This window comes from Psittacula echo (assembly GCF_963264785.1).
Source record: "Psittacula echo genome assembly, chromosome: 9".
Taxonomy (NCBI): Eukaryota; Metazoa; Chordata; class Aves; order Psittaciformes; family Psittacidae; genus Psittacula; species Psittacula echo.
The window spans coordinates 14,121,271-14,193,359 of NC_137745.1; the positions used below are offsets into that span (position 1 = coordinate 14,121,271).

General features: G+C 41.9%; 1 protein-coding gene across 2 annotated transcripts; it reads right to left on the reverse strand.

The window, feature by feature from the left end:
• Positions 1-1,863: 1,863 nt before the first annotated feature.
• Positions 1,864-60,650, reverse strand: RAD18 (RAD18 E3 ubiquitin protein ligase). 2 transcript variants are annotated; one of them, XM_080625633.1, is made up of 13 exons: positions 60,496-60,650; positions 60,027-60,108; positions 56,247-56,308; positions 54,768-54,838; positions 47,381-47,736; positions 45,157-45,256; positions 42,645-42,829; positions 38,815-38,891; positions 38,049-38,109; positions 32,109-32,243; positions 28,724-28,880; positions 16,438-16,500; positions 1,864-4,270 (listed from the first exon to the last, which is right to left on the reverse strand). In XM_080625633.1, exons 1-13 carry the CDS (start codon positions 60,541-60,543, stop codon positions 4,168-4,170), a joined length of 1,500 nt encoding a protein of 499 aa, XP_080481759.1. In that variant the 5' UTR covers positions 60,544-60,650; the 3' UTR covers positions 1,864-4,167. The 2 variants fall into 2 exon arrangements, with proteins under 2 accessions (XP_080481759.1, XP_080481760.1); XM_080625634.1 differs by lacking the exon at positions 32,109-32,243.
• Positions 60,651-72,089: the final 11,439 nt, after the last annotated feature.

The window sequence follows — 72,089 nt, forward strand, 5'->3', positions numbered from 1 at the left end:
CACCATATAAAACAGTCAAGAGTTTTCTGGCAGCACTAAAAGCAATACAAGTCACCAAAAAGAAGCCCAAATCCACAGTGGATACGGTGATGCTATTGCTGAAACATAAACCTCTGTTAATTACCATCAGTACAAAGCAGGTGTCAGAAAAGCCCATCAGCTCCCCAGCACAGCACCCTGGTGACATTTCTGCTGGCATACTCGGGTTTCGCATCCGGCTGCTTTTATTTAAGCCCTTCATTGTGGCTTTGGGTGTTTATGGAGCGTGGCATGGTTTAGCGTTCAGTTTCTGGCCTGTTTCTCCAGCTGCTGGCCCCTCTTCTGCTGAAGGTCCTGTTTTCCTCATGGAGACAGAGCTGTCCCCGCAGAGATGCTCAGTAACAGCTTATCTGCTGGGACAGTGTCCCAGCTTGTGCTCTCAAAACCAGCAACTCAAGTGGGTCACTGCTTCTTTACAGAAGTTCACTTCACCCAAGGAAAACATGACAGCCACTTCTGTTTGAACCATAACCTAATAGCAGTATTCTTGTGTTCACCATCCTGCTGACTTATGTTTTGAATAGCTGTTCTGTTATCATTCAATGGATGGTGGCCAGAAGACAAGCCAAGGAGGATTGCGTGAAGACTTGCAGGATCACCTCATGATGGAGTCTTTCACCCATCAAAGTTAGTATCCCGGAATTTATATATGATAGTTTATTTTATCTGATCATTAAATAATTGATTTAAAGCTGCCTATACTGGAAAGTTAAGAAGTTTTCTTAGCAAATGGACTATTGCATTACAGTGGCCTCCGTAGAGTCTGGACAAGTAAAATGGTTAAAGAAAGTGGAAGCTGAATTAAATTCTACTTATTGCAAGGAAGATATTGGATGGATTAGTTTCATTTACGACACCACACAGCTCTTGAAGGCAAGACAGAGATCCCAGCCAGGCACCCCTCACTGTCCCAGAGCCGGGCAGTGGGGATCTGCTTCCAACCTCTCCCCCAAACTCACCTCTTTGCCAGAACCACCAGATTCTGCTCAGCTTCTTCAGAAGGCAGGGCGCTGTGTACTCCAAACACTGCTGCTGCCATGCTGCTCCCAAAGACCAGCAAAGCCAGTGCTAAACCCCTTCCAAAACCCCACCTGTGCCTGTGGAGCCCTTGCTCCCTCAGCAACTTGGCTTCGTTTTCACATGAGGGTCTGACACGTTTGCGGGGATGGGAGGGCTGCGATTTGCACTTTGTGTTACTGGTCCCCTCAAGACTTTGCTCCTCCAGTAAAGGAAAAGAGAGGCTGCATCTTCTGAATTCCTCCCTTCTACTTGTCCTCCCCAGTGCACAGCACCAGGAGTTCCTGCACCTTGCAGGAGGAAGGAGCAGAAGTGTTACACTTGACCCATCACTTAATTATGTGAAAACAGATTATGAAAACAGTAGAGCCAACACAGCCTTGAGAAGGAGCTCCTGAGACTCCCCCTATCTCAGCCTCCATGCACCATTCACAGCCCAGAACACATCCCAACCCAGCTCAGCCACTGCCATAGCCCATGGTGAAGCCAATGTGACCTACAGCAGCCGAACCAAAGGGGCAGGGATTTGCTCCATTCCACCTCCGTAGGTCCCCAGGGGTGATGGGCAACGCAGATGCAGTTCCAGATTTGGCACACAGCATTGTACAGCACCACAGGCACCAGCTAAACAGCCACACTGACAGTGCAAGCTAGGGCAGCTGTAGATGCCAAAATCAGTATTAAAGCAAGAAACACTGGAGGCTTCTATTTGCAGCAAACAAAGAAGATGCACATAAGAAATCACAGAATCATAAACATTTTGGTTTTTATTTTAGCTGAAAACCGCTCTTTTGGAAAAGTCACCACAGATCCAAGATAGCAGGTCACTGCAAATGGCCACAGAAAGGGTTATACTGAAAACATATGCAAAAGATTAAAGCACTGTTAGAAGGTTTATATCGCTGCACGTTCTGCCCAGGCTGACAGGAAGGGAATCTTTCATAATGCACACCAAAGGGGCACCAAGCTCTGGGTTTCTGCTTGGAGAAAGATTTGATTGAATGAATGGAAGGAAAAAAGTCATTTCCACAGCTTATGACTTTTTATACATTAAAGGGTATAGCTTCCAAGGGCAATGCTTTTTCTTGCGTTCCTCAAGTGTCAGGGGACACATTCTGAAGACGTGATGACAGTTAGGACCGCACTGCTGCTCACTGCTCTGCTCCTGCCACCCGGGAGGACGCTCGCAAGGGCTGCACCAGCCTCTGCAGCACTAAGGCACACAATGTGTACTTCATGTTTCATGGGTTTATTCACCTTCTATATTGATTTTTCTAAGTACTTTCTAGCTCATACTTACTTAATAAATTTGACTATTTCTCCTTATTGGGTACTGAAATACATTTCCACCTCACAGCAGTAGTTACTGTCATTAACTACAAATTTAACTCTGTGAGTGGCACCTGGTTCCAAAGCTACACAAGAAGTATCTGCTCTCGATACAACATATTTATAGCCCATTCACAATACTCAAAAGGAAAGCTCCCATGTAGATAAGTATCACAGGATCCTAATTTTCCCTGCCAACCCAGCATCGTTAGGGACCTCATGCAGTAAATGGCACCAGGCTGACCTTTAACACGTTGGCCACTGAGCAATGAATCAGCTGTCAAGGGCTCCCAGCCTTACAGCGCCCTGCCTAAATCTGTAACTGTACTCTAAAACCAAGCCAGCAATGGTACTGTTTCAGATCCCGCTGCTGTGGGAAGGATGATGGGCTGTGACAGGTCCCTGCTGCAGCAGCCAGTGCTGCTCAGCACCACAAACTGAGCAGAACAGAATGGGCTCCTCCTCCAGCCTCCTCGGAGGTACCCTCACACTCCTCCTCAATGTAGAGCTCACAGTATTGGTACTGATAAAAGAGTTTGAGGCAATTTTTTGGGTACGACAGTAGCTATTATTACCATATTAAAGAAAATGAAGTGCTGCTAACTCAATTATAATTAAAACATAGGACAAAGACCTCCAAGGGATGCTCGGCAGCTGATGTAAACTGGTCTACATAAATTTCATTGACCATTACGCATACAAACATTTTTATTCTTCTCTGGTGAACTGCACAGAATTTAGATTGGTCTTGTATTAACTGCTGTGATTAAAAGGCAGACCTGAAAGCAGAAGTCAAAAAGGTTCACTTTTAGTACAAAAAAACCCCAAACAAACAAATCTGCTCCCCCTTTTTTCTCTGCATCCACTTACCTCAGTGGCATTATTACAGTTCATATTGGCCTCAGATTTAGCCTGCTCTGAACAAAAGTACTTCCGGGAACCACGGTTTGAGCAAGAGTATTTTTGAAAGTGCAATGTCCGGTCCCAATTACAGCTACAGCCCAAAGTCAAAAGACACACGCCTCTCAATCTTATAAAGACTTTGTGCTGGTTTTGCTACGTTTCTGAAGAAGACTATGAGCAAAGCTCCAAGGCTCAGTGAGAACATCTTTGAGCATTTTGCATGGTATGTATTTTGCTTGCAAGCTGCACACTCTTGTTCAGGTGTACTTTAATTCTTTTGCATTGCTGTATTCCACTACAAAGCTCTGTCATCTTCTAAGAAAGATGAGACTTTTGAATGCTAATATTTATTTTAAAGCTAGAATACTGAATGTGCAATGACCTTCCAATTCCTTTCAAATGTCATGACTTCAAACTGAAGTAGTGACACATACTAATGAGTACGTTTACATGGATGTATTAAAAACAAGTGTATTCCTGTGGACTCGAAGTCTGCCTCATCCCTCAGCTGCCCCATGCCTCCCCCCAGCTGCGCCAAGGAACCAGGGCATCAGCATCTGCCTGACCCCAAGCAAAACACTGTCCAGTGGTTGCTTCCAAGAGGGGAGAGCAAGCTCCTGCAAGATGGGATGTGAGCAGGAGTGGCTGCAATATTCAAAGCCACATCCTTCAGCCGCAAAAAGTTAAATGGACCACAGTGCTGTAAAGAAAACCCATCAGTGCACCAAGTCTGGTTATTTTAAGGCAGTCTAAATGACAGCTATGTGAAAATTCAGCATTTACTAGTTACCCAGATACACTGAAAACTGGAAAAAAAGTAAGAAGTATCTCTCAGCGTTAAGCCTTCTGCGTAGTTTTAAGCTTCACGGCGCTGCAGCACTAGTTCTTCTTCCTCTTGCTCATGGGAAGCAGTTGAACATTTTCTAGCACATGGGGGCAATGTGACTTCCTTTTGTTAACTTTCGGACCTGCGAAAGTGCTTCTGGAAAAAGCAAAGAAAAAGGAAAATAGGGGTTTGAAGATGCAAATACCAAAGGCTGTATTAAAGTGCTGTAAGCAGTATGTGGCACACACACATGTATGCATTACTGGTGATAGTGAAGAGAAATACTGCTCTGCTGTCTTGTTCGAAGAAGGCGGCAGCACACACAAGCCACGCAATCCATCCTGAGCCTGCTGGGACAGTGCGCCTCCTTCCGTCACAGGACCACTGTGGAAGAGGAAGGCGGAGCAGCAACCTCTCAAATTCCTTGTCCATAAATGAGAAGAGCCCCTGGCACTGACTAAATGATTATGTTAGATCAGAAAAGGTCGACTTGAAAGGGAGTCATCTCCAGCGGCACAGCCACCAAGGAAAAGGACTAGTGGTTTTGGTCATAGTTACCCAAGAAGGAAAGCGCGTGGGACTCCCATCTTTAAACAGGCTTCTTGCCAGATGCTCTTCTCATTTATGGACAAAGAATTTTCCACTGGAAACTCAAAGAAGTGTTTTCTTTTTAGTCATACGGTTAATTTTAAAGAAAATGAAAAGTTAAACTAGCCATATTTAAATTAAGCAGCTAATTTCCATCATTCAGCCTCAGAGCTTAAAATTCCGTGTAGTGTTGACATAAAGGATACTGCTCATCTATCAACAGCTATCACTAATTAAACATGCCTTATAAATGCACTCTTTTTTTGACCATTTGCTAGGATGAATCCGTCCTGCAAGGACTATTCATTTGGCTTAAACTGGGAATTCACAACTGAAAACAACAACAGAAAACTCCCAAACATATACCAGAAGAGATTAACAGGAACAACCCACGTTTCAGAGTTCAGTTCAGCACCATGATGGAAACAGAGTTCACCACGTCCAGGAAGATCCCAGCACTGGTTTATTCTGTAACTCTGGAGAGGGCAGTGTCACCAAACACACATACCTGCCGTCAATGCACAGGCATACCCCTTGCTAACCACTATTTTGCATTATTTAAATTCAAAGCAAATGCTAACGCTGAGTTTTGCTACATCTCCAAGTACAGTGCTGCATTGCCACCGGCAGTCCCACACCAAACTAAACCACACGGGCTAACCAATGAAAGAATTCATAAATGGATACACAGATGTTTTAAGTGTCAGGATACAAATTATTTATTTTTCCTTTAAATTAAGCTTAAAGCAGCTACTTTCAGCCAAATCCATGGGAACTGCTGCTCTGTGTATCCACAATGCCCAACTCCTGTACATGGGCTGTATCTTATGTTCTAAGTCAAGAAGAATTTGCCTGTCTCCATCCATCTCTGCAGTTTTATGGCTGAGCAGAGGATAATTAACCTCGGAGGTTAGGTCATTATAAGCCTCTGGAATGATGCTGGAGAATCACACTTTTAGGGACAGGATAAGGTATGGAAGTGATACACCAACCATCCTCCACAGCATATGGCTTTGGCCACTGATGGATGAAGGACCCTGAGCTGGATGGACAACTTGTCCGATGCAGCGTTACAGGCTATTAATTGTCTTTGCTTTCCCACTCCAGGGCTTTGCCAGCTCACAAGCACACAGCAGCCTTACAGTTCTCCAGGCCAGATGGAGTCTTTCAGGTGTGCCCATTTGGTACCAAAGAGAACTGCCTCCTCAGCCACACACACCAATGAATGGGGGAATGAAATTAACTCCCAATGGTCTGCAGAGCACTCCCGATGGCAAAACCAGCCAGACAAAGCAAGCTGAGGGTTTTTTCCAAAAGCTAACTGCATAATATAAAGCTAAAAACACATTAAACACTTACTGTTTCTTTCCCTACCATTAATTGCTGCACTTCCCCAGAGACATCACTTGGCTAGAAAGGCTGTGAAAAAGGGGGGTTTCTACAAATTTGTATTGATTTATTTGAGATCTTCTTGTCAGATACAATTCCCGCAGTTTGGGAAGAACTGCACTGCTTGCTTACTAATGAATTGTTGAGGTCTAGCTTGCAATAACCTATCTATAGGTAAACAGTAAACTGATACAAACCAATGCTTCAGATTCAGTAAATTATTTCAAATACGATCACACAATTACTATACAGAAAGTGCTGTGAGGCAGGAAGCAGACCACAATGAGCACGGCAGGCAGGCCAGGCAGCAACTGTGCTGGTGTGTGCCATGGCAGTGGATGGGAGCCCATCCACTAAAAACTTAAAACCCTGATGGTTTTGCATGGCATCTTCTTAAGCTGAGAATGAAAAACAAAGTTGCATTTGTCCGTACAGCAGATATGTTTGCTTTGGCACAGTACATTCTCTTAGATGAGTATTCTCCCTCTCTAGTAAAGAAAAACCTAAACTTAATTACTTATTTAAATCCAGAGGATGTTATCTCAAAGTATTTCCAAACATCTTTGCAGCTTATGATGGCCAAATAAACTCTTGTAGCAGCCTTCATCTCATAGCAAATATCTCACTGACAAAATAATTACATTTATTGGAGTTTAAAGTGCTTGAGGACAACTGATTTTTATTTTTCCTTCCATAAGTACTTTTGCAGTCCTGCCTCTATTTACTGGTATTTAATCCACTTTATACATGATCCTACAGATAAATCTCTACTGTCCTTTTATTACATGCCGATTTTGTTCTATCATGAAGTATCTCACCCTCTGCCTCTGTTTTGCTGAATTTAGGATAGGATGCAAACATTAGAAAAAAAATAACACTGAATTAAAGTAGGAATTAGTAAGTGATTTTCCATGCAAATTTAAAAAAAAAAAAAAGGAAACTGAAAAAATGGGGAAGTTAATTCAACTTTTTGTAATCTAAAGCTTTGTAACTACCACTAAGCCAGAGAAGATATTGGTCACAGAAATCTATTCCAAGAAATAACTGATTAAAATCAATCTAAAGACCCACCCTGCAAATACTATGCCCTTTGTCTTAACTGGGACTGCTCGCATGATTTATAGCTGCTTATGTAAGTTTGCAGAGTGCCTAAATAAGATGTTTGTGTAATACTGGAGCCTGAGAAGGCTGCGAGGTACGAACAGCAATACAGCTGCACCACCTCACTTGAACACCCAAACGTCATCACTCTCACAAGAGACCATTAGGATGTCTCAATGCCACTGCCTCTACGGATTTCATTACAGTGACCGTTCCTGTCAAGCCTTTCAGAAATAACTAACTACGAAATGTCACATTTCACTAGAGAGAAAGGCAATAATGTCCAAAAATATGCTGGTTAATGGGGTTCCACTGTATTATGGGGAACTTGTGGAGGATGCAAGATATTCAAAAGGCTAAAAAGGAGAAATACAGTTACTGGGTGAGGGTGATGGGACACTAAGGGGCATAAACCAAACCAAACCACGTGTTTTTTATAGAATGCCCCCAGGAGGGTCAGTTCTAGCAAGGTCTCAGCTGGAACCCCGGAACAATGTGTATATGGCACACTGGTTTTCCCCTCATCATTCCCTTCTCCTCTAAAGGAGCCTTGAAAGGGGAAATAACTAGAGCGATTAAAGGCATGGGGAATATGACAAGGGAAAATCAGTTTCTGTAGCCTTGCTTCCTCTGGAAAAGATAAGGCCAAGAAGAAATGGAAACAGTCCTCCAAAGTGTAAAATGCCCACTTCTCTCCTTACCAGGCTTATACATGTCACTCACATTGCTGCAAAGACATAATCACCCTTTTAATGTTGGTAGTAGTTAAGCAAATTAATGCTAGGAGACTGCAGAATCCTCACCACTGGACATCTGCATTGAGCCATTAAAGACCCAGAAGCCCCTTTCCCACCATCACACGTACAGGATTTGTAAAGACACCAGATAAATTATTGGAAGCCCAGTAATTTAACAAAACCCATTTGAGTTCCCAAACTCCATCTGATATTACTTTTACTGTACTTAAGAGGAATACAAATGACTGCACCTATGAAACTTCAGAGAGAAAAATATTTTCTTACTCATCTGACACTTTTGTGGGTTTGTTTTGACCTTAATTGAAGACTGCCAGGTATCAGCCAACACCTTCAGACAAGATCACACATACCCTAAAAGTCTAGGGCAAAAAAAGTAGTATTGCCAATCCCAACTACTCTAGAAAGCATAATATAGACCCCAAAATGAGACAGAAAATTATTCTTTGTCTTCTAAAATGAGTGTCCAGCTAGCTTTCTCTGGAAGTGGAGGACAATGGCTGCACACTGCAGACCTGCTCACCTGTACTCATCTCCCTGCCACAACCGCATTCCCTGGCAGGCAGCCTCCTCACTGCTCCATCTGGAGCAGAGAGCCCTTCCTGGGGAGCAGCAATGTTTGAACCCTGTGACTTGGCTCATTCCTCCCCTGAAGCCTCAAGGCTACAAGAGAAAAAACAAAATTCACTAAAAAAAAAAATCTCTTTTGATGACAAAATACATAATTGCATTCACAAAAACATGACTCAGAGATCTCCGGACACAAAAATGGGTTAAACAAGCAATTGTCACCAGGAGGTTTTGCTTAATAAGGCGACTTCTGAACGCAGAGTCCATGTCAGTGTAATATTAAATGTTCATCAAGCCATGAACCTGCAAAGTCTTAGGCATTTGCATAATCCTATATGCCAGCAACATGCTGAAGTCAACAGAGCTACTCAGATATATAACTGCTTCCAGGAGCATGTGATTCAAATTTTTATGCCTCACCTATTAACACTTACCTACACAAGGATGCTTGCTCAGGATCAGGAACTTAGTATCTGAAGGATTAAAACCTTACTCTCTGAACTTGAATGGAAAACACCTGTCTGCCAATAAAAGTTAAGTTGCCAACAGCATAGACTAACAAATAAGTGTGGTTCATGGGGAAAAATAGACAATGATTCAGGTATACCTAATTCAACTCTGGGACTGGGAGGCACAGACCATAGGAAAAAAGACTAGGTTGAGATGGCTAAAGGACTTGGCTTGTGGAACCAGACAGGGAAGAAGTAAACGCATTCTTCTGAAAGCAGTTCAGGTGATTTTGATTGAACTAGGCATGTTCTTCACACAAAAAAAAAGACAGTCACCTATTTTAATAATTAACTACAGAAGAGGAAAGAAGCATTTAATTCAAAACTGTCTTACGGTGGAATATTAAAAGCATGAGGAAAAATGTTCTCTCCACTGCATGGCTGAAAAGACACGCTGAACGTGTGTTTGATCTTTGATATGCTTTCAGAAGGTCTGAAACCAGGATGCTCGTGTACAGGGGATGGCACCAGCCTCAGAGCTGGACAGCAATAAGTCACCACAACAAGGAGCCCTGTGAGTCTGGAAACTTCGGAGAGTCCCATGGTCTCCCAGGCACATCTCCTTGTGCAGTAAGGACAAAAGACTGATTAGTTCAGGGGGTTTTAAACAGATTCAACTTTGGTTCATGTTCATTTTAATTAGGGTAAGAACACTTTTGTACTCTTAGACTTTAATCCAATGGTTGCATGGCACAGTGCCATCACCATTAAGAATGCAAAGCAAATGTACTTGACCTTCTACAGAAACGTGCAAATGTTAGTACTTTGGTAAATCAGATCCTTTCCTGTATCTTGTGGCACATTTTGTAATAAGGAGGGATAAGAAGATCCTGACTACATACTACACAGTCATTTATGCCCATCTGTGGCGAAGTCATACATTGTAATGGTATTTCTAGCACCCTGCCTTACTTGTTCCTCACACACCAAGGTACACTTTGAGGTGTGCAGGGAACTTGTATTGCAACAGCACGCAGTTAATGACTGAAGCTACATCTGTATTTAGGAGTGAAACTGAGCTATGACTTAATGACAAAGTCACAATAAAAGCCTTTCATCAAATCCACATTAATTTTTAGGCATTCAGATCCAATACTGCCCAAGGAACAGACCCAAACCTGCAGTTAACTTGGCATCATCTATGGCTACTTGACATCCGTACCAAAGAACTGTGAGACTTTCAGTAAGTGCTCACCTAGATGTTACTGAGAGCATGAAACCTCAGATCCATCAGATACACAGCAATATGAACTTACGTCATCCCAATTATATTATTCCACAGCCACTGAATTTGTTACTTAACAGAAGAGAAAAGCAAGAAAAAAATGCTGTTGGAAGCTCAGAACACACTGAAATTGTGCTTAAGTAAGTTTCAGGAAAGGAATGAAGTTTAACTAAAAATATATACTCCAGACTGCCACTAAAATATCCCTACACTGCTTCTTTTGGGCAGTTTTTACAAATTAATAGCCAGAATGTTGTATACAAATACTTGGGTTTATTATTTAGTACTGTCTTCTAATCTCTGTCTCAGAAGGAGACAATTATTAGAAATTAAAAAAGACTCCAGGGAATTAATGCCATTTTAATGACAATTATGGAACTGTCATTAAAAGCTTAAAAAAAAAAAAAAAAAAACAAAAAAACAACCCAAAGACTATTTATTCTAAATACAGAATACGAATGTTTAGTGCTTCCTTATAGAATCATAGAATAGTTAGGGTTGGAAAGGACCTTAAGATCATCCAGTTCCAACCTCCCTGCCATGGGCAGGGACACCCCACACTAAACCATGTCACCCAAGGCCTCATCCAACCTGGCCTTGAACACCGCCAAGGATGGACCATTCACAACCTCCCTGGGCAACCCATTCCAGTGCCTCACCACCCTCACAGTAAAGAATTTCTTCCTTATATCCAATCTAAACTTCCCCTGTTTAAGTTTGAACCCGTTACCCCTTGTCCTGTCACTACAGTCCCTGATGAAGAGTCCCTCCCCAGCATCCTTGTAGGCCCCCCTCAGATACTGGAAGGCTGCTATGAGGTCTCCACGCAGCCTTCTCTTCTCCAGGCTGAACAGCCCCAACTTTCTCAGCCTCTCTTCATACAGGAGGTGCTCCAGTCCCCTGATCATCCTCGTGGCCCTCCTCTGGACTTGTTCCAATAGTTCCATGTCCTTTTTATGTTGAGGACACCAGAACTGCACACAATACTGCAAGTGAGGTCTCACGAGAGAAGAGTAGAGAGGCAGGATTCCCTCCTTTGACCTGCTGGTCACGCTCCTTTTGATGCAGCCCAGGATACAGTTGGCTTAATAAAAAGGCTCAAGCACCATTCCCACTGAAAAAGGCACGATATCCTGGTGCAGGACTTAACCTGTTCACACGGGTCTCTCGCTGCCTGCTAAGACTTAACTGCAGCTGAAGAAGCTGTTATGGTCAGACAATTAAGGTTGTTTTACATGGTCTAATTCTCCTTCAGAGACCTGCAACCTGAAACTGTTTGAAACCTGTAAATCTCCTGTTAAGAACACTGACAAACACTAAAAAGAAAACAGTCCCAAAATAGGCAGTGGAAAGATTCAGCCCTGCTCATCTCACCCCAATAAAGCACCACAGGGACCATCATGGGTTACAGACAGGGATACCAAACTGAATTTTCACAGGGCAAGCGTACTGCCACATGCCTGGCATCCTCTTCTTGCTGGGGAGTGAGGAGAGGAGACAAAAAGCAGCGATCTTTCCCACTATCCCAGGAATGCACTCCCTGAATGAAGTTAAAATTATTAAGGTACACTTTCACTGCTGAGCAAAGGACAGCCTGTTCATATTTCTTTCACTGAAGCTTTAGCTTGAATTTAACCCTTGTGGAGACACAAGAAACTCCTAATCTAAACTGGGGAAAAGCATAAAATGGATGGTATTTTCTAGAAGGACTGAAAAATCACATTTGACAAAAATTAATCATTTACATAAAGAAAAATATTTCAGCTAACAAAACTATCCTGCTTTTAAGGATCGCACTCTGGAACAATGTTGGCTTGTCCTTTGGAATGTAAAACTAAGAGCAATAACAAGGATTTGCATGTAACATACTGAGGAAGTGTATTCTCCATGCTCATACCTGTAACTAGATGAAGACCCTTCCCCCTTGGTCTTTCTCTGCAGGGAGCCTCAGTGAGTTCCAGAATGAGACCTGTCACCAACAGAGCTGGTACTTCAAAAGCGAGATTCTGTAGGGCATATAGTAATGCTTTAGAATGCTCAGTCCTCGTGCCTTCCTGTCAAATAATGCCATTTAGGATTTCTAGGCATTAGAAGACATAAAAGTCTGAATATGGCCTATTTAGAAGTATTCCTACCAGTACAAAATGTGGACTTGAGCCCAAGCTACGCACAGACCATCACCACATCTTTCAAACTTCAGCAAGAAACACCTAATGAAAATATGTTATCTAATAGAGGAATTCAAGTTGCCAATTAGCTAAGAGGTTTTGTTCTACATGTGAAAACCTTGCTCCTCATAATACTTACCCACTGGCAAATGTTTAATGTACTCCAGAGGCAAGGCAGCAATACAACTCAAAGCCAGTAGTTCAAATATCTGGAAGGCTTAACTATAACACAACATACAGCAAAGACAAACAACATTCAAACTACCAATTTTGCTACTGTGTCACTTTACAAAGAGCATCCATCAGCTGTTGCACCTTCCCTCTTCCCCTGTATCTGCTGGTTTGGTTTTGAGAATTTGCAAAATACAACTACCCTTGCAAGAAAAAAATTACTTCGGTCACAGAATGAACCAGAAATCTCATTGACTTTAAGGCTAGCTTTACTGGTTTATATTCTGCCCATTTCTAGCTCTGATGCCTGCATTCTTCCACAGCAGAATAGTAATTACCTCATGTTCAAAAGTGTATTAAAACACAAAGCCAAAAACTGAAGCGTCTCAGTCACTTGGTTCTCTTGCTTTGCAAATATATGATTATTAACTCTTATAAAAATAAAGTAAGAGAGATTATATCTTTCTGACATAAGTCAACTTCTATAAAATCCAAGCTGGTGATGAAATATACCATCTGCCTGTTCTTTGGTATGCTGGCCTGTGCCTTCCTGTGCTAAGTTTGCCAAAGCAGAGCCCTCATTTGACCTACCGTGCCACTCAGCATCCTGCAGGATACAGTTCTGCACTGAACAGAAAGGATAACTGATGAAAGTTGTAGATCTGCTTTACTTAACATTCTTCTGCACTTACCAACTTGAGCAAACTTTATTACCACTCAACTTAAAACCACCACATGACCAAGAAGTTTCCTGGGTGAAAAGAAATTATCAGAGGAACAAATGATTTTGTTACGGATATATAATCATAACTAACATTAACATCCATTAAGGGACAAACACTCCATTAAAGAACTCTAGTACTGTTTTCAGTATTGGCATTCCCATTTCTTCTTCCACTAAGGAACATGTTTTTCCAACTCATGCAACAAGCCACAGACGCCAAACCCGTAGGCCATAGCATATTATCTCCTGTACTGCGGAAAACAATTCTGCCAACTGGCACCTCCAGTATGGAGTTCAGGGAGCACAGAAAAAAAGAGCAGACAATAATTTGATTGTACCATCACCAAAATTAATTGCAAGTCACTGTCTGTCTGCGGATAAAGAAACGACAGTCCACCACCTGCGAGCTTGGAGCTGGCAGTCTTCAAAGATATGGAAAATATGACTGGGAAGGTGAAGACTGCTGGCTATTTGCTTTTACAAGATTTCTCCAAAATGCCTTGAAACTGGATGGTTTTAACATGTTTGGTAGACTAGTTACTACCTAGAAAATTAACACTAGATCATAGAATCATAGAATAGTTAGGGTCGGAAAGGACCTTAAGATCATCTCGTTCCAGCTTCCCTGCCATATATTCCAGGCATTACATGAACAATTAAAATCTCATTAGAAGTATGTTAAATATCCTCCTACAGGAAGCACAGAATCATCAAAACCTAAGATTTCCCTCAATATAAGAGGCTGCAATGAATCCTTATAGAAACACTGAGAAAGTACACAGTTCCCTATGGTAATTAATTACAGTTCTCCCATTAAGTGCAAGTTTGTTTTAAAAATATAGACCTCATTACCGTTCCCTGTGCTAGTGCAGAGCAATTCACTCTGCTGCTGTTACCACCTGGCCTGCTCCTGAGCCCTCACAAACCAGCAGAGCCCCACAACATCCGCTGGGTACAGTTTCCAGCCCCACACTCCCCCACCTCACTTGCAAATCCTCCAGTCCTGGTAGTCACAGTTCCCCCATTCCTGCTTAAACATAATTCAGAGCCACAGATCCTTACAGTTTTTATTCAACTCACTGAGAAATAGCCAGCTGAGATATAATACTTCACAGGTAACTGAACTGTGCAATGAGGTGTTTACCAAGGACTTTAGCTGATCCCTCATCTCATGATCCCTGACCCCTGCTCATCAGTCATCTATAAATCTTGCAGCAGGTGTAAAGATACCTGTGAGAGAGCTGTGGCTGCTTGCTCTTTGATACATGGCAGCAGCAGATCATCACCAGCAGAAGACACTAGCATCTGCAACACGTACAACCAAGTAATTCTGACTTTACTTCCCCTCTGAAGGGGTCACTTGCAGGTACTACAAAATAAAAGGCACTAGTGAGTGTTCTTCCAGCAAACATCTTCCCAAACCAATGCCTCCCTGTACAAGAAAGGCTCTGTGATTACTTTCTCCAGTGAAGCACTCTACCTCTGACACCAATGTAATGAAAGCCTTACCAATGCTACTGTTAAAGCTCCTTTAAAATCCACTAAGTTTTCTAACCACACATTTTAAGAGAATTTCAAATGTTATTCTATCATTTATCAGGAATTTTAGGAGCTGTCACAACATATTGACCACATATGTACGTTATAGATAACAAATTGTGTCATAAATACTCTTTAAAAAGCAGACTACAAGAATTAAACACAATATGGTTCTCATCACGCTGCTAAGATCAGCTACCGAAGTGGATGTGATATTCAAAGACAGATCTCAGATCAAACCAGTTTCAGCTGCAAGGGTAAACTGTACTACTTTTGCAGACTCTACCAGTCTTTGTTCCTATTTCTTTGTATAACTACACAGCCTCTCAGTTGATATCACACAACACTACTCCAAATTTCACTATAACAGCACACCTTCAGCACCCACACAGATCCCTGTATTTCCTCTCCATCTTCATGTATTTCTTTTGGTTACTTCAGGAATCCTTGGATGGTTTCTTAGTATTTCTTTGTATAAAACCTTGCACAGCTAGACCCAAATTTTAAATATTACCACTATATAGTAGAAATAAGATGTTAAGATTTTAAAAACAAGAAGGTGCTCTTCTCTCTTCAAAAAGAAGTAAATCAAAACAGATGCTGCAATTCCAGCATGTTCAATTTGACAGAGATGTGAGTGACGACAATACAACTTTAAATACAGTAAGATCAGATTCTCTTAATTTTCCATAAAAATCAGTTCTGTCATTGTTATTTTTTAAACATACATTCATATTCAAATATACTTTAGAACAATGATTTTCAACTGGTCAACTGACCCAGATTTTCAAGTTGGAGCACCCAGGTATTATATTCATGGATCCAAAAATACTGACTAAATTGTGATGATTCTCTGGAGATTCTCCAAGAATCTGACTCTTCAGAGGCATTTTCTTCCCCTGCAGAAATGTGTAGTATTCCACAGATTGGAAACTACTACCTAAATCAGTCACTAGGACTTTACCACTCATATTCCTGGGCTGCATCAAAAGGAGCGTGACCAGCAGGTCGAAGGAGGTGATCCTGCCCCTCTACTCTGCTCTCGTGAGACCTCACTTGGAGTATTGTGTGCAGTTCTGGTGTCCTTAACATAAAAAGGACATGGAACTGTTGGAACAAGTCCAGAGGAGGCCACGAGGATGATCAGGGGACTGGAGCACCTCCTGAATGAAGAGAGGCTGAGAAAGTTGGGGCTGTTCAGCCTGGAGAAGAGAAGGCTGTGTGGAGACCTCATAGCAGCCTTCCAGTATCTGAAGGGGGCCTACAAGGATGCTGGGGAGGGACTCTTCATCAGGGACTGTAGTGACAGGACAAGGGGTAATGGGTTCAAACTTAAACAGGGGAAGCTTAGATTGGATATAAGGAAGAAATTCTTTACTGAGAGGGTGGTGAGGCACTGGAATGGGTTGCCCAGGGAGGTTGTGAATGCTCCATCCTTGGTGGTGTTCAAGGCCAGGTTGGATGAGGCCTTGGGTGACATGGTTTAGTGTGGGGTGTCCCTGCCCATGGCAGGGGGGTTGGAACTAGATGATCTTAAGGTCCTTTCCAACCTTAACTATTCTATGATTCTATGATTCTACTTACTCATCAGAGGATGCTGAATGTGTCTCAAGTTCTTCCAGATCTCTCAAAATGTCTGAACTGGAGCTGAAAGGGAAAATAAAACACATGTAAATTATTTCAGTCACAGAGGCTACTTAAGTCAGGGTGTTATTAAATTCAGCTATCCCTACTGCATCAACACTGAAAGAATCTGTGTGTGTAGATCCATGCAGACATGTACACACACACACATATTTAACTATGAGTTTAGCAATGTCAGTCAGACCTCTTCTCAAAGTTTCAAAGAAACCAATTCCACAGATGATTTCAGCCTGCAATTTAAATAAGAATTTTTGCCAAAATTCATTAAATCTGAATTAAGTGAACATAATTCTTAGGTCAAATGTTGATAGATAACTTTTATTGCACGTTCAGGTTCCATGACATAAACTACTGCAAAGCTCTTAAGTATATGCCAAATTGCAGGGTTGCAGAAATCAACTAACAACTGGCAAAATGGTGTTTTCTGGAAACTATCCTTCAAAAGATGCCTGTCAGCTCAGTCTGTACCTCATTACAGAAATTACATTACAAAGCATGTTACACAAACAGTTGAGAGAGATTCTACTGTAAACCATGGGACAAGCAGTTAGATACCAGTTCTCTTGGATTGACTTTAAAAGGTTTTACAATCAAATAAATGCTCTGTTTGTTAGAAGACAGCAGACATAAACTGTAAAAATACATTCCCCAAGTCATAACTTTATACACAGATTATATGTTTGTTCTAAACACATATTAAGGAAAACAGCCCAAAAATACTCATTCTCACAGGACAGATTCCAGCGCGGCAAAGTGGAATCTTCATAATATGGATGATTGCTGAGGTTTATAAATGGCATTTCTGCCAAAGAAATAAGTCTTAACAAACAACATGTCTCATACTAGAGAGGCTGTCATTGTGTAGAAGACCCATGCAGTGGTTTAGTGGGCACTTCTCAAAGGTGGAGCCACATTTTCAGTCCCTGGGATGACGGAAGGTGGAAGCATCTCATTGCTCACTTCGGCCCCAGCACCCCTCAAAGGGTGGACGCTATGGTCTGCTGCCCTCTTGTACTATTTCAGTATTGTCTTTGCTTTGCACTGTTGCTGTCGGAGTTACAAATCAAAAAACCAAGAACCGTTTTGTACACCACTTCCATTCCCCAGGTGCAGGACAGCAGTCCAACATGGTGGCTCTTTACCTGGTTCACAGATGTTTGAGAACAGGAGTTCACCGAAACACTGAATATTCGTAACACATTGCATCATTAGAGAGAGGGTAATAATTCCAATAGGAGAAGGAATTTAAACCCCAGTGATGCTGTCAGGCATCTGACAATGCTCAGGGTGCATTAAGAATGGTTTGGGTGCACCCTGATCATTCATGGAGAGCCCTCTGGGTACAAGAGCTCTTGCAGGCAGTCAGCTTGGCTGCTCCTGCTCAGCCAGTTTGTTGCTGTCACCCTGGGCTCTCCCAGTCACACAGACGCGGTCAGTGGCTCCCAGTCCCCCAGCCTGCTGGCCAGCACATCCTGCACAGCGTGTTCTCCGTGCGCAAGCCACTGTTCCCAGTGCCTCTCACCAGCCTGGACCTCTCCCAAAGACACCAGCCAGCATGTCCTCACAGAGCATCACTTCCATCACCTGAAGATGCCCTGTGTTGAGCTAGGATTCAGCCATAGAGATCTCCACACTATCAGTGTAATGGCATTACAAAACACCAGCTCCTAGGACATACCTGGAGACTGAGAATCACATGCAAACATAGCTGTTTCTTTTTTTTTAACAAGCTTTTCTTAAATTAATAAATGGCATGGAAGTTTTACAAGGTGGCAGGATTGTCTCATCCATTACCATTTTGTCTCCTCCTGCTGCCTGTCCATCCCTCTGAAGAGGGATTCATCAGATGTGACTGTGGTGATAACCACAGAACCACCAACAGGATTTGAAGGGTGAACACCACCAACAGATTACATTAGAAAAACCTTTCAACACACGCACATTTAGTCATAAAAATAAAAAAGGAAAAAGATACCAAAAATGTACATAAAGAACTGGTGCCATACTGTGAAAATTATTTTGAACAAAACGGAATTAGAAGTTTCATGTACAATTTTAGAAACTCTTCGATGATTTCCTGTGAATTTTCATGAACGGCTAAATACATCTACCAAATTAAAAGCATTACCCAACAGAGCAGCTTTAATATGGAAACAAAGTCACCTGAAACTAAAAGCAATGCCTGCACTTATAGGGGAAAAATGTTTCATCCTGCACCAATTCCCAGTACTACTGCTTCCAACAACCAGCAGAGCAGCAGGCACTGCCCAGAGCCCAGCCCCACATGTGAGTGCCTGCACAGAAGCGAAGATCTGGATGCAGTCGAAGGGGAAGGAAGAGGATCACTGTATCTTCCTCAAAGCATCGGTTCAGTACGGCTACAACCTGGTAATACAATTGACTGCTAACCTGTTTTTTTACTCTCTAAAGTCCATCAAACCTCATTCTGGATACACAAACTGGATGCCAAGGAATGAGTTATTATATTTCTGAATCCTATTCCGATGTTCCAGTCACATTTTTAAAAAAAAGGAGGGGGACAACACAAGGGCCTATGTGCATGCTTTTAGTCCCCTAAAATAGAAAAAGAACAGGTCTGATGCCCGAACATGATGTACTTGCTTGTGTTATTATCATTTATTACCAACTGCGTTTGTCACAAGCAAAACAATAGAAGTGAAAAAATCTGGCTAACACTCAGAACAATAATGCAAGTTCATAATTCACAAGCGTAATTCACAGTCTATGCCTACCAAATTATTTTAAAACAGAACACAAAATGTCCTGGAGTGAGTTACCACCTTGGCCTATACATGTAGACGTGAATGGGCTATCGACTCACAAGTGATCAGACCCTCAGCAAACCAAATTAACCCCTACGCTGTAATTGCCTTGAGAGATGGAGGATGTATGAACTTAACTGTGCAGAACCAAGCTGCAGGGTTATGAACCTTCCAGCTGTAGCTTGAAAGCCCTTTGTTTTGGAATTTCTTCAAACAATCCATTGTTTCAAGCCAACCACTCTATGAAATAGTTTTCTGCATCTAGTCTCTCTAAATTAATTTCTTTTACAAAGACTGAGCAATTGTTTGGTTTTGACTTGAAGTGATTATATACCTGTCTTCTACACGCAGGGGAAACAAACTGTTTGCAAATCAAAAACCAACCAACCAATCCTCCTTAAATATGCCAGACAGTTAAACAACTACAAAAACCATTTTCAACTAAGCAAAAGGAATTCTGACCACCAACTGAATCCATACTTTAAAAGAAAACTCCTAAACTCTTCTTATCATTGAATGAGTAGCCCTTAAACTGAAGAAAATTAATTAAATAAAAAAGAAACAGCAACCTCATTACACATGTTGTTTCTATACATTTTAGCCTCCAGGGACAAAAGAGATCACAGAATTTAGAATAGTTTAATTCATTTCTTCAGTATTTTCTGCCCATTCAATATCCCATAGATATCGACCTATACTGAGGCCAGACAAAGCAAAACACATCTTCAGACTTTATTCAGCCTCCAAATCAGAAACAATTTCCCACAAGAGATTTTCTGTTCTGTTCTCTACTAAAGGTCATTGTTCTATCCTAAGATTTTACTTATCAGTTCCAGATGAGTACATTTTTATAGCAAAACCATTAAAGTTCCAAAACTTAACTGCTCAGGATGCAACAGGCTGACAGAGCAGGTGACAGGGTGTGAAGAGATTTCTTTTCCTGGACTTGTTCCTGTCTCCATGTTGAGAAAGTGCAGTAACCTCCAGTGACTTGGGCAACTCCCCAACTCTGCCTCACTTTTCAGCAGAGTTAGTTTCTTCTGAGTGCTGATAGACAACCAAGAGTAAACTATTCCTGTCCTGACCATCATTTGGATTGGACTTCCAATCCCAACCCTTTCTTTTTATTAAGATAAACAGACCACCTTAAAATAGAGAGAAAAAGGCTGACGTAAGTGTGAATAACATGTCTCGTTCTAAAAATGAAAGGAGCAAATGTCTCTTTGAATTTGTTTATTTTAAAGGCAGATTAGGTTCCTTCTTGGCTTCACGGTGACCAGACAGGGTCCTTTAATCAGCCCATGCTGCTGTGCATTATGTACTGAGCTCTGGCACGTGCATTGTGCTTTTTTTTTTCTCAATGCTGGCATTAGAAATGAATTACAGCCTGTCTCATTTTATCAATGTCATCTGAAGGTGAATGCCCAGCCACAAGGAGTGAGGGAAAATGGTTTTCTCCACCTTGCAATCCTGCTTCCCCTTTGACCTGCCCATGATGAACAGCATGAGCTTGTTGCTGGAGTGGCCATAAGTCCTGTCTAACATCCAAGATTAACTGTTTAACTACAAAGGCTTCCCTGGCTTCCCACTACCTTCTCTTCAAACTATACGCCCCTGGCACCACTGAGCTTCATCCTCCTCTCTTTGGAGGACAGCAGGTTTGCCAGCCTTGGACCTTCTCCACAACTCCCCATGGATGGCTCTCATCTACACTAAACCTTACGAAAGTTCCACTGTTTTTCTTGACTCTTTCTAGGCTTTCCTGGCTTCCAGTGGCCTCCTCTGCAGCTCGAGAGTATGCCCTTGAGGCTCTGCCTTTAGAAAAGGAAAAGATCTGCTAGATCCATCTTAACTGCTTTCCTTAGCATTATGGCAAGAGATGTCCAGACCCCGTGCCTCTAGACTAAGGACCAATGCCCATCTGAGTACATGCCACAATTTAATCACTTTTCCCCATATGCATCTGAGGTCATCAGCTGTTGCTGTTTGAAATGACTTCTCCAGGATGCTCTTTATCATGTCTCACAGTTCCTGGCCATTTGTTACAGCTCATATTTTTTGTAAGAAAGGTACGAATCAACAACGCAGCAGATAAGTATCATCATCCTTAAAGAATGAACCCATATTTGAGGCCAAAAATCAAAGATAAAACACTCTTATCTAACGTCAGAATATACATCATCTCTGAGCCAAAGTAGTTTAAGATTTATTAAGTCGAAAATGTACTGAAAAAGGCAGTTATTCCCCTGATCAACACATTTTCATATACTTCGCTCATTTGACAGTGATGGCCAGCTGAGGGATCAGCACACTTTCTTTAAACTCAGACTGAAGCCACTGCCAGGGAAGAGCTTGCACAGCTTTCTACCGCTCCGTTCTGTCAATGGACAAGCTGATGTCTACCAAGAGGTTTTCAGAGGATTGCTGCCATCCAGTGAACTGCACACTAACTGAAGCACAGCTCCCTATTTCTACCTCTCCTTCTGCTCATGAACTAAACCCCAAACTCTGCAAAGCACATCAATCCAAGGATAAGTGACTAGCTAGATCCAGATCTCAGATTGTGATCAATAGCTCCTAAACTTAATGCCAAGAAGCCCCATTTACTGCAAACGAGGCCCCTTTACTCAGGCATCAATCTAAGCTGGCAGAGGCTGCAGTCACTCTATGCATTCCAACGTCAGAAAAATTTATGCAAGCTGTAGGTACAGCACTTCTCCACCAGGATTTCAAAATTAAATCACTGTGTTTCAGTGTACACCTTAGTATCTCAAACAGGACCAACAGTATATATTGTCCACTGTTGCAAGTCCTCCACTGTAGTCATCAAGAACAAACATTTTCTTCTAACACAAAGTTTTAAAGAAAAATAATTTGTTTAAATACCTATTATCCTTATTATATAAAATGCTTTTAATAGAATATTTCCTCTACACAGTTCATTAATCAGCTTATCATTGTCCCTCCTATCTTCTTCTCTAAGTTTCCTATTGTTTAAGTAGTTGCATAAAATTTGGCTTCAGTCCCAGAAAGTAAAAGGACACAACAGGACTATTTATATGGAGCACTAAAGCTCTGTGAAAGCTTTACGTATGACTTCATAGCTTTGAAAAATTATCCTTTAAAAGTCATGGCTTTGTTTTGGTGTTTATCTGTTGTGCACATTTTGCTCCCTTGGGTGGGATCATCAATTTATGAAGAGACCAAACACATTTGGGTCAATACTATAATGTCTGTGCACGGCCCATATCTTTTTGCCAGCAGGTGTAAAGCCTTTCATTTTCTCAATTAAAGTATCAACTTTGAATAATATCAGTACAACAGTGATTACTGTACAATGTATGAATTTAGAACATTGACTAACTGCTCCTTAGAAAATATTGACACAAGACTGGCAGAAGACAGAAGGCCTTGAGAAGGAGAAAAGATTCCCTCATTTACTTGCAGCATCGTTTTACAGAGCAAACATTTCCAGATTTTGTTATATTCTATATACTGCTCAAAATCCTTTTTTAATCCATCATAGCATCAGCCCTCCATTTAGAAGTGCTCTCTTCATAAAAACACAGCAGATCTGGACTTCCAAATATATTTCAAGTTTTGACACTTCAATGTGAAAAACCTTTACCCTTGTCAAAGGATATCCTCTTATTATCAGAAATAAAATACAAGCCTCAGAAAATCATTACTTGGTACAATAGCACAATGCTACTTAAACCCTTAAAATCTAGATCATTCTTTTTTTGATGTGTGCTATATTTGTTTTGCTACAATTAACAAAACATTAGCCCCATGGTAACTGCAGAGTGACAAAATACATCTCTTCCTTTCATGCAGCTTATATGACTAAACCTACTTTCTCCAATCCCTGCAAATCCTGCCATAATTCAGGTCCATTTTGGCTGCACCAGGAACGTGCAAGCAGCACACTGAGTACAAACCACCATTCACCACCCAGAGGTCCGCAGCCCAAAGCTAGTCCACAGACATGGCAGAACTTGACACATCCCAAAGGGCCAAGCAAAGAGCTGGATATTGCCCAGGACATCAGACTTTTGCAGAGTAGCTATCAGGAACAGAAACAGTAAAGATGAAAAGTACATTTAATCCTTTCTCCTAAGTGTCCCCCCACATCATCCCTCTCTTCTTGGAGCGGGTGTGATTCCTGTAACCTGTTTCCTAGAAAACACAGGAAAACCTGGGAGTGCTCTTCAGAAAAGTACAGTGTGGAACAAGGAACAGTTGTCAGCCAAGAGGGGCCTCCCATGCATCATCACAAGGCATCATTTGTCACTTTAACTAAGTTTTCACTGTATTATTGTTGGTTTGACCTCTTCTTGAGAAGAGTATAAGAACAGGGAGTTGGATGTAAAGGATGAAAATCTACAGTGCATACTGCCCCAAGGCACATTCCAGAGCCCAACTGCCACTCAGTTGAGTCTAATGCACAACTGGAAGGGGGGGGGGCACATACAACAAAACCCAACCAGCCACACACACCACAAAGCCAAAAAACCCACCACTTCATTTAACTACTTGAGCAGTGCAGTAGCTAGTTTTTAAGGTTAAGCAAACTGCCTTGTACATAAAGAAAAATAAATGAAAAGCACACCACACAAACCAGGGATGTGCACAGAGGAGGAAAGTGAAGATCCCAGAGAGATTCTGAAAAAACAATTCGCACAGACTCTAGTCATTCTGCTCCTCTTGCACAGGAGCTGAATTTAAGAGTAAACCACAGGGAGCTATTAAGCATCTGTTTATCTTATAGAAGGTCCAAGTATCTGTGATACATACCCACAGGTCTGTACAACGAGGGGATTTTGTGTTTGATTCAAGAAGTTTATGGAAATATTTCATTTGGAGAGAGTGAATGCACAAAAAGAAGGAACAAACAACTGCCTTGAGCCAGGCATAGCGCAAACAAATGCACACTTCCTAACAAAATCTGTCAACTCGGGTCATGAAAGCACATTCAGATCACTAGTAACTGCCACATGCTAATACCCTCTAGCAAACTTCCTTACAGTCCCTTAGATACACATTCATCCAGACTTTAAGTTGATATACACTGCTGTCTGCAGAAAGGAAAAGGTAAAGAATAAAAGTTTAACTTTAATGTCAAAGGCCGCTGGAAGAATCATTTATAATGTCATCCACACACCACATTGGCAGTGAAACAGAGATTTAATGATACCTTGGATGAATCACAGATTGGTTTGGCTTGGAAGGGACCTTAAAGCTCATCCAGTTCCAACCCTCTGGCACAGGCAGGGACACCTTCCACCAGACCAGGTTGCTCCAAGCCCCAGCCAGCCTGGCCTTCTACACTGCCACGGATGGGGCACTCACAGCTTCTCTGGGCACCCTGTGCCAGCGCCTCAGCACCCTCACAGGGAAGAACTTCCTTATATCTAACCTAAATCTTCCCTCTTTCAGTTTAAAGCCATTCCCCCTTGTCAAAAGCCCCTCTCCAGGTTTCTTGTCAGCCTGTTTAGGCATTGGAAGCTGCTCTAAAGTCTCCCTGGAGCCTTCTCCAGGCTGAACAATCCCAGCTCTCTCAGCCTGTCTCCATAGCAGAGATGCTCCAGCCCTCAGCATCTTTGCGGCCTTCTCTGGACTTGCTTCAACAGTTCCATGTCCTTCTTGTGTTGGGGGTCACAGTACTCCAGATGGGGTCTCACCAGAATGGAGCAGAAGGGGAGAATCATCTCCTTAGACCTGCTGATCATGCTGCTTGTGATGCAGCCCAAAACATGGCTGGTTTCTGGGGTGCAAGCACACACTGCCACATCATGTTGAGCTGCTAATCAACCAACACCCCCAAGTCTTTCTCCTCAGCGCTGCTCTCAATGAGCTAATACAATGACGACCTAATACAAGCCCTTTCTACCACCCAGGAACTCACGCTTTAAGATTAAAAGTCCAAATTTTCCAAGGTCCTTAGTACCAAAAGGTTAATTGGCAATTAAAAAAGAAAATAAAAATTCAGTAAAATAAAGGAAGAACAGGAATACTTGCTTAAATTCGGGATGAAGAGCCAAGCTGAAGGTGTTTATTTTGTGGAACTAAAATAACAATCAGAGCTCTAGGGCAACTGCAACAGCAGGCACAGGGAGGATAAAGCAGCCCCATCTATCATCCCTGTGCCTGTCAAACATGACATCTCGCACAGATCTGCACGAGCTGGGCCTGTATTAGCCCCGGGGAAGAGCTTCTGCCTGGGCTCCTGCCCACCACCACTATACAAACTGAAGTCAAGATTCCTCAGAACTGCCTGTCAGCACCAGACCAGGCCATGGCCCCAGCTGCAAACCGGAAAACTAAGGCTTCAGGCATATAAAACAGTCACAGGGCCAGCTTCTTCCCATCTAAGTGAGCACTGGAGAGTTGTTTTCCCTGGCCCATTTCATTCTTCAATTGAGATCCTGAGTGGAGCAGCTTCAAGTCACAACCCAGAACAGTGTGAGCCAGCAAGAGCCATTTAACAGGTGCATCTACCTCCCCCTTCAGTTTAGGGCTTAGTTCTTGGTCCACTTTTAAAAGGGCTTCAGTGTTTAAAATCAGGAAGCAACTCTCTTCACGAGTTCAGAGCACTGGACCTTATTTTAAAAGTAAAGAAATTACCAAGATAACAGTTACCTGCATCAAAGGGAAGCAAAAACGAACATCATTTATATGACATCCTGAGAAACCTAGATAAAACTAGCGCATCAGTAATCTTAATAGTTTTGTTACGTATTAGATAGCAAATACAATGATATGGTACATTTCTCAATTTTACAGTAACAATTCAGGCAGAAAGACACACACAGGAAAGAGGGGAAAGGCCATCAGGAAGGGAATGACTTTATTGGTATAATGTAAGTGTGAAGCTAAACAAAAAATGTAATGATACTTTGAAACTGCCACAAAGACCCTTTCTGTCTCCACATAAGTGATCTGCCCAGCTACCATATTGCTGGTTACAGACAGATGTTTAATATATGCTCTCATTTAGTTCAAGTAACTGGAAACAGGCAGCAAAACCTGATCATGTAAAGCAAAGACATTTAACATTTGGTGCTCTATAATCCCCTTGAGCTGATCTCCCCTTCCCTGTATCTTCCTAGGCTTTCATTCACTGCTTAATATCTGCCTCTGTGAAATGCAGCATCTTTAATCCCCATGCTGACTGTGAGCCAAAATGAATTGAAGAAGATTTGTTTCTGTTAAACTTTGACAACTAAATTGTTCTTTTAATAAACAATGATGAAGCCAAGCACTATATTATTCTTAATATTTCCAGAAAAGGGAAGAGGCACATACTATTGGTGTAATGGGAAATGAAGAAATGCTACTACTAGCCCAGCGGTTGTCCTTCAGTTACTTCACAGTATCACAGTATCACAGTATGTTAGAGATTGGAAGGGACCTCAAAAGATCATCTAGTCCAATCCCCCTGCCAGAGCAGGAACACCTAGATAAGGTTACACAGGAATGTGTCCAGGCGGGTTTTGAATGTCTCCAGAGAAGGAGACTCCACAACCTCCCTGGGCAGCCTGTTCCAGTGTTCTGTCACCCTCACTGAGAAGAAGTTTCTTCTCAAGTTTAAGTGGAACCTCTTGTGTTCCAGTTTATACCCATTACCCCTTGTCTTATCATAGTTTGCCATTGAGAAGAGCCTGGCTCCATCCTCATGACACTCCCCCTTTATATATTTATATACACTAATAAGGTCCCCCCGCAGTCTCCTCTTCTCCAAACTATAGAGACCCAGCTCCCTCAGCCTTTCCTCATAAGGGAGATGCTCCACTCCCTTAATCATCTTAGTTGCCCTGTGCTGGACTCTCTCCAGCAGGTCCCTGTCCTTCTTGAACTGAGGGGCCCAGAACTGGACACAATATTCCAGATGCGGTCTCACCAGGGCCGAGTAGAGGGGAAGGAGGACCTCTCTTGACCTACTGACCACCCCCCTTCTAATACACCCCAGGATGCCATTGGCCTTCCTGGCCACAAGGGCACAGTGTTGGCTCATGGTCATCCTGCCGTCCACTAGGACCCCCAGGTCCCTCTCCCCTACACTACTCTCTAACAGGTCGTTCCCCAACCTATACTGGAACCTGGGGTTGTTCCTGCCCAGATGCAGGACTCTACACTTTCCCTTGTTATATTTCATCAAGTTTCTCCCTGCCCAACTCTCCAGCCTGTCCAGGTCCCGCTGGATGGCAGCACAGCCTTCCGGCGTGTCAGCCACTCCTCCCAGCTTAGTGTCATCAGCAAACTTGCTGATAGTACACTCAATTCCCTCATCTAAATCATTGATGAATATATTAAACAACACTGGTCCCAGTACGGACCCTTGAGGCACTCCACTAGATACAGGCCTCCAACTGGACTCCGCCCCATAGACTACAACTCTCTGGCTTCTGTCCTTCAGCCAGTTTGCAGTCCATCTCACTACCTGATCATCCAGGCCACACTTCCTCTGATTATCTCCCACTTCTAAACATAGGAAACCTTTTTCTTCCTAGTACTGCAGGCCTGCAAAGGGTGCCTTCTCCACTCATTGCTGTTATCAACAAGATAGTAAGATTATTTTCAAGATCAGCTTTTTTGCTTTTAGACACACATCAAAAGTCAGTTATTCTGTATTTGGTTTCAATTGCTTTTCACTTTTCCTCCAGCAGCTGGGGCCGCAGCAGCCAGCACCGCAATAGGATGTTTATCTCGCTTATCATTGCCATCTTTGACAATTGAGTAGATAGCAAATTATGATCCATGAAGTAAATATCTTAAACAGATACAAATGATACCTTCAAAAACTAGATAGACCTTATCAGCAGTAACAGCTGAGTTGCCTTCCAAGAAAATTCTCTTTGAACTATCAAAAGGATACATTATTTATAAAGCCTTCCTTGATCCTTCATTCTCTGAAACCAAGTAAGGCAATTTCAGGAGGCAAATCTAAATGCATGAAGGAAGAGAAGTGAACGGCTGTCAGGACTTCAAGGTTTAATGGCATTCTACCACTGACTGCAAACAACGGGGCATTTAAACTCTATTTCTTACAGCAATACTCCACTTAAAAAGCTATTAAAATACTTTAGGCTAGATCAATTTTTGGACCTCTCTAAATAAAACTTCAAACAGAAGGGAAGATGATGCAGTGGAAGAAAAACACCAAATGGTCTCCTCATTCCACAGACATTCCACTCAGTGTTACACTATCACTCCTCTATCAAGACATGACAAAACTATTAAGTGAACTCTGAATGTATTTCAGCTCCATCCCTCAAGGAACTAAACAGCCAGAAACATAGACGAGAATGAATCAGCAACCACAGCTTAGAAACCCATCGTATGAAGTAGGATACATCTATTGCTCGAGGTTACTGGCAAAGCTTTTCAATGTTTGGTCAAATCTGGTACAAACCAGGGAGAAGAGACTCTTCTTCACTAACCTGCTTGTTGATTCAGATGACAGCGAGAATGTAGGAGAGTCTGATCTCTGGCCTTTCTCCAAGGAAGGAAATTCACTTCTTTTGTCATCAGGAGTATCTGGTTTGAGTACCTGGTCTTTTCCAAGGGCAAAACCTGTGTGATGCTCTTCCCTATGTTCTACCAAGAAAAAAGGCAGAGATTAGCAAGAATGACAAAGCAAAATGCTATTGTTTAAATTTCTGCAGCGTTGAGATAGATGTTAATAAAAAAAAAAAAAAAAAAGAAGTTTTATATATATATATTTAAATACCAACGTTCCATTCCCACCTACTTCCTTCCCAAAACTCTCAGTTTCAAAGGTTTAATTTCTTCTCCTGCACAGTAAAAAAACCCTCAAATCAACAAAACCAAACCCTAACCTCTAAGAATCAGAGGCTGAAACAGAAACATTTCATTGTTATGAGCTTCAAACACAAACAAGGAGAGAAATAAAGGGTAAGGATATTTGTCACATTTCCTAAGATCAAACTGCATTTTGGAAATTAGCAAACACTTAACAAGAGAGTGCTGTTCGCTGCTTCTTGCTACCAGTTCACTTCATCCACTGCATGAGGGAGCTTGTTCACTTCAAAGTTTTACACGTCAAGTCAATAGGCTTGTTTTCAATACGAGAAACATTATGACTTATTTCCTTATGCACCTAAGACAGTGTCAATCTAGATTAATTGATGTTTCTATTTTTTAATAGGAAAAGTAATTTCTAAACAACGCATCAGGCAAATCATAAAGCCATTCCACTGTGCCAAGTGTTTTTACCTATAAAAAGACAGACAGTTCTCTCAAGTACCTTCTACCTCTCCAAGAAGAAAACAAACACAGACTAGGAATTATGGGATGTAAAGATAAACTGTCCTTACACCACATACACAAGTGTTTTCAAATGAGTTATTTACCTAGAAATTTGCACAGGCCATTAAAACCATACTGAGACTCATCTCATTAATAATCCTTATTATAGCCATCCACAGAAGTGTTCTGTCCACCCTCATGAACCAAGCTATATTCCTGCTCAAGCCACTTTGACTTTTCCACCCCTCCAGAAATTACTTTGACAGAAATGGCCAAACAGAACTGCAATTAGAGTGCAGATGAGCTATACAATCTTTGAATCCAGCCACAGCTTGCCCTTTCCCTTCCGCTGAAATGCATAATTAAATACCAGGAGCATATTTTCATCTGTTGAAAACAACTGGCAGATTACAGCAAGTCAGTTGTCCACCTAATGAAACATCTCTGAAATTAACAGGTTAAAAATAGCACAGGCCCTGTGCAATAATGCAACCCAGAAGAGCACCATTTTGTATCACAAATATTTATCAAATCCTGATGGTGCTTCCCCTTAGGCAAAGCAAAGCCCTATGTTAAAAGTTATAAAGACTGGAAATGAAACACTTTAAGACGATGTAAATCAGGAACTGATGATTAAAACATCACCAAAAACAGAGCAAGATTTACGGAGAAGCTTAAGTTACATCAGCCAATACTACAGTAGAGGGTAATGGAAGATAGGCAAGTGTTAAAAAGAAGCACAAAAGAAAACAAGTATGCTTTAATTCTGTATAATTCCACTGCTTCCATAAGAACCCAAATCAAGTGGGGAAGGAATGGATACAAAGCCTTTGCTCTTCTCAACAGTTATGTTTCAAATGGCAAGTCATCACACCACTACCGGTTTTCTTCCTTTCATGTATTTTTAATTTCCCTTTTGATAAAAAGGCAATTGCTGTTATAAGAAGGAATACAGGGGGAATGGGCTTTAGGCAGCTGTTCCTTTACCCATAAGCCTTCTTTTATTTTGTTTTGGTTTGTTTAAATGGTTCACAAACAGTCAAACAGATGCAGATATTTGGGATAAAACTAAAAACTGAAACTTCAAAGGCTATTGAAAGCTCAGTGCATAAAAACCAATGAAAGTTCTGCAGGTTTGTCAGAGCCAGCTGAGGTGGTATCACATACGTAAGTCAACACAGTACAGGACGATACATCTGATATAAAGGTTTTTTTCTACTTGAGCACTCTTTTGGAAAAACTATATGGTTTTAATTCAGCTTCTCAAAGCCTGTGGTTCAGCACACGAAGAAAAAGCTTACACAGAAGACACAAACCCAGTAACTCTTAACAGCCAATCACTCCACAGAGCATAGCTAGAAATCATTATCTAATAATATATTGCTTCTGTCTTTGCTATAGAAGAGGAACACCATTGTAAATTATGTTAAACGAGATAAACTTTATCCTTCAGATGCCTTCACATGGAAAGGATTATGTGTCACATCAAGGTCTGCATGAAAGGATAAGGATAAAATTCATACTACCACATTGGTATTTTCACCTCTTTTTATTCCTGAGGGCTCTGCTAAAGGAGACAGCGAAGGGACAGCCAAAGATTAGCTCAGCTCAACTCAGGAGAGCAGGGATTTGTGAGAGCTGATGCAAACTAAAAACCAGATTTTCCCAAGGATACAGACAACAGCGCATCCAATTCTAGTCAATGGAATTCTCTCCAAAATCCAGTATCTTGAATAGATTAAAATTCACAAGTTAGGTTGAGAAATGCTCTTCTAAATCACACATTCAAAGATATACGCACACTGCCAAAGCAACCAGTACCATAAAACAAACAAGACTGAAGATGCCTATAGGGAACAAGTTAATAGCACAAGTGGATATTTCTTTGATGCTGTGGGTAGTGAGGATGACAAACACACACTGGATGTTGTGCCTGACTCATAAAGAACTGAGTAACTGCAGTTGTGCATTCCCACTTTTCACTATGTTGAAGTATATAAACACAAAACAAAGTGAGTTAAAGAGAGACAATATACTGTATGAACAGTCTCCAAGAAGCCAAAGTATTTTTTTGCTTGGACCTCAGCACAAAGGAATACTTGTTCCGATCCACACAAATATCTCTGCAGCTTCCAATTACCAACTCCCCATTATATTAGTGACACAGAAAAGCTGAAACCCAGCAAGCAAGCCCTATGAGCACCTTCATTTCAAAGATGCAGATCGCCACCTGCCCACTCTCAGCAACTTCAGCAGATTCGGATTGGAACCTAAGGTCCCATTTCAACCAGGTAATTAAAATAAGCACCTAAATAAAGGCCATCTATACAGATCCCACTAAAATCAAACAAATTATATATTTATTATGGGTTGTGTTTAGGTACCACATTAAAATCAATAGCAGTCAATTTTTTATGCCTATGATTTTTATGCCTTTTTTTTCCCCCTTAAGGACTATAGAGAAGAACAATGGGAGGAATGAACATTTCTCTTCAGGAAAGCCCCACTCCTTAGTGTGGAACGAAGAGGAGGACTATATTAAACAACATTACTAACCTGTGGCTGCTGCCAAGTCTTTGGCAGTAGTGACTTCTTTGTTTTGAGCACTTTCTGTTTTCCGTTTACCACTTTGCTTCCACCGATTATTTACTTGATCCACCAAAAACTTAAATTCACTTCTGTGTTTCTTTCCTGAAATGGACGAGTGAATTACTGATCATTGCCACAGCACTCTTAAGGTACGCCATAAAAAGTGAAAAGGATGTGAACAGAAAGAAACACAAACCACTGAATTAAAAACGTTTTTGTTACATCAAACGAAAGCCAACTCATCACTGCAATATGCTCCATAGTCTATTAATGATCAAAATCTGTGTCTGTGCTTTTACAAAGTTACCCAGTAGTCAAGAACACTTACACAGATGAAAGCTTAATTTTTGCTCAGAAGAACTCTGTTTGCTTGGTAGTCCTGTGAGGAGCCCTCTGCTAGAAAGAAAGAGCAAAATCTAACTCACAACTGCTCTGCGAATGGCTTTAAAGTTGCTCTGGAGTTTTTCCCCTGTTTCTGCAGTAAAACAATTTCAAAAGCTTTTGTGTCCTGCTTATTACACTGTTTTGATTCAGGTCCTCTAAATCACAGTTAACACTGCAAATACCCTGCACTTTCCAACCACTTTGTATGTTTTAAGCAATTCTCTGGTATTCAGCCAAAGCAATGTTGGTTTTTAATCTAGATACTTCAAATTCTTTACTCAGGCTGGGAAAACACCCGGTCTCCTTAGTCAGACAATGTGGATTACCTAACCCTGGGCACTAACAGAACATGTTGTTTTCCCTACAGAATGCAGCAACTTCTACTGAAGAAGCATATTGGACTGTTGCTACCCACTGCTAGTACAGCATGGAAGCCCATCAGTCCATACACATGGCTTTATACTGATATGTTATGGTGAAGGCAGCAAACGTGAATTTCCTTTCTTTGGAAGGACTTGCAACAAAAGCCACTCTGACACATTTGTCCTTTTGAGACAAATAAAGTACTTCAGCTAAAACCTTTAGCTCAATTTTTTGCCTACCAAAAAAGTGTTCATAATGTTTTCCATGTCAGAGGCAGGAAGACCCAATGGACATCCAAAATGTCCTTGGGACAAAGCAACTGTAACAGCATGAGAAGTAAAGCACACATGGCCCTCCACACTGCCTCTCACAACAGTACCCAGTAAACCAGCTCACAGAGACATCAGAGCTCCCAGTCAGAGCATTTTCCAATCCATCCTTGCAGGAAGCAGGACTCAACGCAGTGGCCAGGGCCCACATACTCCCTCCTCTGCCATCGGCAAGGAAAGCTTCCTGGCAATTGCAATACAGTGATGGACTAAACAAACTGCTCCTGAGATGAGTACACCTCATACTATACAATCCACTGCACACACACAGCCTGTTTTCTTTCCTTGTGTACACATAACTGAAAGTCTCTGCTCTGTAGAAGCCACATGCATGCTGCCCAAGCTATACTTGCAGGAAAGACTAAGGTAAACCACAGCAGAGAGGATGGGCAGAAAAGTGAATGGGAATGCTCAGGACAAATGAGAGCCAAGGGCTAGCAATGGGCAAACTGGGCCACCCTTCCCCTGTCCTGTGACACTGCAGCCCATTGTACTGGGGGTGCACACACCAGCTTCATTCCCATCCCAAAAGTGCTGAGAGCAAAAATCAGCAAAGCAAATTGGCATCCCACTCAGCATGGCCAACATTAAAAGGAGTGGACACCCCTCACCGAGCACTGCATGGAGTATGGCACATCTAACCCTGATCTATGTCCTGCTGCAATGATGGGAGGGGAGGAAAGCCAAGACAAAAATCATATCAAGTTCTGCCCCACAGAAGGACACAGATCTACAACTGACTCCCTCACCCTGAGTAGCTGAAAACGCCACATAAGGTCAACAAGTTCTTTAACAAAAGGACAGTTCTTGTCCCAGATGCTCGTGTTTGAACTGCTGCACATTCATTACCGAATTCCTTTGGAGCTTCAGTTTTTCCAGTATCACTTTTTGTTGTTGTTTTGTGTTCTGGTGTAACTACAAAGCTTTTCAAGTAAAAATGAAATGTCCTGGCAAAACAAGGCACTATTCAGATACGCTGTAAATCACTGCTGTGCTGAGATGACATGCCATGCACATTCCATAAAACTACAGGCATTTCAATAATAAAACAACCAGAGATACAATTACAAATATTTAAAACACAAGATATAAGTCAATAAGCCTCTGCATCACATGGAAAAATGAAAGATTTATAAGCAGAAAAAGCAACTTTTTTAATCAAATGCACTTCTTTTCCTGTAGAGTTTTTAACTCTTTAGATAGAGGTCCAATCATGAAAAAAGCAGAATGAGGTTCACACCAAACAGGGTGGCACTGAGTTCCCATGGAGCAGAAGGAAGCTACTGCAGGGGACAGCGAACTTAATTGTACATTCCAGGCACAGACTCTGGCGATCGTTCCAGCAGAGCTTCCCGTGAGCATGTAAACCAGCCCCATGCTCATCAAGCCAAAATATTAATTGGTATTTCAGGATCACTTCACATACCAAAATTGGAAAAAAACCCCCAAAAATCAAACAAACAACAAAAACCACCTCAACAGTGTAATCTGCAATTTTCCAAGAGCCTGGAAAACTGTAAAGAAGGAAAAAATAAGTAAGTTTTACCATCACAGCTTCTGTTATCTCAAATTTCAACAAGGCTGTTACACACATTCTAGTGTGTGGTGTGTTTCAGATGGAAATAGAGAACAAAACATATATGGTTGGGTTTATATTTTTAATTCAGAACTTATGCCAGTCTTAATTCATTCATGAATTCAGGTGTGAACTGAGGACCTAGGGTGCAACTGTGGTAAATTAAAAGGAAAAGCCCCACATTCCTTAATAAAGCTTTTTAAAGTCCTTCTGTGCTACACTGAAAAAAATGGCATTTGATAAGAGTTCTTTTAATCTCTTCCTGTCCTCTAATTTCAATATCCAGTTCTTTCTTCATGCTTCTGATTTCTTCCCTATTGCTTTTATTAGAAATAACTTGCTGACAGTAGTTAACACTGACCTCTTTGGTCATCACTTTTTATTAATTTTAAAACCTTATGTTCCAACTAAAACATTTTTCTATCTTCTCTTTTTCCTCTTTTTTTCTCTTTTAAGTGTTCAATTAAGCTGCCTGAGGCTAATTTATTCACATCAAGATCTTGCTGCTTTTGAAGCCATATCCTTTTAATAATATAAGCTTAATAAAATACTGGTTTTGAAAAATTAAGATGGCATTTAATACCTTCTTGTTTCCAAATGTGTATAACAGGTCAAGAAAACAAAAGCAACGACCTGATTGATGGGCTCCTGTTTCCACACCTCACCCCAGGCATATAATGCAATTGTTTGCAAGGTTCCAACAAGAATGCAACCAGGGATTCAGCTTTAGGAGGAATTTGTGCACATCCAATATGTGAAAACAATGGAGTTAAGAAGGTCTCTTACGTAGGATGTCTGGTGACAGTGCTGCCCTACAAAAAGCTGTGCAGGCACTGTACCGAGCAGCACACCCCCATGGCCGCTCCTTCACCCTCCTGCTCCCAAACGTTCCTCATCAGTGAGAAGAAGGATGAGGAGCCTGCTCACAGCTGACTGCGATTTCAGGTTACCTTCCTCCAACAGCTTTTGTTCAGACTCACCTTCCACATTTACAGTACCCTAAGGAGCAGAGCAGTAACAGATAGGTATGTGCTCAGCTGCAGAGCATCCCGCAGGCCTCGAGCTTCAGATTTGTCCTTTACAGAGCTATGAAAGCCTTGCACGGAAAAATAACCAACTTGGGATTAATATTTTTTAAATTATTTTACTTTTTGAGTGATTTAGTTTTACTGCTAGAAATTTCTGCATGGCAAGAGAATAATTATCAACCAGCTACTTGGAATTGGAGGTGAATGCTTAAGATTAAAAACCACAAACAGTACATGTACACTTAAAAAATATATATATTCTCAGCAACAGCAACAAAAAGCAAGGGAAAAATTTACTAAAGATTCAGGCCTTATTTAGCCCTCACAGAAACACAACTAAAATCAACAAGGCTAAATCCAGCTGCATTATGGAATAATTTATATGCCTGAAGCAACACAAGGAAACACAGGAAATATGAGCGTACTGCAGATTTAAATACCCTTAAGTATAATCAGAACAAGTTGTCCCTTCATTGCTTTGCTCCTCTGTGGCTTAAAGCAGAGAAGTTTAGTATCTACTGAATACTGGTTTAACATTACATGGCTAACTACCATGTTTGAGGGTGCAAGCAGAGCACATGTGAAGCAAAATGAGTGGGAAACAACAGGAAAGAAATTGTGACTAATAAAACACCACTAGAGAGCTAAGTACAAAGTAATTCTATTTAAACCCCGATGTACAAACACACAAAGAAGGGTCAGGAAATCATCTGTAAAATTCAGTTTCCATTAGCCATTTCTGTGCTAAATTACTACAACAGGATACAAGTCCTGCAATCTTTAACTCTCACAAGGATGTTTGCTTCTGAACTAACCATAAAGATGGTTAGATGGCTCCACGGAGAGGAAACACTATTCTCAAGTTTAAGCACACAGTAAGGAGAAAGACAGTTTAAAATGCTGCACTTTCCCTGGGTCAAGTTAAACTGGAATCAGTTCTCTGCTGGAAACTAAAAATGAAAAACAGCAGTAACAAAAACCCACCACCACAAATCACAACACACCCCCCCAAAACCCACCAAAAAAAAACCAAGCAAAATTGTATCACTGAACTATAGCTCTCCTTGTGATATTTTTCTTATTTTTAATTCTCTTTTCTCCTTTAAGTATTCTCTTCTTTCCTTTACCTATTTATTCCAGTTATACTTCCCAGAACAAATCTGTTACTATGTCAGGGAAGAAGCAAATTTAATAGCCAACACAGGCCCTGGTCTCTTGCACAAACATAGAGGACTCAGTGTGAAAAATGAAACAAACAGCAACAACAAAACAAGAAAACAAACAAAATCACGCAGTTTGCGCTGAATCCCAGTCACTGGCACAGAATGGAGGGGAAGAGGTCAACCAAATAAGCAGAGTGTTCTTCCTAAGAGATCGCTTCAAAATCACAGGGATGGATGAGAGGGGAAAGTAGAAAAGCAGACAGGGAGAAGGCAGAAACACTGAGTGTTTGTGGAGAGGAGTATAAAGGAAGGGAGAGAATGTGAGGAGCACTGTGAAACCCTGTATGATCTGAGAATCACAATACACAAATACGGAAAAAACACTTTTGTTCAGTTAAAACACACTTTTTAGTAGTATGGATGAGTTAGAGAACTTGGGTTGGCCAACCACCACGCAGAATACAGGTGCATTTTAAATAAAGCCAGTGTCCTATCACTAAGAGTGTAGGGGAAGAGGGAATATTCCAAGTAATGGGAAAACCCACTATCTGTGTTACTGTGGTGAGTGCAGAGCCAAGATAACGATCCAATGCCCCATTTTGCCAGCTCAGCACACTTCATGTCAGCAGAGACACCTCCCTCTGTAGTGGCCCAGCTACATCTGAGCCAGGCTGGTATTCCTGGAGGCCTCACAGCCTCAGCAATGCCATAGAGTGCCCAGAACCCCAAAAAAGGGAGAAAAGTGTCAAACCTGAAGGTGAGAAAATTCCCAGGAGTGCATGCCATTGTTCACAGGGACCCAACATTAGGTAACAAGGGATTCTTTTGTTTATTTTTCTTTGTTGGGGCTTTTTCTGGTTGTTGGTTTGTTGGTTTTTGTGTTTGGTTTTGTCTTGGTTTTTTTACTTGTGATTTAATACACACAGATTTATATGCTGCAAGCCCAAATTTTAACAAAGTATAGAACCAGCCAACTGATAACCCAGTTTGCATGAACCTCTGAGTACAAACGAAAAAGGAGGTGAATTTAAAAGCAAAATGAAGTGAAACTTGTTATTACTTACGATAGTCAGAGTGGATCTCATCTATTTCTTCCTCTGTCTTGTCCTTTGTGAAGGTCAAGCTCTACAGAAATCACACAGGTGTTTATTTACAGAAACAAAAAGATAATGCTGCACACTTTGAAACTAGAGTCGTAAAACTGGATGAAGGATCAGCTGTTTTACCCCCACCAGCTCCTACCATCTCATCCGCAGACAATAATCTATATTTAAAGTAAGCACACATGCTGCCTTGCTTTGCTTTCATAAAGTCAACAGGACTGAGCCCAGCCATCCCATATAACACCCAGCATGTGTGGACCATAAAATCTTTCCTAATGCTATGCAACAAACACACTCCAAAAGTCCCAAAAGTATCATATGTCATGGGAAAAGAACAGGCGCTATTACCGACAAGGAAGCGAGGAATTTACTATCTAAGTCCTACAGAATTCTAGGAAGCAAAATATTCCCCACAGTGCCATGGAGGGTCAAAATCCTCCAATATCACCAAGGGGAACATTTCTCAAGAATTTTTTTTTTCCATCAAAAAATGTTCCTACTTAAATGGTTTGGGCATAAAAACATCAGCAGTACGCAAAGAATTGCCCAGGACAAATGAGTGGTATGAGAAAATCATGTTGATTATAATATGGTATATGTGAATTACAACATACAATCTGGGAATCAGGAAATTCCCATAATAAAGTGATGGGCAAACATGTTCAGTACCCACTCTGCAATATCTCCTAACCATCCCCCTCTCTGAAAACAAAGATAATTAGCTTACACTTTCACCAGGTTTATTCAATTCAAGCTGAAGCCGGATCTTCTCATTGTTTTCCAGCTCTTTAACAAGTTCTGCAACTGTTTGAAAATACAAGAAAAGGATCAGTAAAACAGGAGCTCTTAGATAAGAAGATGTAACAGCACTGAATGAAACTACTGTGAATTTAAGCCATAAAGAGACAAACCAGCATTAGCTCTCCAACTGTGAACTCAGATTCCGATCCCAAGCAAATCCACTCAGCATGGGCTCAGCAGACGTTTGTTCTTGCAGAGAAACCACTTCTACCCGTAGCAGCTGAGCACGGGAGGCAGTGCTGGAGAGTTGGGACTGGGAGGCATAGTCAGGAGCCATGGCCTTGGCCGAGGTGCCTTGCAGCAGCCCTGCTGTGCTTCCCCGTGCCTGGCGCTCAGCCACCTCCCAAGCCACTGCTGCATTTCCTTTGCATTAAATTAATGGGAAAAGGTAGTCTTTTCAAATTACATCTGAATCTTACTCTAGTATGTCTTTTAGAAAAAACAGTTTCCATTTTGCAATGTATCTTTCAATGGAAGATAAAACAATGACATCTGCTGTTTATCTTACTTCTGCCTCCATGGACTGCCTTCCAAGGCAAGACGAAACTGTCTGAAGGCTTATGTCCAAGTTCAAAGATGAATTACAACCTACACTAATGATTAAGTTGCACACATCAAAAGCATATAAACAGACACAACTGTGTATTAACATTTTAACCAAAACTGCAGCTATGCAGGAGCTTATTTTGGCATTTCCTTTTACAAATCTGTTTCTACACTTAATCATTTTCACCACACTACTAGGTAGCAGTGGGTATTTATTAAAACAAACACTTTCACTAGACAGCAAAGTAGCCAGAGAACAAGAGCTTACTTAGCTGGGGAGGTATTAAACCTGTTCAAAACTGGTTTTAAAATCCAGGAATTTGGCACCTATGCTTCCTCAGAAGCTCAGCTATTCATATTATATAGTGACTTCAAGTTCACTGCTACCACTGGAAATGCATGTCTGCATCTTAAGTGCAAGTTTAATAATTCACCCTTTACAAGAAGGTGTTGAGCCAGAACTCAGTAGAAGGTTTGCATTATTTAGGTCACTACGTTGTCACACATAGTGAAACTTCATTTAGCAGGCCCCGGATGAACAACACAAAGAAACTTGGTGCTACTTCATCACCAGCATCAAGTGAAGAATTGCCTCCCAACACATCCAAGGACTAACAGAGTAGGCAGCTCAGCACAAAGCCAACCCTTGCACACCCTGAGCAGACATGAAGCTTCAGTTGTACCAGCATCCATTCCTCATGCTGACCTTGCTGCAGCATACCAGCAGCAGCGCAGCCCCAGCTACATGGCTTTTCCTTTCCCTTCTCCTGGAGCTGCAGTGGCTCCTCACCAGCCCACTCTACCCTATTTCAAAACAGCTCCATTCCTGTTCAGCCATCGGACAACAGAGCACCTCCATGACCTGCTGGATATCTACTCCTGCTGCTGGGGGAACTTGGACAGACTCTTTGAGAGCATTTAACTACACTTCCAAGTTTAACAGAGCCTAGCATGACTGAGATTCTGATGCAAGTGCTGTTCTTGCAGACTTAAACCACAAACTCCCTAAACTTCTCTTACTGCTGAAGTGAAACACAATGTTAACTCTGTGTGCTGGTTACCATCCCAGAGACTTTCTGAAGTCCTAGAAAATAATTTTTGAAAGCATGTTTACTTTTGGAAGCATTTAGGCACAAGCTAAGCAGGAACACTTGGCACCTAAATCACTGCGGCACTTAACCTCCTTAGTCAAGCTCTTAAAATGGTTAAAGAAGCAAAACAAAAAAGCAAGTAGTGTTGGTTGCAAACTTGCTTTTCTCATAAGCTTGCTCCCACATTCCAGACCAAGAGCTGGCAAGTGAAAGCAAGGTTTCAAAAAGCAGGAGCCTACAGTTTGGCTGCTAAATTCATATTTATAATCCTCAGTGACTGACTATTTTCCAAAAAGCACCGCATCTGGTGGTTCTGCCTGTTTAGTAAAGCAGTTAAACACCAAAAACCTACTTTACTTTCTAAATGCCACAGTAGAAGTTGTGGATATTCAGCATTTCCAACCGTCTGATCACATACAAAACCACATATGCATGAACAGATGAGCTTTTAATATTCACTTGAAATAAATACTCCCCTATACTGTCATATTTGTTAAATAACTGATGAATTAAGTGGGCTTTAATGTGTTTAAATCTGGCAGCCTTCTCCAAGGGTGCTGGCTCCAAATTATTCCTGTTGCAGACAATCAAGCAACAGATGTGAAGTTGAGCTGTGCACCTGCAGTGGTGTCTGTCTGCTGCTGAGCCCAGCTGTGCAGGAGCAGCTCCTTGGCCCCCAGCTCACTGTGCTGTCCTGCTTGTTCATTCAGCTCCTGGCAATCCCACTGCCACAAAAAATTTATCTGGTCCCAATAGTTTCTGAGCCCTTCAACACACACAGAAACATTCAGAATTGTTTAGAGCTTCTGGAAGGAGCAGTGAACTTGTGCTTCAGGATTTTAGTCTCTCTAAACATGAAAATAAAAGAGATCAAACTGAGAGTGAGAAGCATATTTCTCGTCTCTCTACTTCTGAAGTAGCCGAGACCAGCTCTTGCCAGCAGGAGGACTGACCTACGCTACAGACCTAGCAGGCAGCAAGCAACATCCTGAAACCAGTGCAGAACATGCAATACCAGCTACATGAGAATCTCCAGGACACCAACGGCTGTGCAGCTCCCAGGAGAGAAATATCAGAACATGATCCTGCTAGAAATTCCTTTAAAAGGATTCTTTGCCAAAAGCTTCTAATCAAATAAAAAAATAATATAGCGAAACCTGGTGTCTGTCTCTCACCCACACGCGCCAGTGTATTTGTGGTGTCAGTTGTATCGCCTGGAGAACTGAACTGAGATGACAAATGCCAGACCTTTAAAAAAGATGCATGTATTCATCTTGTACAAAACAATACAACAAGAGGAGCTGGGACAGATCTCCCTCTAGCTCATGCATGCTATTCCAAATCTAAAATATGGCCACGCTGCCGGCAGCACAAATACCTTACTCGGATCTCATCCTCCCTGTTCCAGCCCTGGCATTTTTCAAGCATTAAGCCTAAGCACACACAAACAATAGATGGTTGCTTAAAGGGAGTTTATATTGCACTCACATTAGAGACTAAAACACATTCTCCTTATCCCATATAGCTATTTATATATAGTCTGAGTTTAACTGTATAAAAATACTGCCAAGCACCCAAACTGATATAAACTACAGCAAAATGTTTAACACTTTCCTGTTAATTCTTTCTACCCTTACCTGTCATCTCCAAAAAGATACCTAATTTTGAAATTAAATCCAACAAAAATATGAAAGTCTCAGTGTATATGAAGAAGAGAATAACTTCAGAACAAAAGATAAATTACTAATCCATTCACTCGCTAAGAACTTCAGGTACTTCCAATTTTTTGACTAAAAGCCTCAAAGCCTAAATTGGAGACACTCATTAAAGTCAATAAAAACACAGAACATTTTTCAGAACAGGGTTCATAAACCAGGAAGTATCAAAAGAACTTCAATACAAATGTACATCCTTGCTGGATACTTCCAGAGTAGAGCCACACGTTTCTGGTTTTCATTACATTTCCTTTTATTGCATAAACCAAGATTAATACAAGATAAATTCTTCCAGCTCCAGTTTTCCCCAGATACAGAAACCAGCCTTATTCCTCCGTGAGAGCAGAAGCAATGCATACAAATAGCTTGCAGTGGTAATAACTTTCCTAGACTTTCTAACTTACCTGATTTGGGATTTAGAGAATCACACTGAGCGTTGTACATGTGCACAAATTCTTGGTGTCTTTTAATCAGCTGTTGTCGGGTCCCACGGGTAGACAGACCGTGTTCCTTTAGCTTCTTCTTTAAATCACGATCAGAGAGCAAGTTGTAAACAACTTTAGACATAGGCTTCCTTTTGTTAGCAGAACTGCAAAAGGAAAAGGAAACAAACTATGAAAATAAAAATACTGATTTATATGTTGACAGGGTATTTCATCTACTCTAGGCAAGAAATACCTGAAAGAATCATTTCAGTCATGACAGACACAGCACATCACAGATGCAATGGCAACAGCTCTAGAAACCAGAACACCTTTTCTATCTACCACAAAGAACATTTCAAACGTGCAGAAAGCAATAGATCTCATCTAATTTTCTGTAGGAAATGATGCAAAACTACTCAGGTAACTAGCCCTGAGGGTCAGTTTTTAATATCTACAGCAAAGGCTTCAGAATCACATCAGCAAACACAGTATTGTCCACCTTTATTAGGATCAAGCCTTATATTTTCTCTGTGTTCAAGAGGAGGTATACTGAATTCAGATTGCTAAAACACAGGTTTTCCACCCAAATACTGGCCATGTCTTAGCTGAATCAGCTGGTGAAGTTTTAAAGCATTAAAACTGCAAGCCAATACTTGAATTAGGAGATTTTTCAGCTTTCTGGGAAAATTACTTTGAGAAAGATAGTCATGTACCTGAAAGCAAATCTATAGTTCCCATCTAACAGAAGGGTAATCTGGTAATGCAGAAAGTGACATTAAAAAGAACTAATAGTGCTCTCAGATGAGTAACATCTAAAACCAAAATTTACTCCTTCATACTGCCTTATGTCAGAACTCAACGTTCTTGGCACAGCTAGGGAAAACATCTCAGTTACAGGAAACTGCCACAGAAAATTCAAGTCCTATTACAATTTTTGTCATCTAATATTAGCAGAACAGTTTCCTTCTGCACAAATTAGCCCAGTCTTCCCTACACCTCCTGGAGAAATACACTTAAACTAGGTACAAAGGTGCCCAAATCCATCTACTGCCTCACTCATCTTCAACTTACATGATTTGTTATAGAAGAACAGCATTTAGACATGTACATATTACAATTCACCAGCAGAATGACCCAAATGAGTGATAACAGCTTTGCTACCAGAGAGCTTTGTGAGAACAGTTCACAATGGTTTTGAAGCTTAATGTTGGTGGGGTTTTTCCCCAATTCTTAAGAAACATAGCGCGTCCTTTGTGAACATGCACTTACCTATTGTAATTACTCCCGTGCAGGTTTTGGGGACTAAATCAGTTTCACTGAAACGCTGCTCAACTGTTAAAAGAGCATGCCATGTGCTCCTAATTTGAGAATAAACAGAGCTAAAATTCCTCAGAGAAGAGCTAGAGATGTTCGAGTTTCGGTAACAGCACAACACAGCCATAAAACAAATGTATTGCCAAAAGCCAGCATTTAACACACAAAACAGGAGGTCCCTAAGGAGAAGCATCTTGCATAATACGTTCTTAAGATCCAAGCAGAGTAGATAAAATAAGCAAAATTTAAATTTCTGTTAGGGACATGGCCTTGACACCAAAGAAAGATCTGGCTTTTATTTCCATTCATTAAGAATACAGAAAAAAAACTGACTAAAAACATCCCAATGAAAATTAGGATGTAACATCAGATTTCAGTATTAATTTACCATTTATTCACCTTCAAAGTCCTTAAAGCCTATAGACTGCACTGTAAGCACTGTGCAAAACAAGAGCTTTAACGTAAAACTACTTTCTAAGTCAAGGAAGGTTCAGAGGAACGGGAAATACAAGTGTGCATTAAAAGTCCTTCACAGTCCTTAAGTCTGATCAGTTAGAAATAGTAACAGCATAAATTTATGCTCATAAGTAAAACAAACTGAAATCTACACTTCTGATGTGACTGTGGCAGCCCTGAGAAATTCTAGGGCGAAGGCATAAAGCTAAAGGCATGCATTAATCTTGTGGACATTGAGATCTTAAAGAAACAACCTTGACTGGGGCAGCTTGAAAAGAACCACAGTAAGCAGAGTAAGGTGCAATTTTTATTTTAACTTGACAGCTAGTGAAGCAATTGTCTTCTGGAATATCTGAATTGAGGGAAGCAACCCATTCACCAAGTGAAAAATGGGAATAACTCATTGAATGGAATTTTAATGTCAGTGACAGAAACCAGACAAGAATAACGTACAGGCTAAGTTTTCTCCATGTTGAGTACTTTAAAACATTGTCCAGTGTTTCCCGCCACTAAAAGCCAAAAAGTAATTCTGCTGGCAATCTGCATACTTTCTTGAGAGGGAAAAAATCACCATGATCATATTTATACAATGATTTCAGAATGATCTATACAGCAGGTAATGAAGAAACACAATACTATAATCCATCAACTAGTATTCCTTATTTAAGCAACACAGGAAAATGTCTGCATGCATATACAAGTTCTTAAAGTTGCTTCTTACCTTCTGAGGCAGTCCTTCTTCTCTTCTCTTGTCAAGCAGGTATCTAGATGTTTGTTTATGTATTCCTCTGGAATAGCAACCGCACAAACAGGACAATCCACTGAAAGCAAGGGGGAAGGAATTTACTATTGTGTATATTACAGCAAAGAGCAAATGTTTTCATCTGAAAAAGCTTATTGTTGATAGAAGAAAATGAAAATTCCAGATTTCTTTTTCTTAAAGATATGGCATGTCTATTCAGAATCTTCATTTTTAGCTCTCATTTTCATTCCAGAACACTTACTTCTCTCTCTGTGTAATTATCAGAATGACTCTCATCTTCCCTGCAGTCAGATGGAATGAAATCACTAATAAAAATCTAGAATAACATACATACTACATGGAAACCTAGAGGCTCATATAGACATCAGCATATTTCTGTGCTATTGGTCTTCATTTTTGTGGTATTTCATTCCTAAATAAAGGAAGCTGCTTCATTTTGATAAAAGACTATAGCACAAACTTTATGCACATTAACATAATGTTCTCAATCTATGGTTCTCAAGAGGATCGTCAAGACACAAGTTAACTCAGCCTCACAGGAATCCTACCATCCGACCATGCCTCATACTCATTTCTTAGAATAGATAAGTACATTGTGTGACAGGCTCAGAAGCTCAAGTGCTCTATGGTATAGTCCCACTCAACTCTGAATTCCTCTTGCATCTTATTTTCAAGAAGCAGCTATAAACATTACCTGTAAAAACAGTCAAAAACCACAGATTTAAAATATTCATCTTTAGTAATCACATCATGTCAAAACCAAAAGGCTGACTTTAAATGAACACCATGAGAAAGAGATTCTCTTAACTGCCAGCCTCTGTATCAGTATGAAGGAAGTCAGTTTTGATTTAAAAGACAAAGCAAAACACAAGCTATGAAAAACACTGAAATCTTGTGGGAATTGAGGAGTTATCTGGTAACACTGCTTCACAATTCCTGGCTCCCATGACATCATATTCTAGTCAAAGGTTGAAAAATAACATAAAGAAAGAAGTGCGGACAGTAACATAACACAATAGTTCTGAGCTATCTATTATCGTATTTGATGTAACGTTTGAATTCTTAACAGGGGGGGAAAAAAATGCTTACTAAAACCACTTCAGCACTGCCTCAATTTCAAGTCTTTCATTGATATTGCTTGACCAACCACTTTGCATTTGTGGAAATAATTTCAATGTAATGCATGCCTGAAGATTTAATAAGGCCATAAAATGGTAAGCAAGTGAAATTTTCAATTGCTCAAGAATAAATGAGCAGTAAAATTTCATATGAGTTTTAAATTACTAACACAAGTCTGATGCATAAAACTTGGAAACATAACTTCTGAGTAATTTGATGCCATTTTCACATGGCTACTTCTCTGGCTGTAATACATCTTTAAGCAGTATTTATCCAGCTAATGAATAAACATGAACTTCAGAGTTCCAGCTGAATAAATTGTTAAACAAAAGAACAGATAAATATGAGCTAGCAAGTATCAGTGTTGCACTCCTACATGGCCTTTTATTTTAATGTAGGCTTTTAATTGTGTCAATGGGGTGGCTGCCATCATGTCAAAACTAAGAGGATTCTGTCATTTCATTGTAGTTTATTAGTACAAATAGGCATTTTCATGCTTCAAAATAAATTCATTTTAACACTGTAGAATTACAGAAGAATAAAGCAGAGTACTTTCTTCTGGAAAGTGCTTGAATAGGAATATTAACAAAACTGAAGCCATGATCATTTTGATTTTGAGTGCACCTCTCAAATAACAAACACATTATAAAATACCTTGCTTCTGGTTACTTAAGAATACAAGAGCAGAATAAATGGTCATTAACGGGAAGGAGAAAAGAAAATTACTTCAGTTTTACTAAGTCTGTTGTGCAACTATTGTTTTTTTAGAGTTGTTACTCAAAGCAAAGGAATCTGTAAGCACTCAACTCCATTTAATTACTTGGCATCAGCCCAAACTTCCTCGTCAAGATATGCTTGTAGCAGAGCTGCCTCACATAAGCAGTAATCTGAATGAAGCATAGTCCAGTTATACGAGAACCATCTGAACGTGCCAATGCAAGGGAGAACAATGCAGAGAAAGGAGATTAATGTCAAGTACTGAAGGTCCTCTAAAGCACGCAGCCAACCACAGCCATGGACTTGGGGCAGAAAACCGGGCAGAAACAAAAATTAAGCATCTCACCTTTCCTGACTACTTTTACTACAGATGTAGAAGGCTTTTCCTGACTTTTGGTGCACTCGGGACTCTCCTGTGATCCCACTTCATTGTCTTTACCATCAACCTCTGCAGAACTGCTGTAAAGGTCACGGTGTTCCTCAGTTTTCAAACTCTTCTCATCTGTTTGTGCCAGGCCGTCTGCCTTTGTTGAGGTGCAAACTTCTTCCTTTGTCAAGAAACTGCCAATCACTGGCACCTCTTCTTTTATAACTGTCCAAGATACAGAACTCTTAACGTGGCTTTTGCCAGCTGAATGCCTGCTACAGGCCAATGGAGATGAAATCAGTGGAGTATCCAAGAAAAACTGGAACAGCTGTTGTCTAGAAGCATCCAGAAGACAATACGTAGTTAGCCACATTGGATAGTATTAGCTTTTTCTTTGAGAAGAAACCAGAACAAAAACAGATGGAGCTTTTCCTCCATTCCTTCCTCCCTCTCTTCCTTGCACACACACAGCACTGGGGAATTGCTAGCCCACACAAACAAGGAGCATGCCAGCTGAGCCTCACCACGCTCTACAGAGCCTAAAAAACAGCTTCCTGATTTTCAAACAAAATATATTGCACTTTGCAACTATAACAAAATGCCTCTCAAAACACCACACAGAACACAGCATCCGCCATTTCTTTGGGCAACCTGTTCCAGTGCCTCACCACCCTCACGGTAAAGAACTTCTTCCTTATACTTTTTATTCCTTCCCCTGCGCCAGGTTTCTTTGCAGAATCCTGTTTATTTTACCATATATTTTATACAACTCGATCGAAGACAAATTAAGCGAGAACAGTATCCTTGTATTAAGGGATGTGTTAAGGACAATGCGGATGGTGTTCACTTCTCCCAAGAGACCAACCCTGTGTACTAGTAACTACAACTGCACAAGATGCTTGGGGTCCCTCAGATATGAATGCATAGCCCCTAAAGACCACAAACAAGTCTGTAACACCAAGTGTCCTCCTCCTTCTGTAACACACTGACTTTTTCAAGCACTAGGATTTTTAGTACTGCCATTGCTCAGGAAGTGCATGCTCTTTATTTAAATGCCACAGCTTTACAGCTTTGACTGAGACACAATCCACTGCACGAGGCGTGACAAAGCCTCTGAAAGCAGAACATCTGTAGGTCCTCAACTTGAACAGAGGACTGTGGGTGATGTACCTACAGAATAGGCACTGCCATAAAATTATCTCTTACAGCACTTTCATGACAACACAAGGCCCATAAGAAGTCTGAAATGCATCTATGCTCTCAGATTTCACAGTTGAAGACATTTCAGTATTGGGTAAGTACTCAGAAAACTTCTAAGTCTTAAGGTAAAGATTTTTTGTATCTAAGAAGAACAACTAATTACGAACTGTCTGTACATATAACTTTTAAAGAGAAGTTCACATAAGTCATCGGGTAACCCCACAATACTGCCAGTTTAAGAGGGTGAACCACCACGACAACTGAACACCTGCAACAGTCTATAGTCAAGCCAGATCCAGAAGGCTGATTTGGAGTTTAAGTTTCCTGGCTTACTGGATGCAGTGACCACATCTGTCAGTGGCAATCCACATCTGTCCCAGAACTCCCTGACTTTCTGCAGTGCAAACAAGTGCAATTAAGTGTGGCAGCAAAACTATGTTTTTTCTGTCTGCTCATGCCTAGATATGGACTGGAAGGTTTTAAGGAGGTTAATCCCCCGGCTGACACGGACACAGAGTGGTCTAGCTACTGTTGACATAGGATCAGCTCCATGGGGACCTCAGGAGCTAGTTAATGGGAACATAAAGACAGTGCCTTCACACAGCCCTGTCCCACTCCCACCTCACATTTGCTGTTTATAAGGGGTGTATTTCATCCAGAAGTACTAGAAATGTCTGACAGCGTATCATTGCTCAACACAGCTTTAGCAGCAATAACTGACAGACAAAATATCTCATTTTACTGCAGATAAATGCACTATCTTCTTCTACTTAAGGGTAACAACTATAGCCTCCAAACACTTGTCACATCACAGATGGTTATATTCTACGATCAGGTTCAAAATCGAACAAACTTTGTTGCCTTTTATTCCTAACTCACTCAGGCAAACTTTAATCCTCAAAAGGAAGCAGCTGGGTAGTCTACCAAAGATAGACTTTTTTAACATTATTCCCCTCTTTATACAAGGAGTTCATGTTATGGTTATATAAAAAGTATCTGTTTCTTCTGACTCCCCCAGCTTTTCATACAGGCAGCCTATCATTAAAGTAGCTGATCAAAGTCAACACATAGCCTTATCATATAATTCTTTATGGCTGTTAAGCAACCATTTTTTGCACAAAAGCCCAGCATCCTATGCTAATGCTACAGCAAGCTAAATTCTGCATGGCTCAGATAACACAGAACAGATCCATAAATGCAATCATTGGCATCATATCAGTTTAGTTTTCCCATAAAATAAAGAACAATACAGCCCCAAAAGGCAAAAATAACTGAACAACTAGCCCATTGCCTATATTCACTGTCTTAATCTAGAGAATACAACTGATCATCTTCATCTTTTCAGTGTATTTCCATTATTTTTGAGAGCTCCTCCTCTTGTCAAAGTAACACATTCTACTATTTGTAACTACCAATTAAGTCAGCTAATTTTTCCACAACATCATTCACTAACCAAACTGTATTTCCCAGTGTGTCCCCACTAGCTGACAACACTCCTAAAATTCAAACTTCACATCAGCTTATCTTTTCACCAGACTTCAAACTGGTTCATGTATCTTCTTCTCAACACTTCTTTCTCAAGAAGTATCACAACAGTACAGCTCATAGTCCCTTGAATTCTCCAATGCAGAGACTTTAGTAGCCTGATATGTCCCTCAGGAAGGCCACTAGCCCAGTACACATGCTTGGAGGTGAGCCTGGACCCAGGCGGACTGCAAACCTAAGCAACGGGCAGCTGAGCAATTCCAAGGGCTGGAGGGAGGCCAGCAGCTCAGAGGCCAACAGAAGCAGGCAGCAGATACCCAGCAAAAGGCTCAGAGTGCAAAGCTCGGCATCTTTACAATGTGTCCTATGCAAAAGGATAGACTTCTGATCTCAGGAGAGGTGCTCCAGGGCTGACAGGATGGACTACCCAAAGGAGGACCATCTCACTTCAAATATAAGTTGTTAACATTTGTATGAAGGCAGCCGGAACAGAGAAACCTTCTGAACAGAGATTTCAGGTTTTGTAGTAACAGTTGTCTCAATAAAATATGATCTGGTATAAAACAGAGAAACTGGATGTGCAATATAAAACCCCAAATTTATCCTAACAATAATTTGATAATAAAGGTTGCTTTAATTACATCATTGGTCTGCAAATAATCATGCCAATAATCTTCGTGTTGAAGAACAAACTTAGGAATAGACTTTCTGAAAGGATCTGATCTTGGCACAGAATCAATGGAAAGAACACTAGGACGAGAATATGAAAACTTGTTTGCCAAAACACACATGAAATCTCTGTACGCCTTTTTTCTTTTTTGGTGGGAAACCGCATAAAATGCTAGTACTAAATTCAAAAAAAAAGAAAGCTCCAGACTGGCTTTTCCCAGAGTGTGGTATTTTGGACCCACTTAGGAGCTTCACTGGCTGTGCAATGACATCTAGTGGTCCCCCCAAACTGGCACCCCACACCCAAGCACACCACAGCCCAGGGATGGAAGAGCCAGAGGACTACAGGCACCCCTCACACAGCCAAATGCTCTCTGATAGTACCTTTATCAACTGCCACTCCACTCCATTGCCACCAGAGTGAGTTACTCAAACTGCTCATTACTCACAGAGATTCTGACAGCTGTCATTGGAGCAACTGGGACGAGTGTGACTAGACTGGAAGACTCATCCCGCATTCAGAGACAGCAGTCAAGAAAAAGCATGCACTTGATGGAGAATCCCAACCTCTACCCTCAGCAGACTGTCCAGCTTATCTGGAAATTGATTCTACCAGTTAACCAGAAGACAACACAATTTTCAAAGCTCTGTGTTTTACATGCAGTTTTCAACACTACCTGTTATACTCAGGAATTTAACAGGCTGCTATCAGTTCTGAAAGGTTTTAACAGATACAGTTTTACCTTCCTGGCACAAAAGCAGTAAATGCGTCGCAGGTGACAAACCTCCACTTAAGAGCAGGAGCAGCACCCTTTAAAGGCTGAAAGATGCATCAACCAAGTGTTAGTAAGTCCTAACACAGTGTTACAACTACTACCCAAATCCTTCTCTGAGACCCATGCTCTTTAACCACCAGTTTGGGTTAGGACAGGGAGTTACACTTCTTTTAGTTCAACTAAAAATGGAAGGTTATCTTACTATGCTGTATACAGCATACTCTGTGCCAGGCATGCTTTAGTAACAGCACAGACATCTTGAGAAACTTCTTCATATCTGCAAGACCCATAAAAAAATTTCAGTGTCCTCCTACATTGCAATTCAGGTTCCCATTTTACAGTCTGTTTACTTCTCCTTTGCCAAAGCAGCTATGAAGCAGAGAAAGTAGGTGAGAATCTAATGCTTCCACATAAATGAATTCCAAGGAAGAGATAGAGTTGTGAATCGTCCCAGGAACAGCTCACACAGGACAGTCCTAGCTGTACTTAAAGATAATGTCTTCCCTTGAAACTCCTCCTGCACTCCTGGAAGTTTAATTAGTATACAGAAATGACAGTACCTGCTCTCGAATGTTCAGAGTAGACGTGTTTAGAGTAGATGTGCTTATTCCTCTGACTCATACCCAGTCAAGTAATCCTGATTAGGAAACCAAGATAATAAACAAGAAGGTAAAACATATTTTTCTTCCCTATGTATGGAAAAAAAAAGCCCAAATCATTTTCGGCAAGGACTGCCTTTCTACTTATGCAAGTGTAACTCTTAATTGCTCTAGCTAAATTTTCTAACTAGGTGATGCAGAAACTGACAGTTTTTAACAAAACGATCTCTTCCTTAGAGGACAATGAAATTAAATTCAAAACAACCCCAAAACTTTACAGTTATTATTTTTTAAGACACTGGCCTCATTAAGACTGAAAATATTGTTCATAAAGGAAAGATGGCACAAATAGTCCTCCCTGTCTTGTTCTCCTGACCTGGTCAGAGTGATGAATGATGCTTGCAAAGCGCAGCACAAGCAGCAGAGAGAACGCTGAGCAAAGGTTGCTCTCACCCTGACAGCAGCCTGTGGTAATAACTGATTGGAGCGATGAACTCCCTTAACTCCTTCACTGCTCAGCATCTTTGCATGTACCCAAACACAAGGGCAGGGCAATGTGAATTCAAACCTATTAAATCCTATTCAGGACTGCTCCTCTACACTTCCACACAGAATATAATATTAATGGGTCATAACGAACAACACAGTATCTTCACTTTTACTGGGAAACATCAGAATCCACCACTTCTACAGGGAAGAAGCAGGACTCTGAGACAACACTTACCGAACGCAGATGATCACAAAGGCTCTAATTCTGCAAACACTTGTGCATGAGCTAAACATGGAGCTAAAGTATAAGTGGGATCAACACTCAGGTCTGTTTAGAATAATTTCCATTCCATGCACACGCTGATCTTAGAGCACAGCTTTTACTTTGCTGGGTACTACCAACATTAACATTTTCTTTCCCTACAGGCCTGACTTAAGAAGTGTGTTCGAATTTTGTGAAGTACTGAAAAGATTTAAGGCCTAATTTTTATAAACACTAAAATACCTGAGCCTCAAAGTCAAGTCAGGATGGACTTGAAGAGCTCAGCACGTTTCAAAAATCAATCTCTAGACTCTGGATTTGTTTTGGGAAAGGCCAAAAGGAAAGAAAGCAGATGGGGAAGGAGAGGAGGAGACAGAAGATTTGAGCTGTACCACCATGACCAGGGCAGAAACTAACAATGCTCTTACGATTTAATGATACTCATATCACATAACCCTCTCCAGGCAAGCAGTGTTCCCCTCAAACTCAAGACCACTTGCAGAGTAAATGCAATCCCGAGCTGAGAGAGGCACAAACACAGGTTGCCCAGCATCTGAAGCAACATGAGATTTACTCGCTATCTATAGTCCTCTTATGAGTCTGTCTCATTAAAGCAGCTCTCTTCGTAAGCCATCTGTTGTTTGGCCTTTCTTACCGAGTTCCAGAAAAGAACCTTGCACTGACTCCCACCTACCCCAGCCGGCACAGAACAGGACACTACGGTTTGTGTCTGACTGATCTAACTCTATGTTGAGAAATTGATTGAACTCCAAGTCACAAAAGGAAGGGTTATTAAACTACGCTGACTCGTAAGATTTATACTGATCCATTAAAGCAGTCGTTTAAGATTCAATATCATAATGCATCCAAGCCAGCACTACTTGTTCCCTGCAAAATTAGACATTACCAAAAAAAAAAAAATATAGTAATCCATTTATGACTAGGAAACACCAAAGACAGAGTTCAAGCTAAAATAATGGAACTATAGAATTTAAATTCGTCAAATAAAATCAATTCAATCTAATAGTGGTCATACAGAAGATTAGATCTTCATGACAGAGAAACTCTCTCACGAAACAAAGCCATAAACTGAACTACACTTCCTATCACATATGAAGCCAAGAATCATATTGACTTCAAGCTCCAAGTTCATTTCAGCAAAAAACCTGATAGTGCATTTCTCTCCTACAGACATAGGAATACTTACAAAATACCCAGCAAATCACTGAGCTGCTTCTAATCAAAAGCAAACAAGTATAACAGAAGACATCCTATATATTTACTGTAGTGTTTGCCAAGTCATTCTTACTCTCTTTGAAAGGGATGAGGAGATCAAAGATTAATTAAAAACTAATAGAGAGGTAGGTAAGAAATGCAGGTGAAAGCACAACACTCCATATTACTTCTCTTATCCAGTAAAGCTCACTCACTACCTACATTTTTCCGATCTAGTGATGGGAATTCACCAAGAGGCTTCTCTTGCAAGGTGACCATTATCACTGGACAAAACCTTTCTGTTCAGAATTCCCCCTACACACATAAGAAGAGCCTTTGTAGAATCCTGACACATCTGCTCAACTTCTTAACGTGTGGGAGACGGCAACTTCAAATAGCAGCTAACCAGAAGTAAAATCAAACTGAGCTCACACAACCACCCCACATCACCTGAGTGGACAGTAACCGGAAGTCAGAAAACTGCAGGATTTTTCCAAAAGGACAAACATTGGTCTTTGACATCAGTTCTGTGACACCACAATTTTTTCACTCAATTCTCCCACTGCTCCTCGCTCTGCTTCTGTACAAGGACTCCGAGCCTGGTCACACAAAGCAAGTCACACCTATCCAGCTGCCAAACCAGAAGGACAATATATAAAATTACAGATTACCTTGCAGAATTAAAGCTCTTTACCAGTTCATCCAATGTCCGGTTATTTTTCAGGTCAGATTCTGAGACTGCCTATTAAAAAGAGAAAGAAAAGGGGGGGGAAAATAACAAGCAAGCTGTCAGATGCAGTGAAAATAACAAGTACCCAGAAAATGTTCAGGTGATCAACAGTCTGTTTCTCGGATCAATGCCTCAACTATCTCTGCTAAACTGCTGTGTGAATGAAGATGCATAAAGAATAAACATTTTTTCCTGAAAAAAACCTAAAATAACTGCCTGAGAACTGCAAGTCTGGGAAATGATAGGTAATAGGTAAAAATGAAGCATAAAGCTAAAGCAAACAAAATCCAGCATACCCAGTCTCCAACAGTTCTTTATCATGGGCCAGCCTAATTGTGTTGAATACCAAACCAAGGATCCCACGAATGTGATAAGCACCTTAATCAATGAGGCCTGAAAACTGATGAAGGGAAATTTTAATCTTCTGATTATTGAATGAAAATATGAATTATGAGATGGCTGTGGGCCTTCAATGAATTCTTTTTATACAATTTCCGATTTTTATCTCTCTGCTCCGTTTTGTTTCAAAGCTTTTATGAGTCTTGCTCATATCAATACCTGTGATTTTTAAGAAGACAGTAGTAAAATGTCCTCTGCACTTGTTTGAATGTTTGGAAACTGGCAAAGCTACAAACAGATCTGCTTTCCAGTCCTGAAAAATCTAGCCTGGTTCATTCTTTAGAAACACAGAAGAAAATTACTTATATTTTGCCAATATTCCTGAAGCACTATTCATTAGTTTTAGGTAGCCTACCATTTCTAGAAGTTCAATAAAGCCCAACTGGCTTAAGATGAAAAGTTAGATTAAGGCCTAGAATAAATTGCATTCTCTGTTCTTTAATCAAAACCAGGCCTCCAAGTCTGATTGTAATAATCACCCACCTGCAGAGGAGGCTGAATCTGCTTCTAGTGCTTTCCACATTTAACCTAACTCTCCTGGCAACCTCCTCTCCCTGGTGTGTAACACAGTTCTCTCATCCCCAGAAAGGCTACACAGTACAGTTCATCAGTTTTAGGACTAGGTGGTCTGTGGGCACTTCTAAAAATTCCTGGAAAGATGAAGTGAGGCCACGGAAAATTTAAATGCTTAAATTTCAGCACTCATGTTTTAAACAGTGATGTATTCTAATAAACTAGGAGGCGATGTTAAATGTTTTGTGACAGATTGTGTATGCAGCTCTGAGCCAAAACCCAGGTTTGATGCTCCGTCTACTTCTGCCTATGCTGACATAAGAGTAGCTGAAACAGAATTCCAGTTGCAAGAGCACCACACTTTGCCCAAAGGGCTGCTCACCAAAAGAAAAGGTGGCAATATATGACCAGAATTCATTATTTAGCATAGTCCAAAGGAAAAAGCTCCTGAAATTCACCAAAAAGTAAACAATAAAACAAGCCAAGGAAAAGAAAACCAAACACTCACCACACAGCATGTTGGGCACTGAGTTTTGTAGGACAAAAACTTGCGTATACAAAGGGAACAATCTGGAGAAAAGGAAATACAAAATTTATTAAGAAGCATTCTTCCAAATGTTCGGTTCAGCATCCTTACTAGTAGATTTTCTTTTCTGTACAATATATGCAAACTATCCTACAACACACCAATACTGAAAATACACCATTTTTCCATCAAATTAAGATTGCAGCAAATAAAAGCCAATCTGTATTTTATGCAAGGATCTTTCCACATTTAATCTCAGTCTCTCTGTCAATAGCAGATGTTTACTTTCATTTCTTTAACACTTAAATGTTTCCCTGGAACAGCAAGTTGGATCATCATCACAGGATGCTTCAATAGACTCTGGTGAATTATGCCATAAGCTTCATTTTGTCACAGTAAATTCCTGAAATTAGTCTACTTTCTCTACTTATCCATAAGCTTTCATACCACTTCATGATATAAAAAGTCTCATCACACTCTAGCAAAACAGACATTCATTTACTATATCATTACTGGACAGAGTCTTAGCACTTAACACAATTAGCAACAGCTACCTAAGCAGATACAGTTCAAAGACCCTCTGTGAAGGAGTCAGAGAAGCAGCAGGAGCATAAATGCACCAATTTAACACTTAAAACCACAAATCCATCTAACTACTCAAAAATTACATTACATATAAGATGCGATATGGAGGGAGAGATCCATCAAAAAAAGAGAAAGCTTTAACTGTATGGAGATGAATCAAATTACAGATTTGCCTGCCAGCATCCGACACCCAGTCACCTTGGGTAAGCAGTGGGAACTGACCTCTGTTTGCAACCACCACTGCTCATAGCCAAGGGCAGCTGGAGCATGTTTGAGGATAATAAATCACATAAGCTCTTAGCCTTAACATTGTGCTTAGGGCTAACTCTAGGTCCATGCAAAGACTACAACTGCACAATTCTCTGCCCCCTGTCCCTTTGCTCCTCCTCCTCCTAGAGGAGGAACGGCCCCACCATGGCGCAGGACTCAGCCTGTCATTCCTGGGGTAACAAAACAGGTCTCTGTCTACTGTAGGTGGCACATACACTGAAAATTAAATGGTGTCACAAAGTTCACTTCCATCTGCTCCAACAGACCAAACCCACCTCTAAACCTGCATCTACCAAACTAGTTACAAGACTCAGCCACAGCACCGTGTTTCAGTGCACAAAAGAGAATCCCAAAGTACCAATTTAAGCTGAGCATCACTGGGTCTCAATGACAGAATGGAAGTATACAAGTTGCTGCCAGGAAGTTACAATCTCTATGGAGTTTAAACTGGAAGTAACAAGGTTGTGAGAAGAAAGAGGAATAAAACAAGCTTGGCACAAGAAAAGTCAGTAATGCCACAATTTATAAACCACGCACTGAATACCTATGGGTGTTTTTTTTTAAGTGAGCAAGCAATTCTGAAACCTGCTTAGCTGGAAGCACAGTAGTAATTTCAATAGATTTAAAGAAAGGAAATCATGGGAGAAAAAAGGAGCTCACTCCAGCAGCTATAGCCACTTCTCTATGAGCAAGTCAAACACATCCAGGTCTCCCTGCCAGCCTGCCAAGCTACACTGGCCCCAGGTCAGGTCTGCACTTGCCCAGAGCTGTGCTGGGGATAAAGGCCCCAACTTCAGCACATTCATTGGGGCTGGTGGCTGCTCCCAGCCCTAGCTCCATCCCTTTCTGGCGGGCAGTGCCATGAGGGCAGAGACAATAGAATGCAGAGCTCAACCACTGCCAGCCACCAGCCCCTGGCTGGTTCCAGATGCCTGGGCTCTGCAGGGGAGGCACACACTTCCACATCCCCAGGCCAGCAGTCGTGCCCACAAGAAGCAGCCAGGCAGGAATAACCTCCTGCACCAGCTCAGCATGTGCCGACTAAGCTTGTCCTCCCAGACTGAAAGTACAAGAAATCTCAGGGTCACAATTCATTCTACCCTGAGATGTCCATATTACAGAAGACATTCATCTTCAGGTGCTTTGTATGTGTGAAAGAAATATGAATGGCACACCTATTCTGTCACTAAAGACACAATCCAAAGCACTGTGAAAGTTAAACAGCCACCATTAAGAGAGCTGCTGAACAATCCCTGCCACCCGAATGAGCAGAGGAATTCCAAGGGGCTATAGGTACAAACAAATTATAGATGTGCCTGAAAGCCCTGTGATGAAACCATTAAGAGAAACACAAACAGATTTTGCAATGTATTTCATTTTTATCTATTGACAAATGATTACTCATTAAGGGCAGAGGGCTTTTTGCTCCAACTGTACAATGTCAGTGGATAGAAGAGATTACACAGAGACAATAGAGTAGAAAATACTTCAAGGAATCTTGATTTATCATGGAAAATTTAGGCTTTCTGCAATTTTCAGTGTGGAATTAAATGTGTCTTTTCAAAGCCAAGGCCTTCTGAACTCAGCTGTGTCATAGGCAGGCTCTAACACCAGCTACTGTGGAGAATTATCAGTGGTCCCCACCATAGATATGCTGTTTTCAACGTGATAGTTTTGCCAAGCTAAACTAAATTTCATTGCCCAACTACAACGCCCTCCTTCATGTAAGGAAGTGCTATAGTTTCTGAACAAAACAATTACAACATTTATTTTAACATGAGAAAAGGCAATGAACTTCCCCCTAATCTGACTTGCAGAAAACTGCTTCACTACCACATTCCAGCAGTTATCAGCCTGAGGCAGACAGAGCAGCATGGAAAATTTTGGTCATAACACTTAATGCTGCCTGCCATACAGCTTCGCATTTTGTTCCACCCTCAAGATGTTATGAAAGATATTTAAATGAAGAATTGTAGGCATAAGTGGTGTTTAAGAGCATTAATCCAGACAACAAGTGTTTCCGCTGTCAGAAGACTGTAACTGCACAAGGAAAGGTTGCTGGCTGCTTTATAGCTTTCACTCAGTGGCAAATGTCTGTGCTGGCTAAGCCACAAGAAGAGCTACATGTTTTATAAAGGAAATAAAGGATGGGTAATCTGTGTTCTACACACCAGTAAACAATAAATGGTCAAATGACGACTTGTCTCTGAAATTCTAAAGGAGAAAACTCTTTTTTGAGACATTTTTCAATAGTTTTCTGTCACTTGGCTATGGTGCCAGAGGATTTTGCTGGCCCACAGGGCCCATAAGGTTGTTCTCCAGTCTTGGGTTTCCTGGGAAAGATGTGTGAAGACGAAACCATTCCCTCAAAATTTCTTTCAGTACACCTACTTCAGCTCTACCTGACTGCCTTAATCTGTTAAGTGAATGACAAGTTAGGCTTACCTGGAGTCACAGGGCCAAGACACACTCCCTGGGACATAAGGCAATGTGCATTTATATGAAATACATTGATTCAAAATTCCATAAAGTCACAAGATAAAGGTAAGAACGACCTCACCAGCCCTGTATTGACTTGCCACAAATGCCCCATTTACCTTGGCTCCTACTCATGCAATTTTTATTAGAACTGCTGTTTCTGTGCAATGTTTTATAAAACTCAAGTAAATTTAAGTTGCAACCATCAAGTCAATAGTGATGTATTAACTGTCCTTCCATACAATACATTAATCACAGACAGGAGGCACAGATTTACAACGGAAAAGAAGTAGCAGTTTTGTGATGACTTCTATGAACTTAGTACTCCTGTAGTACACGAGGCAGTAGGATAGAGTGAGTCCTGCAAGAGCAAGAAACTGACAGCCCTTCCAGTGCAATAAGTAACGGTGTTCTTTATATTGTACTTACAGTTGTGTGAACACTGTGGGATGATCATGGCTATGCTGAAGTAATCGAAGCATATCCCACACCGCAGCAAGTTATCCACTGCCTGCAAGGGAAGAGCAGGTCACCGAAGGGCTCGCACCAGATAGTATTTCGCTGCCCGCCCTCACACCGAGGACAGCGCAAACCGCCCGCACCAGGCGAGTCGGGGCTCCACGCCGGGCGTTAGGGCGGCTCACGGACAGGAGCGGTGGCAGGCAGCGCCGCGGCGGGGCCGCGCTCCGATCGAGCCCGCAGACGGCCCGACGGGGCCCGAAGGACAGGAGCGGGCAGAGCCTTCATCCCGCCGCCGGGGAGAGACACGGAAGGCCCGGCCTGGCCTGGCTTCCTCCTCCCCGCGTGCCCGCCGTCTCACTGACACCCCGGCCGCCATCTCTCCTACCCGTCCTCCTTCCCAACGTGCCCGCAGGAGGCCCCGCCGAGCCTCACGCACCTTCAGCGGGGACAGGCTCGCCGGCCACGGCGGCTCAGACACCGGCATTGCCAGGGCCGTGGCGGCCAGGCCCGGCCCGGCCCCAACCGACCCCGACCTCCCACTTTCAACGGCCCCGCCGGCCGCGAGTACAAATCCCCCGCGCTGAGCCCGGCGAACCGCAACCGGGCCGCGCTTCCGGCGCGCTGCGGCTGCCGGGAGCTGTAGTCCTGGAGCCAGGCCCGGGGCTGCGGTGGCCGGAACCGGGCCACGGGCACGGGCAGACTTCGCTGGGTCGCTGCGAAGACTGCAGCATCCTCTGCCTCCTGTGAACAGCGCAGAGGAGAGGTGTCCGCCCGCAGCCCTGGAGCTCAGTACTAAAGGCTTGAGTAGCCTGTCAGAACTGCAGCTTCCTGTGTCACAGCTAGAATATGTCCCACTTTATAGTGACTTGTAACTAAATACCCACTTAAAACTTTTAAAATCATGGAATCCCAGACCGGTTTGGGTAGAAGGGACCTTAATGATCATCTGGTTCCAACACCCTGACACGGGCAGGAACCCCTTCAGCTAGAGCAGGTTCCTCCAAGCCCTGTCCAACCTGTCCTTGAGTGCTGCCAGGGATGGGGCAGCCACAGCTTCTCTGAGCACCCTCTGCCAGTGGTTCATAACTGACGTAATTTTTCAGCACCAAATGCATCACCTACTAGGCATTGTTAATACTTTCCCCTTTTTAATGCACGTGTGGAAGTTAGAACATCCCCAAAGGAGCTAAACTGGTGGCACTGATTTCTACACATTCATCCTGTTCCTTGAACTCCCACGGACGGCTTATGGATGCAATACAATTCTCAAGCACAGTGATAAATTGTTTACTCAGGTGACAAATGAGATGTGTCACAGAGTGATCCCATGAGCTAGAGGGGAGTGTTTTCACCTGTATCATCCAGGAGATGTCAATTTAAAAACCATCCAAGACACTGTGTCATTGAGGTGTGAACAGTTCCCTACCTCACTTCCCTTCTGCAATTAACCTACTCCACCACCTCACCATCAGTCCTGATGTCTTGCTTATGCTTCTTCGTACGTCAGCCCTTTGCTATGGGAACGACCTTCCCAGTAGATGTGTACAGGGCTGTGCTGGGTTGCCATGGAAATGGGAATCATTACTGTCACCTCTGTCCTGGGGATGGCCAGGCTCTTTGAATTCAGCAGAGGGGACATCACAAAACCCATGCTAAAAATACATGGCCTTATGGATGAAAAACAGCAAAATAGCAGATAACAATGGCTGTGGATGAGTACTTCTGATGGGCTTTCAGAAGGTTTAATAATTGCCTGAGAGTTGGGGAAACTTAGCACATTGCCAGAGTCATGTAGGATGAAATTGCAAAACAAGTTGCTGTGTCTCGGTGCAATTCAAATGTCAGAAGCTGTTTACCAAGGCTGGCACCACGGCTGTGCCACCAGCGCTCACATTGTCCCCATCACATGCAGTGCCTGCCAAGGGGGAACAGCAGTCTCTTTGCAGGTGCTCTGCTGCAATACACTGATACACTCCACACTGTCATGAATATTCCTGTTGATTACATGTGTTGTAGCAGAGGTTCCCCCCACACACACACACACAATGCGTATTTAACTGGTTTATATGTTCATCTGCAGAACAATAATGTGTCTCTTTGCTTCCTTCATTTCACAGGTTTGCTTTAAGCCTTTTTGCAGCTGCTGGTGATCCAAACATGCTGTTACCTGAAAACTGATTTTTCCTATGAGATTTTGTAGGAGGGTAATTTCCACGATCTTATTCCTGATTTGTGAGAGTCTAATTTTTGAATCAGGTAAAATAAAGTCAAGCTCCATGAACTGGCACTCAATAATTCTTACCTATATATATACATAAAAGGTACTCCTTCACCTACACAATGGAGAAGGTCAGAAGAAATGTTCATAATGGTCTCTGCTGGCCTTACACACTATGATGTCTCTGAATTAATATATTTGAATGGATCTGCTTACTGTCTGACGCTTGCCAAAAGTGCTAGAATTTACAGTATAATTTCATTGCCATTTAAGTGACCGTTCCTTTCACCTTAAGCAATCCATTTCTTCTGCTTTCTCTGCGAGCTGTGAAAAAATCAATGTATCAATCTCTTAGTGTTCTTTTTCAATTTCCTGTTCTTTCCTCACACTCACTGCAGATCCCATTCTGGGTTTGCATGCTTTCTGACATGAGCTTACTGGTTGGCAGTTAACTCATCCTCCCTAGGAATGGACACAAGGGTTTCATTACTACAGCAACATGTTTACTTTTTGTTTTGGTAGACAGATGAACAGCAAAGGGCAATAAGTTTATAGCTGAGCACCATCCACACAGGCTGCTGAATAAAAAGCAACTTAAAACTATTTTCAAGGTAAAAGCACCATATAAAGATAAAGCTGTAAAACCTGTGCTTTCACCTGAGTCCTGTATGACTCAGAAGTTAGAAAGCATCCACCTTCTTGGGCAGCGTGGCCAAATTATCCCTGTAGCCTGTAGAGAGGGAGGAATGTCAGGGCTGTGGGTTGCGCTGTCTCACTGGCGGTATCCATCCTGCAGTGCCTCCAGGGACAGAAGTGGGGTGGCAGGGATAGAGCTGGGTGCTGTTATCACCTGGGGTCTCACACCGCAGTGGGGCAGTTGTTGCTTATAAAGTAGCAAAGGACATCTCAGTTGGAGCTCTGGCTGGAGGAGCTGTGGATGCTCCCTCAGCCTTGGTGACTACAAGGACACGGTTATTTGCGAGCATTTTCCCCGCGGGGTGCAGTCCTGTGGGCTGTCCTGCAGCAGCTTTCCCACTGCAGGGAGAGGCACTGGGAAGCCTCTCACACTCCTGCAGTCTGGACTGCCAGGAGAATTTGGTCAGGCAAAATGCTCCCGCCTACTCAGCTGGAGCCTGCTTGAGCATGATGGGTCCCAGGGAGCAGATTTAAACTCAAGGACTCCTGCAGAGTGAGGACAGTTATTCTCCTCCATAGGAATACTTCCTGCTGTTATACTGGCATTTTGGTAGCAATACTAAGCCAGTTTATTTTGCTGAACTACCACTACAACTTGTTATTATACACAGAACACCAAAACAGAGAACATATACACTTCCCCCAACCCCCTCAAATATTCATTTTAATTAAAATACCAGTAGCGACCAACCTGCATTCGTATAAGCTATGTGCCATGTTCTATTAGCAGAAAGAAATGTATGAAAAGCTAGTAGGAGGTAGAGTAGCCTAACGTGAAGCAAATCTCCCAAAGCTGCTTATTTGCATATGTACTGTTGAGACAAAGAAAATATCTAAGTGGAGTTTAACATACTTCCCAGCTGGTTACACACAACTTCATAATGTTAAGAAGTGTTTGTTCCCAAACGGTGCTCCAGCTCCAGTGCTGCTTACAGAGCTGTTGTTTCTCTCTGTGCTCTGACAAGTGGCTCATCTTCTGCTGCCCTTAGCAGATTGTTCTTAAAACTGATACTCCACCAAGATTTGCCTCTCATACGTACATGTCATTGGACATACTTTATGACAGAAATACAAATGCACGATGGAAACAAGCCTCTCGAACGTGAGCGTGTAAATTGGATGAAAATCTGCAAAAGAACATACTGTACTTAAAAAAAATAAAAACAAAGCCCAAACCATGGAACATTTTGAATTGATTGCTTCTAAGTATTTTCAGAGATTCCTTAATATTTAAAGCAGTGGAAAGTTTCTTGTCATGTCATTCCCAACCAAAGAGGAGAAGAGCCTGAATACCACAAGTAAGATTGTTCAAAACCATTTAACATTGACCTAACTCTGCCCTTCTGTTAAAGTTGCCAGTAATTTATTGATTTCTACATGACTAAATTTAGCCTGATGTTGAGAATTTTAGAACAGAAAAATCTCACCATGGAGTACTAACTCTTGAGATGGGACTATACGAAGTTCATGTCAAAACAATCCTTTCAATAGCAATCTGAATTAAATATTCACCATGCCAACCAAAATAACAGCATTTCAGATGCCAGTGCAGATAACCTGAACAGCCCATCAGACCAACACAAGTTAACCAGGACAAGGTTTGGCCCAGAATGTAGCTAAAACCCAGCACTTGTCCAAAGAAAGAGCTTTACTCACTCTTTCCTGGACTAAACTGACTGCACAGCATCAATCAAAAATCTGGAGCAACACAGTGAAGATGTAGTGTGAAACAGTCTTTGGCTAAGGCATGGGTGTGCGAGAAGGCTTAGCACCGCAGTGTGAGCTTACTATTTAGTGTCAGAGTTTACTTACGTGATAGCTAGCACATCAACTAGCATCATCTCTTTGTAATACATAGTTTAAGCTAAAAACCAATATCATCTGAACATAGCAGTAGTTTATATTTTGTCTTGTTTCTACTCCCAAAGTAGCAGTCAAGATTATGAGCTGCAATTATATACATATTTTAATCAATACACACATCCTTTGCCATTTAACAAGTCACAAGGGTTCACACACAGGGGTTTCAAATAGAGCCATTGCTGGAGGTAGAGGCGTGTATTTTCAATGTCCAGTAAGATGCTTCTACCTTAGTTTCATGCCTTGAGTCAAATGCAACCTCGCTGTGACATGTATTGTGATAGTAACTGGTAGCACTGAACACTTTTTGAGGAATCTGTCAGCAGTCTGTTTCCCTCTGAATCAGACCTTCCAGGATGACAGAAGCAAAAGAAGTCACATCCATCAAATGCTCCGTGCAGCCTGTTGAGCCAAGAAGCCTGCCCAGGTAGGAAGCAGGGTCCCTCCCTCTGGGCCAGGACAGGCCGAGAAGCCACAGCGGAGCTCCCAGGAGCAAGCTCAGGGTCAACCAAGCATGAGAGAGACCCACTGCTCAGCTTCTCATTTTTGATGATACCTGCAGAGAACCTGTCCACACTACAGCATCAGAATCAGGAGTTTGCAGAGTCAGACCGGCTGAGAGCTGCAGTGGTATTTCAGACCCCCCCTTTCGAAGCACACTCCAGCGCTTCTTAAAAGGTCTGCTGTTAGAGTTTTATATGGAAAGAAGTACGTAAAGCAGGGACCAAAAGTCTCTCCAGAGTGTACTCAATTTGGCTGCCTTAATCTTCTAATAATAGTCACTATTACCCAGATTGTCATTTGAGAATGCCTCTTGACTATTAGACAAAATTGCAGACAGACCTCTCAGGCATGAAGCTGAAGAGAAGAGTTTAAATGAGACGTATAAATTATTTCACTGAAAAGTTCACTCTGGAAGCATGGCATTATTTTACAGAGTTAAATCTCTCTCTTCTTTTACAAACCACAGCAGAGTACTCAGCATTTGGACTGGTGTGGGATGGGGTAAGAACGAAACACCCACAAGTGTGGCAATGCTTGGTTCTCCATTTGCTTGTCCTCAAAGGGTACACACATTTCTCTGTGACCTTTACAGGTCCAGATCACAGGATGTTTACACCTTGCAAGACCAGGACATAAATATTTGAAGTATTGCACTAATATCAACATATTTATTCTCTCAATATTCCTGCAACAGAGACAGCATTTTCTGTTTTCACAGGCCAGAAAACTGGGACATTCCGATGCTCTCTGTCAGCATTTAATTCCTAGCAAATGTCTAGTGCTTGTGCCAAAGTTCTCTTTTCTGAGACAGAAAGAACTATCAGAAGCAGGAAATTTTATCCTTTTCCCCCTTTTTACTTCAAAGCACAATCTGAAATGGTTCATTAAAAATAATAGCATTAGTCTAACAAGATTATGCAGAATTGTTTTCTGCCATATCCCTTTCAGACACAGGCAGCAATGAAGAAATTTAACATTAAGGTCCTTTCCAACCCTAACTATTCTATGATTCTATGATTTCTGCTTCAAGGATTTTTCATGGCAATGAGATGATGCAGTTTTAATACTTGGTCCAGACGTTGTCAGTCAACCAGCAATGCTAAGCACTCCTGGGAGCAATGAACAGAACTCGGGTGAAATGGGTCAGCTTGGGCAGGGGACATCATGACAGCGCTTGGGTCACCACCACTGTGAGAAGAGGACCTGCTGTCCAGCATGTGTGCTGTTTAATTGTTGAGTCTTTTAGCTGAAAACAGCATGTAGGGAGGAAAAATGTGGAATAAAATGTGCCTACACTGGTATAAAAGACCCTGCCGAATCCTTTTGATTTAAAGAAGCAAAGACAAAACAAAACAGAAAAACAGTAAAAAGAAATACATAAGTAGCAACTGAAGAGGTTGACGTACATTACCGTGCATTTTAGGTGCTTTGTCCTCAGCAAACAGAAAATGAGCTCATGTGGTGCTTTTCACCTAGGAAAGAGCACTGGTTTGTAGCAAAACAGTGGCAAAGCCACCAAATCAGGACCAATGGAGCAGTGTGGGGAAGTCAGCCGTGTGGTGGGGGAAGTTCGGCAAAGAGAAGTCAGCTGGGCCAAGATGGAGAGAGAAAGGAATGTTTTCCATTAACAGCATCCCTTTCAACCCAGCAAAGGTCAAGGGAACGCAGGAAATACAGAAAGGCCTCCAGCTCTGCAGGCATTTCTGAAGTGTGGACCTCCTGGTTTTGGACAAGCAGTACACGAAACACCTCCTGAAATTAATAGAAGACTTGTAATGAGATAGTATATTTCACCAAAATTTACAAGCCTTTCACTGAACATTCACAGCCTCTAAGCTGTGATTAAATAGTTCAGTTCCTAAACTACCCCAGGAAAGGGAGTATCGACCAAACAAGCTATTTAGTGTGGCACAGACAGAAAGGGCTGCTCTGCTGGGTAAGCTAATGCTGCAGTCTGCTCCTACCATCGATCCAATGTCCTCTAAATGCTGTAATTAAGCTTTGAAGTAATGGAGCAGAATGGAAAGTTAAACTTTGTGATTGCAACTTATTTGTTTCCTTGCAGTGGCTCTCAGGAAATACTTGTGTCCTGCCTCTTTAATGCAGTTTGGTTCAGTGCACTAACCTGGCCAAAATTCACTGTGTTCTGTGTGCTTCACCCTTGGAGAACTGCACAACTGGAGCCCAGGCAGCCCCTGACATCAGGCATTTTGCTCTGAGTTCTCATCATTCCCATCATTTTCTTGGAGGGCTGTGAACTGTGCAAGTTAGAGCATCGCAGGCAATCTGAATCACCACATAGCAATGATCCACACCTCCTTGTCTGAAGCACAGAGCATGGGGAGCATTTTATACAAGGCACTTTATAAAGGACATGGCATGATGTTTTATAGCTGCTTTTACAAAATCCAATTTAAATGGCAGTTCATCTTTAGAGGCAGTTCACAAATTGATGAACAACATTTCGAGCTGACACTGGGGCCCTGTAAGACACTCATGCACTCTACAGCCTCTTTCCTTTCCTTGGGGTTTCTATGCTGCCTTTGGCAGCAATGACACTGCTCTGGTGCTGGAGCTGTGAATGGCACAGGTACCGATGTGCTGGTACATTAGTATCTCCTGGCCCATCCCAGTGCTGACAGCACAGGGCATCCCAGCTCCATCTGCCATCCTGCTCCTTCTGCTTCCCATCAGTATTCCGATGCACAGGATGCTCAACCCAAAGCACACACCTGAAGCTGCTGAAGCATCGCTACTGGTGTTTATTACTCAGCTCCTTGTTCCTTAGCAGGTAACAGCAGTGGCTCTGTGCAGTGTTGGCTCTCTGGAGAGTTTGGGTCTATTCCCAGCTTCAAAGCCACTTGTTCCGCTTCAGGCAAGGACCACCCCTATGCCTCATTTTCCTTATCTGTTAGGCTGATCGAGCTTCACCTGACTGCTGTGAAGCTTTTAACATCCACAGCTGTGAATGTGAATAACAGCTTATATTGCCACTTTTCCCATGCCTGAACCTGCAAGCAGAACAAAACCACTGCATTATACATTTCATACATTTCCCTCCCACAAAAATTTCTCCTGATCTGTGTTTTTCATTTTCAAAAGGAATAAAATTGTTTGTGCTGCTGTAACATCTCCTTGAGAGGTCAAAAATGTGATCTTCAAAGTTGAGATATGGAGCAAATTATATACTTGGATTATGATCCTTATCGTTGTCCTCTCCTACAGAATCCTTTCTCTGCATAGGACACAAGGATCCACAATCTAGGAAATTTCTTCTTAATTATACCTCACCTTTTCTTTGCAGGACAAACAGACAATCATAGTGCAATGATAAATTCTCTCTTTTCCAGCCCACACCAGGTAGGATTGAGCAGCGTGTTTGGGCTGACCTCACTGTGCTGTCTTATTTGGTCAGAGAGGGGAGCAGCCCTCTGCAACAGGGCTTTGAAAAGGTCAGGAGACACAACAATCCATGTGCAGCCTCGCTGGGCTCGCAGCTTTTTCCACAGCAGGTTTTCCTTTAACTGCTGTGGGGAACCAACCTGCCCAATGCAGGTCTCCAACAGGTTTCTCAGTGGTTGTAAACACCATCAGGATCCATCCTTATCTAAACATGCTGGTGAAAAGGCCCTTGGCACGTGGGAGAAGGGCATGCAATGGTTTGGATGTGTTGAGGAGGCGAGATGAAGGCATGAAAGCTGTGTGGTTGGCAGTCTGAGCTGGCTGTGCATAGCAGGACCCTCTCTTGGCACCATGTCCTGCTGGGCTACCATGACCTCTTCCTGCCCCAGGCTTCCCTCAACACAAGACCCTCACCCTGGGTCCTCCTCCATGAACCAGGTAAGCACATCCTGCTCACCTGAGCACAGCATAAAACTGCTCTGAACTTCATTAGGCCAAGCATCCCTTACCCAGTGGGATTTAAATGCACTGTAAATCAGGCTCTGGTGTTTGCAGCCTACACTTACCTTTGTTTTGATGAAATAGGGAAGCCTGTGTTTGCTGCCTTCCAAGACCAAAAGACAACAGGCAGATGCTAATAACCTTTGATTAGTCAAAATGTTCACAGGCTGTGTGCCGAAACATATTCATCACCCCTGGTGCAGGTTATGCTGGCAGGCAACACTACAGTCAGCTCCCTTCTGCTGCTATTTATCTGTGCCACAGGTCCATGAGAGTCTGCGTTTCACACAGAAATGCCTTGAAAGCACAAATGGAATCCTTTCTTCTTTTTTTTAGCCTACTTCAATGGTTTTAGGCCAATGTAAATCAGTGGAAAAGAACTCTCACCGTTTTACAGAGCAGCATGGAAACTTCATGAAAAAGCTGTTGGAGTTGGCAGCTGAAGGAGCCAGAAATAATATTTAAACTTTTTCTTGAACTGTTTTGAGATAGACACGATCAGTAAAATCACTCTGGGCATTTCATAATAAACCAATGCTGATCGAGTTGGACCTGACCTAAGGGCAGCACGAAATGCCAGCAACTGCTTAAAAGGCAGCCTGGGGAGAGGAGGCAGCAGATGAACCCGTCACAACCCTGACTGGAGACAGGGACACAAATACAAATAATAAGCCATTGATGAATTAGCCTTTGCTGATTTTGGCCTTCTGCCACAGCAGATGTTTGTTGACGTTAGAGAGACGTTGTTCTAGCACATGCAGATACCTCCCATTTGAACAGTGATGCTGATCCAATAAATGTGATGAAAATCATGAGTAATCTAACTAGCTCTGAGTTATTCCAATATAAAAAACTATCGAACTGATAAGCTGTGCACAGTTAGAGGCATTGGTAGGTCTGTAATACTTTCCATTCTATTTGATCATTCCTGACAGCTTATTCTTTTGCCAGCCTTTTGGTTTAGAGTCTCTGTTTGGCTGCTTGGTTCTCAGCTTGGGTGCAATTCCTTACCCCTTGCCCCCACAAAAAAAAAAGCTGAACAAAATGGATTCAGCTACTTACAGAAAAACAAGGATGCTGTGTGCTCTTGAGGCAGGACCAGCAAAAAGAGCCCATAATTAACATCCAAGAGCCAGGAAAGGCAGCCCCTTTCTTTCTCAGCACAAGATCACTTTACTTTCCAGTGCTAAATTTCTTTTAGTGATTTCCCATGCAGTTATTCTCTGTCTTAGGGCATGGGCAACATGCAGTGCTCTGTATTCTCCCCCAGCAAGAGCTGCAATTAAGGTAACGGACAGTAGCTATCAAATAGGAAACAATATTTTGGATTCCCATGCAGAGGAAGAATGGGTAAAATAGGTGAAACATGAAGGCAAAAATGTCAATACATTAACTGAAGTGTTTCCTAGTTGAAATTTGAGCTCTCCTGCACAGATTTAGCCTTTCTCAGCTGAAGGACTTGGGAGCAGATTTGGATACAAGTTGTTCCTCACCTCTTGTGCCATGCATCTCCTGATTTGCTGCCAAAACACTCATCACTGGGACTTTTTTCTTTTGCTAGAGATTACGTTTGGTTTATTCTGCTGCTGTAATTTATCATTTCACTGGCACCTTCCCCTCTTCCTGAACATTACGCAGGTCTCAGCCTTTGCAGTGCTGGTGTACGCAGCTCCCATTGCTCCCTCCCAGCCCTGGGGATCTGCTTCCCAGCCAGGCATGTGTCCCATGCTGACTCCAAGAGCAGTGCCAGGCAGGGGCAGCAGCGAATGCAGTGGGGTATTATGCTGTGACTGGCAGGGAAGAACTGAGCCCAGAGGTCAGATTTACTGAAGACCCTGTAAATCCCCAAGGTAAGAATCCATGGAGATCAATCTCTGCCATGCAGCTACTTTTTAGATACAGCAACCACGAGAACATCCGTTCTGCATTGGAAACTCAGCAAGTATCAGAGCAGAGCAGAGTTTGATTTAGTGCAGTCTTATGGTAGCCAAAATAAGATGCTCTGGAGGAAGACAAGACAATGTCTAAAATGCTGTGAACATAGTGGGTGAACATACCCGAGGGGGAGCACTTGACCTCAGCAAAAGCTGGGATTTACGCTCCACTGAAGGTGCTGGCTTTGTGTAATTCTGTCTGTGAAGGGAGCAGACAAAGGGCTGCAGAGCTAATACCCAGGGATGCAGGTGCAGCAGCATCACCAGCAGCTGCTGAAAAAAGAGCTCCTCTAGGAAGAAAGAACAATTTGGGTAATTGAAAATGCACTCGCTTAATGCATAGAGAGGAGTCGGTGGATCCCTGCACTGGCACTGAAGAACCCCAGGTATGATCTCACCTTCACACCACCTCCTTCTTCATGCGACAAAATTACTGGAGGGTCGCAGCACCCTATGCCTCAGCACCACAGCCAAGACATGCTCTGCAGGGAAACCATCCCTGAGCCACCATTCTGGGAGCAAGACATTGCTCCTGGGATACGGAGTTGGAGGGGGGTGTGGGATGAGGCTCATTTTAATTGCACTGACTTGCTGAAGGTCATGAGGTTTGTATCTGTGTCCTGGTTTCCCTCAGTGCCCAAGCAGTCAACTTTCTAATGCAATTCCAAATCATCAAAAGATATGTGAAGTAAAATACATGACTTTGAAAGGAAAAGCCTTGAAATTAAATCTAAACAGACCTCTAGCCCCAATCTCTTCTGCTAAGTAGGCATTTGTGGAATTAAGGAAAGGTTAAGTTCCCCGAAAGACTTGTTTCAATAATGCTTTTGAAAGGTAACATTCTGTGCTGTATCATTGTGGGCTGTTTAACCACAGCAGCTGTGAACAGCTTGCTTTGCTATGGCAGTGGAGAAA

Excerpts from the sequence above, each read along its gene's own strand:
- RAD18 (XM_080625633.1), bottom strand. The coding sequence starts at position 60,543 with ATGCCGGTGTCTGAGCCGCCGTGGCCGGCGAGCCTGTCCCCGCTGAAG. Across the intron at positions 38,892-42,644 it reads TTCTCTAAATCCCAAATCAG|TTGCAGAACTTGTTAAAGAG; the intron begins GTAAGTTAGAAA and ends ATTTTCAAACAG. Across the intron at positions 16,501-28,723 it reads TCATCTGAATCAACAAGCAG|CTCCAGTTCAGACATTTTGA; the intron begins GTTAGTGAAGAA and ends TTTCCCTTTCAG.